Source organism: Fringilla coelebs (assembly GCF_963513975.1).
Source record: "Fringilla coelebs genome assembly, chromosome: 2".
NCBI lineage: Eukaryota > Metazoa > Chordata > Aves > Passeriformes > Fringillidae > Fringilla > Fringilla coelebs.
The window spans coordinates 100,066,592-100,138,680 of record NC_140029.1 but is presented as its reverse complement, the minus strand read 5'-3'; the positions used below and the strand labels follow the sequence as shown (position 1 = coordinate 100,138,680).

General features: G+C 39.8%; 1 protein-coding gene across 1 annotated transcript; it reads left to right on the top strand.

Moving 5' to 3' along the window:
* Positions 1-32,424: 32,424 nt before the first annotated feature.
* On the top strand, positions 32,425-52,880 carry ZPLD1 (zona pellucida like domain containing 1; the record flags this gene model as incomplete). The annotated part of the gene is made up of 10 exons (XM_084200975.1): positions 32,425-32,533; positions 37,671-37,891; positions 40,512-40,693; positions 41,332-41,404; positions 44,509-44,606; positions 45,205-45,285; positions 46,222-46,393; positions 47,722-47,830; positions 50,771-50,800; positions 52,705-52,880. The coding sequence occupies exons 1-10, from the start codon at positions 32,428-32,430 to the stop codon at positions 52,878-52,880; spliced, it is 1,248 nt and encodes a 415-aa protein (XP_084057101.1). The 5' UTR covers positions 32,425-32,427.
* Between the last annotated feature and the right edge of the window lie 19,209 nt (positions 52,881-72,089).

The window sequence follows — 72,089 nt, the reverse complement described above, 5'->3', positions numbered from 1 at the left end:
CTAACGTGTATTTTTGGTCAGAAACTGCATCCAGAATGCAGCCAATTAGAGATTGCCCTGATGATGTAATGGGCATTGGTTGCCTGAGGAGAAAGAAGATGGAGGTGACAGAGCACTGCAGGTACTCCACTCTATTGCCTGCATTTCATCACGGCTTTTAATCAACTCTTGCCTCCCCCTTTTCTCTCAGAACATCACACTGATTTTAGAAAAAAGTGTTAAGCCAGGAAGAGAAATCCATTCTTTGTTCTTTGAAAGGTGACAGTGGGCACAGGCATGATCCCCTGTGCAAGTGCAGGTAGAATTTCTCTAACATGGCCAGATTTGTCTATAGTTAATAATGTGATGGGGACAGGTCATGGCTAAACTGTGTCCATGTCATTTCAAGGGATTAAATGGTGCCCACTGAAATAAAGTGCACAGCTTGCCCAGGGGAGGCAGGGTATGGCCCTGAGTGATGGAGGAGCTGGTATTACATGTGAGAATGTCAGGCAGAAAGCCACTGGAGTGTTAAGTGTTGATTTTTTCCAGCTGGATTTAATGAGTTAAGTCCTGTGTCTAGGACCTTTGTAATGGACTCCTTTTCCTCCTCTGGGTGTTGGGTGTATAAGGTGGATGTGTAATAGGTACAAGCAGTACTTGCACAGAGGTAAGGACAACAGGCTTTTATTTATTTGGGTCCATCCTTAAGCAATGGATAAAAGCATGCATAAGCATGGAGAGCAAAATTAGGATATTCAACAAATACTGTCCTTTCAATGAAGCATCAGGCTGAGTTTTAGCTTAATTGCTAAATTTTTGTATGACTTTGGCTTCAAGTCACCTTCTGTTACTTTCCCTTGGTTCTGTTGCGTGTGGATGCAGTATCTTATGCTAGAATGGCTGAGGAGTCTACTGAGACCATCTGACCTGTATTATAGAGAGCTGACACACATCAGAATTCTAAGTTGTGTCTTTGGTGCCAGTGATCTACACAACCCAACAGGCTGTGACTGCATTAAATTGCTATGATTTTTGACAGAAGAGACCTTGTTTGCATAAATCCCTTGAATACTGATGGGAGTGTGATTACAGCTTTAACAAAGGGAGAGGTTGAATACAAATTTGGGAGGGCCAGAAAGTGTTTAGTATCTCTTATTGTTTTCATCAGAATTCTAAATCTTATTCATGCTGGTGACTCTGATCTTTATATCAATGCACAAAAAGAGAAGAACAGAGGAGCAGAAAGACTTTTCTCTTTTGACTGAAACACTGATTTTGTTATCGTGTTACCAGTGAGGGTCCATTTTGGATATTATTCAAGCACAGAGATCAGTGCTGGCCTTTTGTAAGAGCCCTTAAATGTTTGGAATACATTTTCCCTTGAGGGAGACAACCTACCGCAAAAAAGTTAGATTCAAAAGAGGAGATAGAGAAGGTGGGATTTTGCTTTGCACCCTGATGCTTGCTGGCAGAGCAGTTCTGCCTTAAGCTTAAAGCTACCTGCAGTCTTTTGTAGCCCTCTACACTTAATAGCTGGGTTCTGTTTTCTGTGTCAGGTTTTGTTCATGAAACAAATTGGCAATTAGCCTCTGGCTGAGGCAACAAAGTGTATTTGTTCGGGATTAAATGTGGTGATTGGGATGTGTCTTGCTATTTGGTTTGAGATCAAAAATACCAGGCATGTGGGGTTTTTAACCAAATAAGTAAAACAGACTTCTTATTATACTTAGACTCCCCATTCAGCTTTATTTTCTATGTCCCTTATTGTCTCTTGCTGCTTCAGGGGCGGCAGGGGTGCCTTCCAGACAGGCCTGGACAAACCTGAGCAGTGGGGCCTCAAGAGCCTCCTGAGGTTCAACAGGACCAAGAGCCAGGTGCTGCATCTGGGTTGGGACAATCTCAGCCATGAGCACAGACTGGTAGGGGAATTGAGAGCAGCCCTGTAGAGAAGGACTAGGGTCATTTCATGGATAAAATTCTGAACATGAGCCAACACTGTGTGCTCACAGCCTAGGAAGTGAACCACATCCTGGACAGTATCCAAGGCAGGTGTAGGAAGGCGATGCTCCTCTCTACTCTTTGTGAGAACCTCACCTGGAGAGCTGCATCCAGCCCTGGGGTCCTCAGCACAAGGGGGATTGGAGCGAGCCCAGAGGAGGGCTGGATGATCAGAGGGGTGGAGCACCTCCCCTGTGAAGAGAGACAGAGTTGGGATTGCTCAATCTGGGGAAGAGGTGGTTCCAAGGAGGAATCATTGTGGCCTTCCAGTACCTAGAGGGGCTTTATAAAAAAGAGGGAGAGCAACTTTTTATGTGTGCATATAGTGAAAGGACGAGGGGAAATGGTTTTAAACTAAGAGAGGAGAAATTTAGATGAGATATTAGTAAGAAGTTCTTTAATCTGATGGTCATGAGGCGCTGGCACAAGTTGCCCAAAGAACTTTTCCATGTACTATACAGGTACAGGATTTAGATGCCCTTTTCTAGTTCTGATCATTGGTTGATTAAATTTGTTTAAGAACTGTCCTGACTGCCTGGAATGTTCCATGTGCAAAATTACTCCCCACGTAGGCAATGTAATGGTATACTTAATCATAACTACATAGACCTACTGACATAGATTTTTCCCATGGACTTCCACAAATGGACTGGGTCTATTTCTGCCTTTTTTCCCAGCTTATCTTCCTTCTCCACCTTTCCAAGCTAGAAGAGCTGCCAACAAAGGACATTTCTTCTTAAAGGAATAAGATCTGAATAATTAAAATAACCTTTTTAAGAACTACCATGGGTCATTAAATAGCACTGTAGAGAAAACAGAAATATAAATAGCATTATTGGTTTATGCTTTTATCAATGCATACTGCCTCAGAAGTAAGCACTTTACTTTAGGTCATCAGTTTTGACAATCCCAAAGAAACAGTTGTTAAATGAATGCTCCTAATCAATAATGCAGGGTTTCTGGGTATACATCTTTATTTCAGTTACCCTTTTTTGTGCCAGGTGTATGGACTGCCATAGGTAGCAGCTCATTTACTGCAAAGGAGGTATGAATACTATTGATCTTATCCAGTTCCTCCCGTGAATGTGCTGCTCTGTACTTTCATATTTTCTCCAGCACTCAGTCTCCCATAAATGCTACCAGGGGGGATCATAAGCACAGGAACAAGAATTCTTGCAATGCCAATTGTCAGTTTAACAGCAGGGTGCAGTTGTGTTATGTTGTCCAGGGTTATTTTTGTCCCAACACTGACAAAGGTGGATACTTCAGCAGTGCTCCTGTGGGCTCCAGCTGTAGCAGAGGTGCCTAGATGAGCATGGGCAATGTAAAGGACTGGAGAGTGTGTGATGCACGTGTGTAGGACTGACAGAGGGCTGTAGGAGTGGGGGGAGCTGAGGAGGAAAGCCCTGCATTTTTACCTGTCTTGCCAGTTCCTTAGTTCCAAAATCCTGTTGTCTTTAGGTGCCCTTGCAGCTGTGGAAGGAGCTGGACTGCAGCACTGTGCTGTGACCACTCTTTGGGGTTGCACAGGTTACTTGACAGCATTTGACACAACAGCAGTTGCCATCACTGGTCACAGGAAGATGACAGACTGCTGTCCAAATATTTCACTGTATTAGTCCAGGACTAATGTAAGAGTTGTTCTGTGTGATAATTCAAAGCAGAATGATCTTTGAAACTGTTCTTGTTCTTCTTTTTTGCTTTCCAAATAGAATGATGTTTGTAACTAAGGAAGAGTTGGCATCCTTTGTTATATTTTCAAAAAGAAGATAAAAAGATTAGGAATATTGAAGTAACTCAATGCCTTGCTGCTCAGTTACTGCTGTATTTTCTCAGATTATTTCAGAATTAAGATGATGCTATTTCTAAATTACTTTCAACTTTACTGCAGTTGCTAAAATTGGAGTTTTAGAGATATTTAAGCTGAACATCAGCTATTTGCTAGTTCCTAGTTTTGACTTTCTTGCTATACAGTGATATGGCTAAAATGTCACTGCACAACCCCATGGCTGTTTGGGGTTCATTCTGATTCCCAGTAGATCACTTATGCCCTAACATGCTGCCACCTATTTCATATCATGGCTTTTATCTGGGCCTCTCTAAGCAATTAATCAGGAACCACTTAAAGAAAGTCAGTGTAAACTTGCCACACTCCTTTATTGGCTTGAGTAGCACTCATTTTTGAAGGGATTTCTCCTCTTCTTCACATTTTATTTGCTTTCATAGGAATGAGAGCCACAAATATCCTGTGAAGCCTAGATCCTAACACAAAGTAATAAAGGAAGGTCCCATGGCCAGCACTTATTCCTCTCTGATCTTCTTCCATCTCCACAGTTTGCAACATAACACCTTCCACACACCTGATTAATACTCAGATTTTAAAAGCTGAATCTTGCACATTTTCAGCTCTATACTCAACAAAACCAAATAAATCAAACCAAATGAAGCATCTTGAAATTCTAAAGCACTGCTTTTGGTAGCCAAAAGTAGTCAAATGATGGGCATCAATATTTAGCTCGCTAGGGAAAGCTGGTGCTGTCTGTATGCAGAATGAAATTAGTGATTAATGAATTTTTTTTGTGTGCAGAGACTGAGACTTCCTGATATATGGAGGTTAATCATGGGAGATGTTGAAATAAATAAAAAATCGTGTAAAATCATCACCACTGTTTCAGGGAATGAATGGGACAAATTATATGCTGGATTTTTTCAAATTCAAAGTGGTTGATTATGACATTTAATGGCATACTTGTTTCACCTTGTTACTAGGTTTTATGGAGCAATACTTTTAATAGGGAATAAGTATATAGCAAACACTCTAACTTGAATTTGTCTAGTTTTGATTTGAAATGTTGCTTGTATGAGCTCCTGTTGTTATGCATGAAAGCAGATATTTATTTTCCATTTGTTTGATGAAATCAATGGACTTGAGGAATGTGCTTCAGGCCAGAACTTGACCATCGTGTCCAAGCCAAGTGTGAAGCATGAATATGGCTTGAAAAGAAGCAGTGGAGAGAAAACATGATTGGGGGTTTGCCTTGCAGGGTCCCTGCTGCATTAGAGATGGTGTTTCTCACTTATTTGCTTTTTGTTTTCCGTGTGAGAGCTTGCAGAGGAGCCCATCTTGTCCACTTCTTGACAGGGCTTTTGCCTGGTCCCTCTGTGGGCTGAAGATACACATCTGGCCCAACTCCCATTAGCAAATGGGAAAAAAGAAACGCTGTCTGTGGGTGTCAGCCCTGATAATTCAGGTTGTGAGTGCCTGTCTGAACTCAGTTGTTACCTTCCCAGTTCTGGACCTCTGGGGCTGGGATCTTCCCATGGAAGCAGTCATCTGCTTTGGCTGGCACTCAACTTGCACTGAATGGCATGAGACCAGCAGGGAGAGTGGGAGAGCTGAGAAAATCTACTTACACAGGAGGTAATATTTCCTTGCTCCTTTCCTTGTGGAAGGAAATACTGTCTTCTCTTGGCAAGCATCTTAAAAGGCCTTGGGAAACATCTTGCAAATGTTGCCTTTGTCTTCTGTGTTTAGGAGCAGGAAAAAGGAGTGGAAGGAAGCTGTCCTTTGCTCCGACTGTTGGAGAGGAAACACAGCTTATAAATAATGAAACACTGGGCACTTGCATGAGGTGTGCCATAAACACCTTTCTCTGCCTATCTTGTGGGTGAACAGCATCATGGATTTTTGTTTTACTCCTAAGGAAAAATGGGGGGAAAGACCTGTAGAGGTGCCAAGACTATGGTACAGCCTTCACACCTTGTGGCAAGTAGTTGTGGCTATAGACACTTCTGATTACACAAAGGCTGTGTAATTTCTTGCTGGCATGCGGCACAGCTATCATTTCTCTGCTTGGGCAGGGCCATCTCATCAATCAGTGCTTGTGCTGCTTGCCCAGGCTGGGAAAAACATATTGTAATAATGACAATAATAATAGCAATCAAAATAAAAGGGCTACTGGAGGAGCATGATGAGCCCTCCTGTTGAGAATGCATTGTAAACATATTGACAAATGGAAATGTACTTCAGTCCTTTTAGTGCTCTGTTTCCTTGAATACATTTTGATGATATAGCATTGCCCTGTGTTGTGTGGAGTGGAAAGTTGCTTCATGTTTTGTTCCATTTATGTGTGCTGTAATTATGAAGTGGAAATGGAATTTCAAGTTGTCTCTCACCTGGGGTATGAATCTTCTGCTCAGTGCAGCTGAATGCATACATGCTTGTTTTCACAGCACCAACAAACAGCTACATTAAAAGAGTGTTAAGGCTGTGAAATAAGTGTGGAGAGTAAGAGATGAGGAGTGAATCTCCAGCCCAGTGATGTGGGGTTTAAAGGAATATCAGGCTGCTGAACCACACTCCTCTGCTACTCAGCAGAAGTTTAATACTTGGGGGTGTGTTTTGGTGTTTATTTCGTCACTTGAACAGATTTTCCCTGGTATTTAAAGTCCTATGTCAGCTGATACTGGTGCTTCTCTGGATCTTCTGTGCTTTCTTATTCTTTGAAATAACAGAAAGCAAATACCCTAATGAAACTACAAGAGTGTATAAGCAGTGGCTGCCATGCACAAGAAACACTTGTAAATTTATTCATGTGAGCTTGTACTTGATAGGTATTTACATTGTATATTTATATACAGCTAATCAGTTTATGTAATTGGCTATTGTCAACCGTATATTTGTATGAAAAGAAATACGTGTTCTTTACTGACCAGTTTTGGTTTATTTCAATAGATTGTATTGTGAAAGGGACCTGAATATGAAAAACTTGGCCTTCAGAACAGCTGCTTGAAAATGTGGTGATTTTTATCCAAGAAATTTAAATTTAAAGTAACCTTTAAAGTACCTTTCTAGTTAATGCAGCTGTCAGAATTCTGTCTGGAGCTGTTGCTGTTCACCACATGTGTGGTATTGTGTGTACAACTCCAATGGTGTTTGGAAGATCCTGATTTAAGAAAATTGAATTAAGTATCTGCCTTCTCTTGTGAGGCCAATTGTTGTATTTCTATCACATAGAGGTCTTTCAAGTACAGTTTCACAAATGGAAAGATAGTATAGCATTGTAAATTAGACATGTTTTGACAACTGCTTTTGAGTTTGCAGAATTAATTTTGAGGCTTGGCAGGGCTTTTCTTTGCATTTTGAATGCTTATCCTTTTCATGTATTCTGCCTGCTTGAGAGCACAGTTGTTCCTAGAAGTTAATGAAATTTAAACAAGAACAAATGCAGTAAAATTTTTCTAGTTAATTTTCCCAATTCTACTTCAAGATAAAGTGTATCAAAATTCAGGATATTTGTTCATTATATATTTCAGCTATCTGAGCCTCAAATATCTTGGTATTTTATAATCAAGTACAATTTTTTGAATCAGTTTTTTGAATCTTGTCTTTTTGGTCTCTAAGAACATGAATTTTGCTCTCCTTTTGTAATTATTGCCTTTTTTTGTGGGTGTGTCTGAACTCTTATCTATTCCATAGAGCTGAAGCACTTAATAGCTGGTGCCTGAAAAAGATTTGGAGTGAGTGAGTGCTGCGAGATCCAGCAGACAATGTTCTGTTGCTGTAAAGACCAATCAGTTTTACGATCACTTTGTCAGCTGTTGAAAATATGATGCTGTGGTTTGCAGAGTAAATTTAAATAAGGCTATACAATAAATTATCCTCTAATGCTTCTGAATTAGGCACAATTTTCAGATTCTAGGGTCAGAAGCAAAAACTGTAGGGAGACCTTTCTGCTTGAGCCTCTCCCTTTCACAAAGGAAAACTGTTCCATACAGAAGTTGTACTTATTTCTCAATCTGAGCTTTGTTAGACTAACTTTTGCCTGAAATAAAAAAAAAAAAAAAAAAAAATCTCTCCTTTACATAGCATGCTCCTGTCTCCATCTTAAATGTTGCCTACTGATTTTATTAATTTTGTTTTCTGGGGGGGCAGTGCCATGTTCAGTGCCTTCAAGATAGAGAGATTTCCTCTGATCATATGTGTTGTGTTCTATCACTTGTGTCTTTGGCCACACTCAGCTTCTCTGCTGATTTGGAACTTAAAGCAGAGACATAATTAACCATTAATGAGGTATGACCAAGAGTTGCATGCCTCACCCCACTAATAATGTACGACTAAGCATTGTGTGTTTGCTAGTGTTCATCTAATTACAAATTTGATATTGATCATTGGAGTATTTGATGAATATTGTACTGTTTGGGATAGCCATTTAAGGGGACTGTTGTTCTCAAAGCTGATTGTGAAAGATTGTATTGAAGTACTTGTGCCATTTATATAAGGTGACTAAATTCCTAAAGGGAATTCATAGATCAAACCTGCTTTTGGCCATTGATCTAAAGCTCTGACTACTGTTTTTTCTGCCAGCAGTAAAATTACAAAGCAAAATAAAAGAAACCCAACAACTTTTCAAGGAGGAGTTAGAACCTGAAATAGGAAGAGCAATGAAGAGCGTTCTGTTGTGCAAAAGCTCAGACTAGAACATTACAGGGGTTCCTCTGGTCTTCAATACAGATTTGAAGTTAGAAGTCAGATTTATGCTGTTCTGAGACTGAATTGCAGCCTAGAGAGGAAGCATAGAAATGTTTCTGATTGTGGTTGAAGCTAGTAACTGAATTCATGCTATGCATCGTGATACAGAGGATTCAGAACTTTGGTTTTTGCATTTACAAAATATGATGCTGGTTGTTTTCTGCCTGCCATTAGGTGTAGATGGTTCTACCCTTTGGTACTTTGCAGGGTTTGGAACAATACCAGTTTTCATATGAGATATTTTTGCTGGTGATGTTTTCCCTCTACTGTGCCTTTACTTCATTGGTATTTGTTTTTCCTGGGGGTGTTTAGTGACAACTCCAGCAAAGAGACTTCTCAGCAGGAACACTTGACATGGTACAATGTCCCTGTTTAACTGGTTCCTGTGAGAACATTTCCAGGGCCCTGGCATAGGTACTTTGCAGCTGAAAATAAATGGATGATGGAGTAGAGTATTCATCTGGAGGCTGGTAACTGGGGTAATTAGTCAGCATAACAAGGAGTCCATGACATTGGTGTGTTTATATCCTTCTGGTATGTATAAGACAAGAAAGAATATTCCTCATTATTCCATAATTTGACTTAAGAAATCAAAATAAATAAAGAGTAGCTAATTCCTAAGATGGACTTTTGGATGATTGATAAAACCAAACTTTATTCACAGTCTCAGAGGTGCATCTTTATGTATTTGCTTGATGAGAGAAATAAGCATCTTAAATTAGGGAGAGGGCCAGCAGCTGTGCTGTGCCCAGTCCATGGGATGATGGCTCCTGCATCTCCCATGCATGAGCAGCCAGCCCTGCCTCACGGCCCTGTGAGGAGGCATGGGGAGCAGCTGCAGCGAAAGGCAGCAGGAAACCAGGCTCATTTCCTTGGATGTTACTGAAAAGGAAGGTCCAGATTGGTGGCTGATGGGTGGAAAATCTCCCTGTTCCACCTGTGGGAGCCCAGCCCCACCTCTGCTTGGCTGGGTGAGCATGGTGGCATCACTGCCAGAGAGAGCTCTGTGTGCTCCTGCCTGTGCCTTCCAGAGGGGCCCTGGATCTGATTCCTTTTTTGTTTTGGTCACTGATGAACCCCATGACCAGGTCTGCCTCTCGTCCCCAGACCCTGGAGCTGGCGCTCAGGGCCACCAAGGCTGGTGGCTGCCTTGCCCTGGTGAGCAGCTGGCCCTTTGCTGGTGCCTGGCACTGGGTGACTCGGGTGCCCAAAGATGCTGTGGGTCTTTGTCAGTGCTTTCCTGAGGAATCAGGTCCTGGAAACCAGGGTTTGATTTGTCTCTTTGTTTGTCTAAGGTCTTAGCTCTACAGGGGAAATAATGTCAGTATTTCTGCCTGTGACAAAAAATATCTCCTTGATGTCTTTCTTGCAGAGCATGATGAAACAATGCCATGATGGCCCAAGACCTGTAGTAGTATAATAACTGTGGTTTTCTGCACAGTGGGGTCTAAAACATGATGTATATGCCATTTCTTTTGACAGACACGCAGCCCTTGAAAAAACTGGGTTTTTACCTACGGGCTGCTTCTTTACAAACCTGAAATGTGATGGTGGTGTGAAAGATTTTTAGCAAGATCTTAATGAAATATAGTGAATTTGGGTACCAGCCAGGCCAGCCAGAAAGGTATTTGCAACAGTTCTACATGTAAAACAACATGAAACATTTGCAATGCTTTCCTTGTGATGGGAGGTGAGAAGGTGACAGCCACCAAGCAAGAGATGGAGTGGAAACAGTGGTTTGTCTTGGGGTCATCGTACTGCAGGACTGTTTCAGAGGTGCTGGAGCAAGGCTGGGAAAGGCTTGGATTTGTTCTGCTGTATAAAAGCATGGAGAAACGATGATCCTGAAAAATTTTTCAGCTGGTGGGAACTCCTTTTTAATTTTCCTTTTTCTATGACAATTTTAAAATTAGGGAGGAATTGTACAAGTTTTATTCACGTTACCCACTTTAACAAAACATCTGACCCTTCAGTGAAGTCTCTTGTGTGCATTTCCTGAGTGGAGAAGAGAAGAACAGCTACACGAATGTGTTGTAGTAAAATGGGAAACTAAATTGATGGAGGTCAGTGGTAGAAGCATTTGTGTAGCATGGAAGCATAAAAACCACGTGAGTTCTGTAACCAACTCAACATGATTGCCATCAGGATGTTCTTCAGTGTTTGTGGATTCCTTTGTGTTTTGTTCTCGTGTGGAAGAAGGGAGATGCTTGTGGCAGTGACCAAAGCTAATGTGCCAAATATGGAAAACCTTGGGAAAGGTCAATTTGTGGTCAGTAGTCACAATCTTGTTTAACTGCCTATACCATATTCCCTTCCTGTGTCCCTCTTTTCAGAGTACTGGATTGTGTTGCTAGTTTTTCTGTACCAGTGCTGCTTGTAGATTACATACTTTTTTTTTTGCCCTCTATGCTTGCTTCCAAACACTTATCCTTCTGTCCTGATCTACACAAAACATATGGGCACCTCCAGCTTACTGTGCTCCTACTTACTGTTCAAAAGGCCTTAGTCTGGATCTAAGCTGAGGTAATTCTTCTCCCAGATAAATAACTTAAAGGTACAGGTAATGAAATAATCGTGTAAATATAAGACACCCTAATTTAGTAGAGCCACTAAATCTACTTCATCGACTATTTACTAGTATATTAAGAATGCACATGCATAAAAATAGACTGACGGCTCAGCTAAGTCTCTGCCCATATTTTTCCTAATACAAATATTTGGATAGAAAATTTAAGTGGTCTGAAGTGTTAGGTTGGCTGATAACCTTTTTTCTTAAGGGCATGGGAAAATTGTGTGACCTAATTGTTACTCCTATAGGTGTATTTTAGCTCCCATACTTCTTCATAAATGTACCATGCTAACTTAAGTCAATAAATGAACTCAGATGAAACTTATTAAAATCTGACTCTGTTCACATCATTAATTGTGTGCCGTTTTATATCCCTAGAACAAGCATCTCTACTGTAAAAGAACCTGCCCACAAGGTCATCTGTCCTTGCAAAGTTATGGATTATAAATCTGGCCCAAGTATTTATGCTGATAGTCATTTTTGTTCTTCTCTTGCTCATAGTTCATAATATTTTTTAAATAATGGCATTATGGAACTTATTTTATCCCAATATGAGCATTTGAGTTATTTACAAGCTGAGAGCCCTTGCCTGGTGCTATTAATGTAGATTTTTGAAATGAAGTAATGAAATGCTACAGTTTAGTGTGTGCATAGAAACAATGTGAGTATAAGTAGAAGTAAGTGAATTCTGGAAGTAATTACTTTCAAACATTGGTATTCACACCCGGTGTATTGATCTGTGTTAATGTGATTATCTCTGGGCAGTGTCTAAGTACTGCAGCTCCCTTCTGTGAAATCTGTTTTTCCTCCTTGTGCAAGCAGGTGAGGCCGCTCTCGTCATTACACTCTGTGCCTTGTTCCCAAGGTGGGGGCTCTGCCTCGTTGTCTGCTGGCTTGCTGAGTGTATTCATGCTCTGCTTGCACTCCTCTAGGTTGTGAAAGTGAAGTTTTAGCTGGCTGTGTCAGTGTTGCCTGTTTCTTTGTTCACCTGTTGCCGAGTTCTTCTGCACCGACTTGTGTCCATGCTCTTTGAGAGATCCTTTGTGGCTTTAGATGTTACAGTTCCTTCCTCATTCAGTACTGATAAGGTTGCCTTCTCCCTATAATCAGTGATGTGTCCTGCTTAAAACTTAAAAGATTATTTTATTTTAATATTATTTTAATATTTCATTATTTTGCTTCCTCTCAAGCCAGGTAAGAAATCCCAGCAAATACCTCTAAATATACCTGTTCCCCTCCCTATTAATGTTCTGTTTTGTCAAGGCCTGAACACATCTTGGCTGGACTGCTTAGGGTCTAAACCATTTCTCTTCCATTCCCAGAAAAGATGCTTCAATGTGACAGGAAAGAGCATGGAAAGGCTGGGAGCAGGGGCTGGGGATGGGATTTATCTGCCCTGCTGCTCCAAGGCAAGGGCCCAAGCACCACAACTCCTCCTCCTGCTGTATGAGAGCTCATGGCTTTACTGGATGTCCTGTCTGTAAACCACATGTTCTCATGGACTGCAAATATAATTCCTAAGCTTTTGGGACAGATGCTGTCATCTGGGTGTTTATGCAGTCTCTGGCACAAATGTAGGATTGTTTCAGTAGAAACAGTGTATAATTGTCAATGGATTTTATAGACAGTGCTTTATCTAGTTAAAGTTCTTCAACCAGAGCTTTAGCTGAAAGAAAATAGGAATACAACGCTGAAAGAGAATTGAAAATATTATTTATTTAACAAAAATGAATTTTAGTGTGCGTTTTTTTTAACTAGTGCATTATATTGTATGTTGTTTCCATATGTTATTTTTATTCCCACTTATAATGTTTGGAATTAAACTACACAGTAAACTCTCCAAAGCACAATTGTTTTCCCAAATGTATTTGTCTTGCAAGTAGCAGGCTTTCATCTTAAGAAAGCAGCTTCTTGCATAGAATAATAAAAAGCAATAGCAGTTACTTTTGTTTGAAAGTAAAGCTGAAAATGATGTGGACTGCATAGAAAAAGTGTAAAAACAGTAGGCTTTGTTTATGATCTCCCTTCCCCTGTGCTAGCTTAAGCTGTAAGCTACAAGTATAGCTGTGGTCTGTGGATATACTGCTTTAAAGCAGATATAAGATCACATCCTGATGCATCTGTTCAAAGATTGTTATAATCATTAATGGTTACAGTTGTAGATTGTTTTAGTGAGAGGGTTCATCTACTTTACTTGGATTCCATGTTTCACTACTGATAATGTTGCCACGAGCTTACATCACAAACGTGACTCTGTCTTTTATGTGATTGTCTCCAAGATTGTACAAGGGTCCTGCTGAGGAAAAAATAATTTTTTTTAAATTATTTTTTATGTGTAGAAAGATTTACATAAGTAGAGTTTGTGTGTGTGTGTGTGGGGCAGATTTTTAAAGCATGATCTTCATTTTCTGCAGCTCTGCAACCTGATATGGGCTTTCGAGTTTTCTCCAGTATTTCTTTTAAGTTAATCATAGGTCTGCAGCTCTTCATTGCTACAAGGATGTTCTTGAAGATGTGATTTGTATTTTATTCAGGAATAGCATTGCTAAAGTTCCTGCTTCTTCTCTGTTTTGTGACCCATTGTTATTCATATGTTCTTTTCTCTGTTCTAATTTTAAAACCGTCTGTGTTCAAATTTAGCTGAAGTGTTCAATGTATTCCTTTTTATGTTACTTAAAAGTTTTTGTATTTCTTGGTGGCTTGATTTCAGAAAGAGATCTGATGGAGCCAGCTGGCTGAGAAATGGATTTCTCCATTTCACAGGAGAACTTCCCTACACTTATTTTAGAAAAATGATCTCTCTATTTCTTCAGCACCCCGATTTGAAATGGAAATGAAATTCCAAATGTTCTGTGGAATTCAGTTTCTGAAAAAAAAATATTTCAGATGTATCAAGCTAAAAAAACCTCCAAACCCAAACTCTGATGCTGTTTTAATGATTTATTTAACATTTTACTTGAGATATTTTCAACTACCAACATGCTAATGTTTTGGTCTCTTTAATCTGATTTTGTTTTCACTGTGTAGATTAAAAGGATAAGTACCTTTACAAACAATAAAGTAGAGGAGACACTCCAGCCATAGTGTGAGAATACATAGAAAAATAAATAAAATATGTGTTGCCCATTGCTTTACCTAAAAAGCCTTGTTTTGGTAAGAATTGTTGTCCTTGTGTAGCTGGTAACAAATGTGAGAGTCTGTGCCTATCTCTGTGTCATTTCAGCCATTGCTGCTCAGCATTCAAAAGCCTGAACACTCTTGTGCAGGTTGTGAAGGCACAGCACAGTGTGTTTTGTCCATGTAAATATGCTGGCTATTTACCTGACAGCTTTTTAAAAATGCTTGGGGTCCCCTGCTGCTGCAGCCTGGCTGCCATGGGTAGAGCTGTGTGCTTGAAACGTGCCAAAGTTAAACACTCTGTCTCATGTCTCAGGACAAACTTTCTAACCATGTTTGGTGTGGTTAGTGTGGGTCCTGGGGCTGAGCAAAACGGGGAGGTCTGTCTCTCACAAAAGTATTTCTTTATCATAGAAAGACAAAAATATCCTTTTACACCCTCAAATTTCTTTCTTGGCTGTAGCCATGCAGTGTGCCCTCAGTACAGCAGGCTTTTTGTGCTGCCACATGTAACTGTGAGCTGCAAATTCCTGTGATCTGTTACTTCTGCATTTCGCAGTAACAGTACTTTTAAATCAAATTACTTCTGAGTGGTTATCTTGATTAAAGCACGCGAATGAATAAATAATTCAGTGGACTTAATAGTAGGGAAAGAAATAGATCAAGCGGAGCTGTCATTCTTGAGAAAATATATTTTCCTCAACTTTTGACTTTATGGATTTTTAAAAAATATATTTAATCACAATTTTTTTGGGCTTTTTCATTTTTTGCAGTGTTTTTGTTTAGTCTACTAAAATACACTTTGATCTGTTTCTGTAGTATTTAATAGGCAATTCTGATATTTAGCCTACAGTATCTTTCTGTAATGTACAGAGTAATGAAGATTTGCAAGCATTCGGTTCTTCTATGTTTTCTCTAGAAAATGAATATAAAATTTAGAGCTTAAACTTTGTAGCTCTTTGTGCTGGTTTAACGTGGAGGAAGATGAAAATTAAGATGTGTAATGCTGAACCACCAGTATGTTTTAAGTCCTGAGAAGTTGTCTTGCAGACCCTTGTACAACAGCAAAGAAGGGATGAAATTGGAGATTGGGTAAGTTGGAAAGGGCCACAATGGTCCAACCTCCCTGCTCAGGCAGGGTCATCCCAGAGCACAGGGTTGTACCTGACAGGTCTGGAATATCTCCAGCGAGGGGGATTCCTCAACCTCTCTGGACAACCTGTTCCAGTGCTCAGTCACCTGCAGAGTAAAGAATTTCAGAGTATTTCAGAGAAGGGCAGTTCAAAGTGGGGATTAGTTTTACCAATTCAGATGGATCTGCCAAGGTCTGGTGAGGGCATGTCCAGCTAGTGAACAAAGGGAGGAAGCATCAGCTTCGAGTTCTCTCAATGCAGAATGTGGGGTATGTTGTTTCCTGCCTTGGGAGATAAACTCTGCAATTAAAAATATGTGTTCAAACAATCAGAGAGAGAGTTACAGGTTCTTTCCCTCTCATCCCCCACAAAAATATCTGATCTTTTTTGACTGACTACTAAGATAAGGGACATAATCCTCATTCTCCACTGAAATGAACAACATAGGGAATGTCTAACTTGTTCAGAGATGTATCAGAATAGAAAAAAGAAAGGATATGTCCAAAAATTGGAGCACTCCTCCTCCTTGTAGTTCTGTGCCTTTAGCTAGAGCAAAAACGATTTTGAAGTACTAGTGAATTTTGGAGTACAACACCAAATTTAAACTGAAAACAACATCTCAGCAACCTATTCCCTTTCCCCAAACTATACCATTTTTTAATTACTCTACTCTCTAGCAGAAGATAAATAGCTCTTGAAGATAAACAACATTTTTTTATTGAATTTTGCCCTGACAAACAAATAGCTCCCTTGGAATCCAACCAGGTCCTGGGATGAAGATAACTCTTTACAAGAGAAAATTGTGCCTGCTACACAATAAAGGGGTGATGGAATAGACAATTAATAGTCCGTCAGTCTAAACTGCTGACAAGAGCAGGGTGCAATCAAACATAAAGCACTAGAGGGTGAAACAAGTGAGAAGAATTAACATTGAATTTTGTGCATATAAGTCTTAAATCTAAATACAAATTATAGAGGAATTAAAAGAACTTAATGTGCAAAGGAGTCAGATGACAAGACTGATTCCAACCTTTTTCCTGAAAAAATCCAGTGAGTGCTTTTAGCATAGGGCATTTATGGATTGGTGATGTAAGGGTGGGAGAGAAAAACAAGCCTGACTCATGGTAGCAGGAATGAAGATATGTATGTGGATTTTGTGTGTTGCCATAAAAGAAGAAATCAAATGTCAACTTGAATGAAAAGACTATGTTTAAACTTCTGTTATCCCTCTTGTGATGCTGTTTGTAAAATGTTTGCTGGCCGTGATAGAAAGCTGCCTCTGCAGCAGCTCCTCTCCATTAATTCAGGGATCTGGCTGCTTGACTAAGATGTAGAAGACTTAGGTTTAATTCCTCTCTAGTCTGAGAGCATTATTTCAACTTTGTTTCTCAGGACAGTGCTGTAGGCACTGATCTAGACCGTATGTTGAACTGGATTATTTCCTCATTTGCTGTAATTGACAATAGAGTCTTCATTTAACCTTTTTGGTATGAGCTGGTGGGGACAAACCCTGTTGCCACTAAGCCAGGTGTAAGTTTCATCCCTTGACCTAGTGGGGTGGTCCCCAAGGTGGAGCTGGAGGAGGGACATCAGCCTGTTCTCCTGTACATTGGGTAAATGCCCTAACAGCTCTGGGGATGGAGTGGGGTGAGAGCACAGTCTTGGTAAAACCACGGCGATGGCAGCACAACTGATTCTATCATCAGCTTGTTATGATTAGCTCTTTGCCATATCTGTGAAGATGCTCAAGAGGGGAAGACAATATTTGTTCAACAGGGCACCAGAATGCTTTCATTCTCAGCTTTGATACTGACCATAAAATATCCATCTTGGGTGGATCCAAAGTCACATCCTTTTTTAGCTGATGCAACCACTAAGCTGGGAACTCCTCCTTGCACAAGGAGAGCTGTTCTGGCACATGTCCCTGCTTGGAGGGAGCCTGGAGCAGAAAGGTGTTCTTGTGTTGGGTGCTCGTAAATGATCTGAAGACGAGTGAAAATCGATGCACCCTTGGCAAATTATGATTTGGGAGCTCATTATCTCTTTGTGAAACTCATTTTCCAGCCTACTGATTAGGCTTATAAAAGCACAGTTTTAATATGCCTCCTGCCCTATTTTTAATTCCCTGGTTGACAGTAAAGAAAATTCTGACCAACTCTCAGGACAATTTATACTCTTCTTTTATCTTGATGGCATATTGATCCTGCTGAACGTTCCTTCTGCAAAATAATGAACATGCATCTTAAATGCAGTTCATAGGGGTTGTGTAGTAAGTGTTCTTCTTCCTAGGGGCAGTTTGCTGCTTTTGTATTCTGAGAGCAGGTGCAATCTAGGAGGAATGGGTCAAGGCTCTTCTGTGGAAAAATCTTTCTGATTTATGTCACTCTTTTTTACTCTTTTATTAGAGTTTCCTGGCATTTAATGGTCTTATTGTTTTGAAGTTTTAATCTTGCGTTTAATGATAGAAAATTGTCCTAGTAGCTGCAACAGTGACTGTATTTGGTTGGGAAAAATCTTATCAAAAATGGTCTTAGAAATCTGTCCATGAATTGACTAAACATGGAAAACTCTGCATTTATTTCCCTAACACTGCACATGCCTTTTTTTTTTTCTTTCTTGAAAATAAGTAGCCTAAATACCCCCTGCATCCAAAAATAAGAGACTCCCAAAAGAACCTTCTGGTGTAATGTAAACCAGGCTCTAAAGCTGAAAAACCCACTTATGCCAAGGAGGCGCGGGGAACCGTTTGGCTTGGGGAACTTCACTGGTGTATTAAAGTACATAAAACTCTCATCCTACCTTACTTGATGATTGCTTTCCTTCTTGGAGAAACCCAGGCTGTGGGTGCATATGTGGTCTGCAGCAGTGCTTGGTCAGGCAGCCCCTTTGCTCAGCTCACTTTGGGCTCTCACTGAGCTGCAGCAGAAGCTGGGACTATCTGCATGTAATTTTTCACCATTGTGAGCGGGGCCTGACTCTCTAAAAAGGAACTAAAGGTCTCAGCATTTGTCACTGGAATAATGACAATTTCAGGCATATTTCTTTGCAATGCAAGCTAAACTACCTGTATTTTTCCAACAAATAATTATTGCTTCATTCACCCTACACTCTGGAGGCGAACAGGCTCGCAATCATATGAATGAGGTAATCTTTCAGCAACTTAACACTAAACTTGAGAACAGATGAAATAAGGAAACCACTTAGAGGAAAATGACCTCTCTGTGATAGCCCTTTCTCAGAAATAGAAGATTTGCTGTTCAGCACCAGCAAGTGTGTAGGGAACCAGCTGAATGGGAGAATCTGTCCACTCCTCTAAGTACTTAATGGGACACTTATTTCCTTTTTCTAAAGAAAGGCTGGTGACATCTGCATTTAGTTGAAGACGCTAATGGCAGAGGGAGACAAGGAAAAAGGCTATGCTGTAAAGCAAGAGGACCAGGTGAATATTCCTTTCAGGTCAAAAACACCTTTTCTTTCTCATCTGAGGGATGAAGGGGCCTCTGCAGAAGAAGAAAATGCTTTAACTACTGAAAAATTAAGAATAATCCAGGACAGGAATAAAGACTGTGGGTTTGGCTGGGAGGTGGAAATGTGTTCATAAAGGAGGGTGCCTCTTTTGTTACATACAATTGTGCAGTGTTTAGGATTCATCTAATGCTACCAAAGAGTGTGTATATGTGGAAATCGTAGCCTTAAAAACAAACTTGCGTCTTGTGTGTGAAAAGTGCAACTCTCTGTGACTGGAGATGAGATAGCAAATGGTAACGTGGTGATTTTTTGGCTTTTTTTTTTAGATTTGGGACAAAATAAAAATTTTCTGTAAAATCCAAAAGGAACCTGAATTCCAGATTTATTTTCACACTGTCAAGTCTGTAATTGTCAACACGAAAACTCTTTTTCAAAACAGCCGCAGGTGAGCTAAGGTAATCTGCGGTGTAGATCTGCCAGTAGGGGCTTAAAAATCCAAAACTAAAAAGCAGAGCTGTTAAAAATAAAAGGAATTGTCAATGGAGAAATGAGCTGTTTTTAATGCTGTTCTAAAGCATAGGGAGTATGTGTTACCGCTGAGCAGGCAGCTTTGTGTAAATCCAGAGAAGCTGAAGGAGCCTTGTGTGTATTTTTTATTCCAATTCCTAATTTGTAACCACAGCCATTTCTAATTCACATTTACCTCTGCTAATACTGAAACATAGTGGTCTTTTGATGTATATTGTTGTGTGCTAGTAAAACTAACAGGGATTTCTCTATCCCAGTTTTGTGGTCTGTACCCAAATGAAACTGATGCTAGGGTTATTCACAATCTGTTCGGGTCGTGTTTTTGCCTTTGGTAGAACTTTGCCTAAACTGGATTTGGGTTCTGTGATCTTTCAGTGCAGGTATACTTTCAGGATCATTTCTCTCACTTGTGCTCCCTGTTCTGCTAGTAGTTTGCATTGGAGAGATTTAAACTACAATTGCTTTGTCAAGATAGAAAGTGAACTAGATGGCTTTGAGGTTGAATACTATTCAGTTAAAACTGGTGTGCACTTTCTCTAGATGCCGATAATGTAAACGGCCATGACAATTTTTAAGCCATATGTGTGTGTGAGTATATTTGATTACAACTAGGGAGGAATCTCTCATGCAGTATCGATTTTTTAAACTTTTTTTTTTCCTTGTGGTTACAGCACACATTGATTTGGTACAGTAAGAATTATGTAAGTTGTTAATCCAGTTTAGCTAGGGTTTGAATTAAGTCTGATCTCTTAGAAAATAAACTTGGGTAGTAATGTGAATTGCTTATATCAAGGGGCTCGATGTGGACTTTATACTGAGACTTTATGCTTGCTAGAAAAGCAAGTGTGTGTGTGGGGTTTAAGTGCAGATGAATACAGCTATAGGAAACACAAAGCAACAGGAGAAGGAGTGGGGCCTGTCTGGAGGCTTCCAAAATTTCATGGTCAGAAGAACTGAATGTGGATGATGATGATGATATCTTGGGAGGAAATCCATGAGAATACTCTCAAATATAAGCCTATACACAGATATATGTCCCAAAAATACGCCAAACTTTGACAGGTTATTTTATCAGAAAGATTTGCTTGTTTGTGTTTTGACAGCTGAGGTTTTTCTTTTAACTATCTTTTTTTTTAGACATATTTTAAACATTTGATTTTGACATATATTCTACAAAAAGCATATGGCTAGAAAAATTGCTTATCTAGTTGTGCATAAAAATTCCTCTCTTAAATTCCATCTCCTAAACAATGGAGATCTGCTTTGGCTGAATTGTTCCATTAGGTCATTTAAGCTGCAGAACTCATTTCATGTACACTCCAGCAATCACTGTGCACCTTCAGAGCCCATTTCCAAGAAACCTAGAATCCCTCTTCACAGAGCAAAGCATTTCACTTTTGAACTGAGAATGGGAATTTCATATGCCTTATGACATTGAAGAATATTTCATTTTGGAATAGCCTCTGTGCTTCAATCTAGCTGAGGTTTGTAGAATTTCATATTAACAGTGAATTTCTGAAGTGGTCTGTGTTTGGTAGAAGCAAATTTAAGATAATTCCAGAGCTATCTATTAGAGGATAATAATGATAAAACCCAGGAGGTTTTTTTTTATTCTGGTTAATAATAAAGGACGATCTCATCTGTCTTATTTGTATTGAGATAATTGCAAATCTGACAAAATATGTAGTTACATTGTGGGCAAAACAGCAGTGGAATTTGACTTGCATGTGGGCTGGTTAAAAGTCTTTGGACATAATCTTTTATTTGTAATTTCTTCTTCTTTATTGAGTTTTTCTATTCTCTTGCAGTTTCTCTGTCTCTTCACAGTATTTAGACATGGGTAGCAAGGTGTGGAGGCTTTCCAAGTTCTGGAGAAGAGGGAAAAAGAAATGTTTTTGCTTACGTGTTATACCCTTCTATATGAGAAGAAAAAGTTCCTTAGAAGTCAATAGATAAAATTAGTAATCAAACTATGTCCAGATCTCCTTGAAATGTATGGTTTAGAAGAATCAGCTTGTCTGATTTCAAATAATACATAGAATATGCGTGAGATGGGCAGAGGGATTTGCAGAGGGCAGAGGGCATGGAGACAGATTTTAAATTTGGAAATGAGCAAGATGTCTCTTAATGAGGTAAATTTGGAAAGCTTATTGGGCTCTATGCATAGAACTGTAGTCTTATATTTGTTCTGGCCAGAATAGCTGTTGGAAATCATACTGAAAACTTCCAAAACCCTTGAATATTATACATGGTGAAAATAGTTTTCCTTTAGATTGGAGAATCAAATATTTGGGGGCACATTCTCTCAAGGGTTAATGGTGAAGTAGTCAGGTTTTTTTTTTTTTTTCTCCTGTCAAAGGATTCAGGGATTTCTTCTTTTTTTTTTTTTTTTTTTTTTTTTTTTTTTTTTTTATTACATATAGAATTACTGAATTCTCCTTAGAGAAGTTGAAAAAGAAACTTGGGTTTTTGAGGGCATGTGGTATATCCTTCAGGTCACTTATAGGTACAGTGTTTCAGCAGTGAAGGGCTTGTTTTTGCAACAACAGGGATTTCTTGATTGACAGCTTCCTGTAAAGAAGAGCAGTTAATTAATCATGAAACATGCTGGGCTGTTCTTTACCCTGCCTATGGGGTTTTAATAGATTGAGGGGAAACCAGCTGCCCTTCCAGGTGGCAAAGGCTCTTTGGGGTTGGGAACATCTGGGTGATCATCACTGTTTCCCTGAGAAGGTGAAGGTGAGAGGTGCTTGCCAGCAGTGATGCCACAGGAGCATGCTGTGCCCTGCTGGGATGCAGGCGATGCAGCCACTGTGGGCTGCGCTGCCCAGCCGGCTTTTAACCCACTTCTGCTCACACACCTGGGCAGGTGGAAGTGTGCTCACCCCAGCCAAGCTGCCCCTACAGCTTTTGGGGAGAGCTGTCTCCCAGGAGAGCACAGCCACAGCTCCTCCATGGAGAGCTGCTGGTGAGCAGCTCCTTGAGTAAGGCTCACATAATAAGGACCTGTCCCGCAGTGCTATGCTTTGCCTTCTTAATTTGTTGAAAAACAGTCTGCAGCATGGGAAAGGTGGGATGACACCTGTCAGGATTTCATTGTGTACATACTCCTGCAGAGGGAGGAAACCCAGATGTTGCAGAAGCTGTGATTGCTGTCAGTGGAAACAGGAATTGCACTGTGATTTATGATGATTTGATGCTTTCAATAATCTCATCTGAAGACCAAAAGGCAAGGGATGGCTTTTGTTATTGGACATGTCTTAAATGATACAACAACATAACTAGAGATTCTCATTTTGGAAACCTACTCAAGGCTAGATTGTTCTTTAAATGCACTTGTTTGTGAAACTGATATTACATAGAGAAATTTTAGTTTGGATTTGTACAACATTTCAGCGTTAGGAGGAAAATCTGCTTTCCTCTGTCACTGCCCTGACACTGGAGGATGGTGAGGAGGAGGTGGCTCCGTGCATCATGTTGATGCTGGTTCTGCTGTGTCTGCTCTGTGGGGCCTGCCTGGGTTGCCATCAATGCATGCAGTGTGCTCTGCAGCACTTTGATGTTTAAGAGGAGCTGGCCGAAGTGGAGGTATGGCAGAGGCAGGGCTTTTCTCTTCTAAAAACTGCCCCACATTCCAACAAATCCAGGCACCTCAAAGCTGTCTCTGTGATGCAAAAACCTACAAACTACTGTTTTCCCTGGCCAGAGGTGTAACAAAAGCTTCCAAGCATAGATGGTTACAATATAAACTGAAGGGAGGGGGCAGAAGGAGGAAGAAAGTCTAATGCCAGAAACGGGAGTTAAACAACCTCCCCCCTTCCCCCCCACCAAATCCCAGAAATAGAGGAGTAGACATTGTGAAGCAGGCTTAGTTTCTAGCAGCTTGATCTTTGCCTTTGTGTGCACTTGGCTTTGTGTGCATTGATGTCCTGTTGGTAATTATCATTCTGTTGTCACCTGTATTCATGATGACACCCCTATATCACATTTTCATCACAGCGTGAAATGTCGCTCTTTTTGCTTTTGTTTTGTTTAGTACTATGAGTTTAGCCCAGAGCTGAAAAAAACACAAAAGACACTTCTCACAACACACAATGGTACATTGATAACCTTGCAGTTTAGTTACTGATCCTATCTCAATGCTTCCATCTCTCTCCTTCCTCCCACCCCTCTTTTTAAGCAGACAAGGTTTTCCCTCAACAAGCTGATGACAGAATAATTTCTCCAGGTTGATTGTTTGCCCCACATGGTCCTCTGGATTTCTTCATACAAGTGGAGAGAAGCAGATCAAAAGCCTGCAAGAAAAAAACAGGCAAAGGATTGAAAAAAGCCACCATAAAGACCCTACTCAGGTTTCATTGTGATGATGAACAGGCTTGTAAAGTATTCTGAGACCTGTCAAATTTTCCCATCTGAAATCCAGACCTATTTTAAAAAGAATTTTCATAATGAGCGTCTCTTTTCCTCCATCCACAGGCTCGGAGTATTTTCTGAAAAAGTTCTGCGGGGCAGAGGAGTTGAACAGTTGATCACATGCAGGAGCACGGGATAGATGGAGTACAGCTGACTCAACCACTGCAGGGGATTTGGGTAAGTGCCCACCGTGTCAGCCAACTAGGACTTACTAAAATATTGGTTAATATCACAGTATTCATTACTTTTAAAGGGAAATTCTTACTTTATCACCCGTCAGACGAATTTAACCTCACTAGAAAATCTCAGTGGTAGTTTGTTGGGGAAAAAATACGCAGGGAATGGCTGATGCAAACATGAAGGTGTTAGCATCCAACTGGGATTGACTTTTGCAAGTCAGCTTTTACCTAAGGATACGCAGACCAGACTCGTGCTATTAATGCTAGGGGAGGAAGGTCATAAACCCTGTGCAAGGTGGAGGCTATCAGCATATGTCAAACACACTCGTGTTGCTTTCAGGAGGAAAACAATCAGTTGCTTGAAGGAGGCAATGTTATCCAGCTTGTGGTGTCAGTCAGCCTGTTCCCACAGTCATTGCATTGATGGAGGAAAATTTTGATAAGCAGGACTTCTTATCTGGCTCCACTGCAGTTGAATGACAAGAGGTTGTTGATTGGAAGTGACATTGTTTGGGGTCACAAAGCTGGCTGGACATGGTAATTGCACCACCTTTGTTTATTTTTAAGTAATGATAACAGCGATATATTCTTCAGCGAAGATCGCGGGGATTGGAAATCAAGTCTTGGGTTAAGCTGATGAACTGATACTGTCCAAATTGACATAGTTACTATAATTGCCCTGGGTACTGTGGGGGAAAGCTTTAAGAGCTGCAGGAGATAGGAATGCTGGCCCTGCTTGCATATTCTTGGCCAAAGAATAGTTTTACCATGATGATTTGTTTTTTTTTTCAACTAGATCTTCAGCAGTACACCTCAGGCTTGTTTTACAGGTTGGCTCAAAAATTACTTCAAATCTTGTTTTAACTCCCAAATGGCTACAACACGGACTCGAAACATGATGAAAGAAATAGCCATAAGCAAACCTCTTCCATTTCACCGTAGAAATAGTTTTCCTTTTTAAAATACAAATTTGGGAACAGAATCTCTTTGATATCATAGTCTATGAAATCTGTGGTTTTACACGCTTTCTTTGACCAAGATATTGGCAGCATTAGTTACTGCTAATTTGTTTAACTTCCAAGGGTTAGGTAAGATTGTACTCTACTGCAGTGTTATTCTACATCCTTAGTGCTTAGTTGCTGTTTCTCAAAAGTGAGGAAATTGAAGTAATCATGATGGCATCAACTCTTGGTGCTTTTTGTCAGGGAAGTCTTATTTTACTGGTAACTTTTTAAGCTGCAAACAGATGGCTGCAGTATAATCTACTTGCTAGTGGCATCAAGCATTATTTTAGTGAAGATTTATATTTATATCTCTCTCTTCCAAAGCATAAAAAGCGTAATTAAGTAGAATGATACTCATTTAGATCTTTATCTGCCCATGTGATTGCAGGGCTCTGGGGTCAGGCAATAGGATTAAGAGCATCTCATCCCTAGATTTGTGCGCTTGAGTCCAGACCATGGTTAGAGGCGACTGAAGGCCAGTAGAGTGTGATGACACTTCAGGGGCCTCCATCAGATGATTTGACAGTCTCTGTAAATTTGCTAGCTGGTGTTAAAACCTATAATGATGAGTGGTCTGAGAAGGAAATCTAGACTGAATGTGCATGTGTGGAGAATGTATTTAAGCTTAGGAACAGTCTCTTAGTTCCAGGTTTTAGGGACAGCCTTTGTGCGCTACCTGTGCAGGGGACATGACACAGCTTTTACTTTTGTGTTTCAGTCCAAGGAGATCCTGCACTTGCTTTAGTCTCAGTAATTGTCAAATAGCAGCGTCTCCACTGAAAGTGAAAGAGAAACATGATGTAGACCAGCTGCAATAGAGCTAAATGGTTCTATTTTTTTCTCACTATTGGATTAATTAGACAGTATCTTAAACACTGTAGTTCTGTTCATTACAGATACTTCTATATGTGCCTGCCAGCCTGTAAGTGAATGTGGCACAGCTGGTGTTTATCTGATGGCTGTTGTTTTGTAATCAGCTTGTTTATGGTATTTTGTGGCTGAAGTAAGATAAAGACAATCCAACATGATTTTAATTTTAGTTTTATGATGTGAGACAGAAATGCAGTGACCTCAATAGGGGTTCTATCAATGTTTTCAGTTGGTTTATGTTCCTGGTGTTTCAATTGAATCCACTGAGGTTGTTCTAAAGAGTTTAACCACAAAATTAAAGAAAAGCAGAGCACAACAAGCCAAGTTATGTGGATTTTAATGATTAAAAGGAGGTCTTGATTTGTCAGGAACATCCAAATTTGAGCTGAAATGACCTTTTCAGACTAGTCGCTACAATAGTCTCCAAATCTTATACTGAATTTCCTTTCTTTTTTTCTCAGGTATCTTGCTGATGTCAAAGTTTTTCTGATGCAGTAGACACTACTAAGCAGAGCTATGGTGAAAGTAATATGGAACAGTGTAGGGGGAAGATATCACATTAGGAAGAATATTATTTCACTAGTGGATGTAGGAAATGCTAGAATAAATCTGCTATTTAGCACAGAATAGCAGGAAAAGAGACCTCAACTCTTGCAAGTGAATAAATTTAAATAGACCTAGTAAGTCGGGATCTCTGGCTTGTTCAACAAATAGTTGTTTAGATTTATTTATACTATTATAATTGTATTTCCCCAGTAGTCTGTCTTCTTGGAAGAAGGTATTATGCTGCTTTGCATAAATCTCCTGGAAATATTTCATAAAGGTGTAGTATTCACTTGATCACCATTCTCTTCTTATAGTTAACTTAGTTTCTTTTCAGACTAAAAGAAAAAAGTGCATCCAAGGATTGGTTGTAAAAATAAAGACATACACATATACTAAGGTAGAATGTTTAAAAGTTTATTAGGAATGTTTTGAAGTGTTAGAGGGTAGGTTTGTAATTTTTTTTTTAAAGAGTTTTCTGGCAGTATGGTACGCCAATTAAATTTCCCTAGTCATTAGGCAGGCAGAAAAACTGTCTCAGCTGGATTTTTGCCTATCTGAGGCTCTGAGATGAAGCTCCAGATGGACCTGTGCTACTGCCTCTCCTAAACACACCTGGTTTTATAGATTCAAGAGCTGTAAGGCTTCTATTATTTGCCCAATATACACATTTATTTCTCACTACAGTCATAAGATTCACAAAAAAACCTGAGCTGTGAGTTCTGGAAGCAGATGTAGGTTTTCACCCTTTTGATGTTCAGAAGGGTTTAGAATTATTATTTCATTTCAATTCATAAGCACACTATGTATTGCTTCCATATAAATATTTTACTATCTTGAATATGAGTTGCCTGTTGTAGTGGGCTGATGAAAATCTGGGGTCTTTCAAATCAAAGTCTAAAGATTTTGATGTGGCTTCCTTTTATGGAAACTTATCTCTTTCTCTGACCCTTTGGCTTTTTTGTTCTGTGAAAGAGGTCATTGCAAAAAGACTTGAAAATAACACAAAATTATTTTTACTTACACTAGAATTTTTTAAACTTTTGGACCAAAGCAAAAGCTTTCTTTTTCAAAAGCTGCAAAAATTTCTTCAGTCTCATTTTCCTTAGACAGTACGGGCACCTACTTAATTCACAAAACATCTTGGTATTTGAGACTTTAGCTATGATTTAGAATTGGTCAGGGAAGCCTCCCATTTGGTTCTGCTAGTATTTTGATTAAGGAGGTGTTCCAAGCTTTGGCCCAATATTTAATTACAAATCTAATATATTATGGAGCTAATTCAGGATTCTTTTTTATAAATCTCAAGAATTGAGGGCAAAAATATGACTAGTAAATACATACAGTCATTCTGAGGCCAGATAATTGATGCTGAAGGCAAGTCTCTGCCTGACTAATGTGTATTTTTAAATCATGGTCTTTCTCATTCAGTCTATAACTGCTGTTTTTGGGTAGCTATGAGAGAGATTAGTTAATTTATTTTAAAGAAAAATATTTTCCCATTGTCCGTATGTGAACAATCAGCTGGTTTTGTACATTCTGAGGTGCGTCGATTTCTGATGTTCTTAGTTTTATTATTTCCTCATATATGTCAAATTATTACACTTACTGTGAGCTTAAATACTGTAATTTTGGGAATATACAGGCTGTTCATAAGTTTAGTAGGAAACTGTTGAACTGCAAGGCTCATGTGTGTGCCTCTGTGTGTTTGCTTTTGTCATGTACACATATGCATGTGCATGTCTGTATATATTTAGTTTTTCCATTTTGCAGGTTTTTCTAGGTGTCAGAAATGTGATGGCACTATGGGGTCTGAAATCACAGAACACTCTAAAAAAGATATGTGTGTTTCAAAGTCTCAGAACCAAAGATTATCCACAAATAAAGAGAAATTTTGTAGTTGAAATGTGTCTTAAAGTTCTTTGCATCTCTGTTGCCCTTTATCTATAAAAAAACTTTTAAAAAAGGCAATTATCACCTTTTGATAGGCTTATCTTTAAAACAGTTGCTGTAAAGATCTAAGTCCTGTTTTATCTGCATCATAAGACCCAAGGATATAAAATGGAAGGCGATAGTGAAAACTATCTGGATAATTTATTTCAACAGGATGTGCAAGTCAAAAGAAAAAGTTCCACTGAAGAACTTGAAGTAGAGAGATATTTTCTGTTCTTGTTCACTGGGTTACTTTTAAGTGATGGCAAACAGTCTTGTGTGTGTTTAGCAGCAAAGTGGTTCTGGAGGACCCGACAGTGGCACAGTAAATGCACTTCACAACTATTCACATCTTGGGTGCACGTGCAGAAACAAGTGTGGCAGAAGGATGAATGCAAGACAGAAGGACAGGGGACTATTTTGTCATGAGATGGCTGAGATGGGCTTGTTGAACTATGTAATGATAACTTGAAAATATTTTTGTGAGCAGAAGTAATGTTCCTATTCCATTACTTCTCGATACCTAGTGGGCATTGCTAGAAAACATTTAAGCAGTTACTAGGTATACCAGGCATGTATGAAAACACTTATAAATGCAACACCAGCCTATTATGTGCTCATCACATCTATAATTTTCTTTTTAAAAGATGCATTCAGTCAGAAGGCATGAGGATCACCATATTATTCTGATGAACTTCCACACCCTGTGAATTAAAAACAGAGAATAAGCAGTGGACTATGGGAAATAGTTCTTATAAAATCCAGAAAGAATATTTGAAGTAATAATGTACTTGGAAGTTGCAACTGGCTTACAACTGCAATTCAATAAAAATGTAGGGCTGAGTCAGTGAATACTGTTGACAATGGAAAATTTTTGAAGATCTTTTTTAGAGAGCATGGGAGAGAAGAGAAATGAATATCAGGTCATGACAGAGGAAAGAAGAGGGAATTTAATTCAAACTATAGCTTCTCAGTGGAATTAAATTCCTAAATTGACTGCAAAAGCTTGTGATGTTTAAATAATAAACATCTTTATTTGGGAATTCTCTGCAGGTTTTCTGACATGGTGAAGTTTATCAAAGCAGGGACCAGGGCTTTGTGAAGTGATAGCAATTAAAGTGGGGGCTGCCTGTTGCAACTCTGACCTCCCTGTACTCTTCAGTGATGAGCAGCACAGAACAGCAGGGCCTGAGTCCTGGTGCATCAGTGAAACATGATATGGGCTTGTTGTTTAGGAGTTCAATGAACAGAAAGGGTCAGATTTCCCTTGCACTATGTGTTGGCATCTTTTTAATCCTGGAAATCTTCTTAACAGCCAAATATGTTTGTTGTAGATCAAAGAAGCCTTTCTTTTTTTAAACCACCAAGAGCTGCATTCCTCAAAAGGCATACTAAGAATTGCATACTAAATGAAGAAAAAAATCCTCCTGTATTTCACTCCAGGATTATAAATCATCCCATTCCTGACACTTGCATGCTATTTTATGGTTTTATACATGGATTTTTAGTTTCATATTTATATGCCAGCAATAATATCATGTTCTTGTTACTATTTTGATAAAACTTAAATGCTTCTATGATTGTAATGAATGGTCAACCATTTTGGTATGGCAGAAAACTTTTGGTCAGGGTACCTTATACATTTGGGAGGGCTGAAGTTCAGAAATTTCTGTTGAGAAATAGCTTGCTAGGGGCCTTTAAGACCAGACTGGAAAAGCAAGAATGGCTGCCTTAGCTGTGTCTGGGGTGGGCAGATCAGCGATGTTGGCCTCTCAGGATGCTTTCTAGCCCCACAGTTCTCTTGAAAAATGAAAAATAATGCATATTCATAGCTTATTTAACCAAAAGCAGCAGGAGTCAGCTCAATTGGTGATGTGGATCTGCATGTTGATTCATATGCAGATGAGTCAATAGCCAAAAAGCAAGTAGGACATTATTGGTTGTGTTAAAATCTGAATTGTTCTGAATACAGCTAGAGAAATAATGCTATAAATACTTAATGTCTTAATTCAGATTTGTTCCTTAGCAATCATCTATCCTTCCTCCAAAATGCAGCAGCTTAAGTCATGTTTAATAATTTAAAATTTTAGAATTTATTGTGAAGTTCTGCTTTTCATATAAAATAATAATTACAACTTTATCAGTGACATCTTTCATTTAATGCTTTTCAAACAGTTTTTTTTGCTAGCAGAAAACCACTGTGGGTGTTAGAAAATTAAACTCAGATTTAGATCTTGGTAAATTGCCCTTGATGTATCCCATTGCAATGGACATCAGAAACCAGCCCATATGCAAGAGAACAGTAATATCCACTTTATCAATGTAACTGCTGCATGTACAAGCAGAGGTACGTCTCCAGAACCTGGAGAAATGCCAATATTCTGAAAGAAAAGATGTTTCTTTCAAAATAACGTCTGAATTTTCATAGTAAACAAACAAGCAAAGCACTGCTGTGCTTCTCCTTCTGAGAGTGATGGACAGGGTGAAGAGATCATGAAAATACAGAGGTTTCATAGCAACCCAGTTGGAAATTTTATTTTCTTTCTTATGTTTTCACAATTCTTCATCAACATTAGCTGCAAGTGCTGTCAATCTCCGCAGGAATCTAATGGAAAAAGTGTTAAGAGTCAAAGAGTGCTTTAGTTTGGAATTGAGTATCCACCTGAAACAAAAAGGAGGTTGCATTGTTGCTGTAACTCACTCGTGGAGAAAGTTATGAAGAACTGGGTGGGAGAGCTGCTTTTGGATGTGATAACAGCAAAAGTTACACCTGACTTCCCAAATGTGCATGCTTAGCTGGAAGCTGGTGTTTCCAATTCTGCGTTTTATTCCACGTGCTTCCGAGCAGAATCGCACAGGAATGATTGGCTGCACAATTGGACACGCCTTTGACTTTTTAGAAGAATTTGGGTCAGGGTTTTCTTGGAGTTGATCTGTTCATTGACAAAGCATGTGGGAGTGCCCTCTAAGGGGCTTTCTTTCAGTGCTGAGCATTAAATGAGCATGGTTTGAAAATGAGTGAGAGCCTTTGCATTATTGAGGAGAAGTAGCTCAGTCTGCTGCGTAGCCTTGAAAGATCCAGTAAAGATCGAAGGCTTGTCTCAAATGTTCTCTCCATGTGCTGTGGCCAGCTCTTCTCAGCAATGCAGGACACTGCCTTGCCATGCCAGGGATGGCTGCACTTAGGTGTGCTGCATCTCTGGAGTTTGCACATGCTCCTTATCCACTTGGAGAGAGGTGATCTGTAGTCTTGGAGGAAGCAATTTCCTTAATCTTAGAATTGCTGAGTTCCTGTCGAGGCAAATGGAGAACATTGCCACATTTGGGGTCTACATCAGCAGCTAGAATGACAAAATCTTACACATATAAAAAACACAAACAAACAAACAAAATAAACCAAACAAAGAAAATAGTGCGCTTGGATTCACTGACAAAAATCTCAATATTTTGGGATGCTTTTGACAGACATGTATAAGAAGTTGGGATTTTTTTGGTCGTGGTAAATACCACAGGTATTTACACCTTGGAGCTTTCCTTGCAAAAGGAATCATTACTGAAAACACTTGAAATCCATGTGTTCTGATTGCCAGATACAATTCAAGTAGATGCAAGTGTCTGGACCAGCTCTTTGTGTAAGCTCAATTTAATTGCTTTTATGCTGCAAAGAACAAATGTTTGGCAAATAGATATGAAGAAATTTTTATTATAGGATTTTGAACCTCAGAATTTCTGAGCTAACCATTTATTTCTATGGTTTTCTATTACTTGGAACCATAGTTTTATTTTAGCCAAGATGTCCTTCTTAAGCAATTTTACACTGAAACGTCAAAAAACGGTTGGAATTTAAATATTCAAGCAAGTCTAACCTATCAATATATTTTAGGGTTGTTTTTTCCCTTTTTTATTATCCTTGAGTGCCTTTTATTTTGCCACAAGTTATGACTGAAAGTTGTAGAGGTTAATAGAAATTAAGCATTACTCAGGAGCAGAGAAATGGGCCCTGCTGTCTGTGACCTCTTTCCCACAAGCCTGTGAGCTTTATCCCCGTTCCTTTGCTGGAGATCATCGCCTCCCGAGCAGTAGAATGTTTGCAGTGAGCATCTTTAATGCAATGAACAGCTGTGTGTAATAACAACTCCATGTTTTGCTAGGTTTTGCAATGGAACAGGTATGGTTGCTGCTCCTGCTGACGATTAAAGTGCTCCCAGTGACTGCTCAGTTCAATGGATACAACTGTGATGCTAACCTCCATAGCAGGTTTCCTGGTAAGTATTTAATAGACTTTTTTTCTAATGGCTTCTTTATTGTCTTGGTTCAAAGCAGTGCTTATTTTTAAATACAGAGCTTTAAATCTGTCTAAGGCCTGGGGGTAGGACTCCACGTTAAGTGAGTGTTAACTGTTTTTGTGACAATGAACTTCCAGTGCTGCACTTTACTTCCTTCTTAATTGCACAACGGGTCAAATTCAGCCTGGTAGCAAGGCAGACAATTCCCCTCACACCAGTGGGGCTTGACCTGCTTTTGCCAGTGTTCTGAACTGCCCAAGACATTCACCAGAGCTCATATTGTTCTAAATGTTCTCTATAGATTTAACACTCTCACACTTCTAACTGGGTTTTCTTTCATGTTTAGGTTCTATAGTTTTCTTTTCTTGGGTAAGAGAATATAATTATATCCTTTTAGTAAAATAAAGAAATACGTATCTATTTTAAGTAAAATTACCTTGAGGGCAAAATTTTAGTGCCTCACTTCAGCATTAAGTCCTTGCTTAGAGACAGGTGAAGCAATGAGTTTTGTCTATGGCTGATATATTTTCCTTCCTCTAAGAAAATGGGAATGAAGTCATTTTGGGGACATTGGATGCTCAGAGCTGTTAATACAATGAGAAATAGAAATGAAATGTCAGTCTTGGTGGCATGGTATCAGGGTTTACTCAGGCAAAGGATCCTTTAGTTTCTATTACATTGCTGATCCTTCCTGCTTCAGTTGTATCATGGGCAGAATAATAATAATAAAAAGAAGGCTGTGAATAGTGTCTCTCTCACATCTTGTTTTTCTGAGATTGCGATTGAATTGAATAGTTCAGTAATGAACACTCAGCGTAGTATTACACTGTAATACCTCTCCTGTTGCTGCTTTCTGAATAATAAAAGTTTTGATTTATTTTTTTTTTCAGGAAGGGTCAGCTCTTTTATTAAATTTAAGTCAGCAGAAGGCAGAAAGTCGGTTTATTGATTCCCGTGTTACTATCACACTGCTAGGTGTTTTGTTGACATAAGGACCAACAGTGGGTTTGATTCTTTTCCACTTAATCAATATGAACATGAACAACAGAGAAATAAGACATGCAAAGAAGATCAAATACATTGTTTCCCTTCCCGAGAAAATCACAGTTTTGCTGAGTATTTTGCAAGCTATTTTAAATATATATATATATATATATATTCCTATTCTATTCTAGTCATAATATACATATTCCACTTAGCATCAATTTTTGCAGGCTTGCCTGTGAAGTGTGAGTGAATTTTGCCCACCTGCTTCGGAGCTATCTTTTGAGTTTCTTATGTAATTGTGGCATATCTGGTCAGGCTTCTTGAGATGTTTACAACAGATAGAGGGAAGTTTATGTTCTCCTTTCTGTGTTTTAAAGTTTTTCTCTGGTCATTTTTTTGCACCTGCTCAGTGCCAATATTTGCAATGTGATACCTGCGAATTGAATTCCTCTCTTATTGAGGGTATTTAGGGGCCTCTTGCAGTTCTGCCTCATAAAAATGAGTCGTATCAGATTCCATGTCTGCCAAATCTCATTGACTTGGGAGAAAATCTGTTTGTTACAGGCAAACATTTTTTTTTACAGTAAATTCTAATCACCCCTAACTGGCCATAAGAGCTGAGAGCAGAGTCCTTCTCTTTCTTGTTTGTCATAAAAGATTCAAAGGCCGGGACTTAATCAACAGTCTTATTGTTGATGTTGAGAGCTAGGAAAGAAAAATAATTCTGTTTGTTAGTTGTGCATCTGAGATGGAGGTAAAACCCAGGAACCCTTTTTGCCCCAAATTTGACGGGTGTTCTTTTCAATATGCAGAAGGGTCTGCTAGGTAATGGGCTGGGGCTAGTGGAGCTGGGAGGCTGCTGAAGGTGGAGAGAGCCTCTGCAGGGAGAAGGGGCTCACTCTTCCTGTGCTGACTTCCCCAGGCTCAGGAGAGGTCAAAAAAGATAACATTTAAAAACCATTATCTTCCAGGCTGAGATAGTACTCACAGAGCCTTGTTATGGATAGATTTTTCTTCCTATTCCTTATTTGTTCCACACATGAAGTGTTTATTGCTGCCAGCTGGGATTCCAAGCATGATGTGCGGATACTGGAGAAGCCATTGGGTGTTGAAGTTGTCTCCTCTTTTTCTTTAAATGTTGATAAGAAACAGGAGTTGTCTTCAACAAAGAGGACAAATGAAGCCTTCCTAGAGGAACCATGGAGCTCATCCATTTTTCATTTGTTTGTGCTTTTATCATTCATCGCTTAGGTGACTTCTTGCATAGGAATAGTGCTGCATAAATAGGATGACAATCAAACAGAACTTTTGTTTCTGCAGTTTGCAGGTTTATTTTAGAGTGCAGATATGCAATAGTCATCAGGAATGAAGGAAAAATAGCCCCATTTTTGGTAGACTGAAAATGCAGCGATTTTTTTGTACCAAAGCTAGATTTGTTCTAGTGAATATATAATTAGGTTAGATCTTGCCATCATTCAGAAAGCTTACATAGGGAAAAACTTTTGTTCTGCATTGCAGTGAAGCATAGGTTTTAGAAGGCTTCTGGAGCATAGAGCCATATCAGTCTGTCTCCAGTTGGGACATGCAGTTTCGATTCAGGGAATTCTTGTCTTCAGTTCATGTTGAGAACTTTGTTGGGACTGAGGAAATATTGCAGCTTTTTCACATACACTGTGCATTTTAATTCAATATCAAAGCAGGGATTTGATCAAAGAGAAGATTCATGAGGAGAAACTGGTTTTGAACTACACAGGTCTTTTCATTCCTCTTCTGATGGAATGACTTTTATCAATGGTGTTCTGTGCTAACTCTTGTCCTCTGAGGGTTTTTTGCTGCCTGCCCTGGGGTGAGTTGTCAAAGTGTGGAGGGGTAACAGAGCAGAAGTGGGCAGGGGAGCTCCCAGCATTTGCCCCCATGAGTCTGCCCATAATTCAGGATCCTCTTTCTGTAGGATCTGTGTACTTCTTGGGCTTTACTCTCTTGCTTCAGAGACATCCATGAGCACCTCTGGCTGTAGATAGCTTGCGTGATTTGAGTCAGAAAGAAACCAAGTGGTTTTGCCTGTATGGAAACTCGGAGGCCCTTACAGTTAAGGCTTCCTCAGCTGCGTGCCTTAATCTTCAAGCCATCACTCCTCTGACTCAGAAAACCAGAGACTTTTAATGCAGGAATGCAAATACTTTTTGTTTGTTTCTTTCTTTTAACTTATATAGGAATAATATTTACCTTCCCAAATTGTCAAGAAATACACTACATATTTAACATCTAAGAGGGCATTAGATCTGTTTGGGACTTGCTTCAGATGAATTTCTGCACAAAAAATGTTTTATTTCTGGAATGGACTAATTTGGCAGCAATACCTCCTCATGAAGTAGTGGGCAGAAAAGGTTAAGTCTGGACAGGTTGTTTATCCTCCTCCTCCTGTATCTCACAGAAGTCGGTTTTGTACGGTATGATCTCATCTCCCATAGTGTCAAATGATAATTTTGCAAGCAGTAATGATACTTAATTGATAAAGTTATTATTCTGCTTTCTGAAAAGGCTTGAAGTGAGTTATGAAATTACCTGAGCTACTTTGTTACATCCTGCAATTGGTTATGATCTGATTGATTGTGCGTCCGTCCAAGGAAGCATAAATGCACACTTTGCCATTCCCTGTTTTCTGCTGGCCCCTCTGCCTTGGTACACTCATTAAATGGATGGTAATAGTCCTCCTGCAGAGAAAATGAGGGCATGCTGCTTCCTGATCTTTGTGTGTTACATTAGTGGGATTATGATTGTGTACAAACCAGGAGAATTTCATGCCAAATCACTTCAACTCCTGTCTTGCCTCCAGTACCTTTCTGCCCAGATTTACACCCCATGAGTAACATTTATAATGACATTAGCTCAGGACTGAGTTTAGCCTGTTATTTTCTGCACTTGATTATTTTGGCTTGAAAGCCACCATTAAAGCTGTCTAAATTAAGCTACTTGTGCTTCTGTACCATGGGGGAAGAACTAGTTCATTGTAATGGAAATTTCATTTCCTCTCTGCTGCGACTACAAAGTGAAACAATTCGTTTTAGCAGGCTTAATGGTACAGTATTGACTGAAGTTGTTCTACAATTTTTAATAGCCCTTAATCTTTAAGCAGATGTAATAAATTAGTTCTATAAAGGTGTAATGTCTGTGTTTAATACAATGCAGCGTGTATTTTTGTAAAGCACTGGGGGGAAACACCCAACCATCTACGGGCAAAGAAGACCTTAAAGAAGAGCAATGTTAGAGCTTTAAAGCAAAAAAATCTGTTGCTTGTACCTGTATCTGAACCTGGTGCTTTTCCATAAAAATCTTCAAAAGTTTTGAATGAATGGTCAAATTGGCAAAGAAACTTTTTTTGCTGTTGAAAAATTGATCAGTTTTAACAGCTGCTTCTTTCTAGGTCTTTTGTGTTGTCATAATGCACAGAATGAGAGATTGCAAGATGCTTTGTGGTATTGATCATAGTTTTTCAAGAGCCAACTGATTTTTCATTAAAGCTCAAGTTGATGGTTCTTAAAAAAAAAAACCAAAGCCAAAACCCAGGGAAAACCAACTTTAGAGAGATCATAATAAATTACTCTGATATGCTGTTGATTGTACTTCAAAGTCTGCACAGCCTGAGACTGTGATCTCATAAAAAAGTGGACTCCAGACAACTCAGAAAAATGTAGCCTGTTTTCATGCCAGAGTGGGCTGGGAGGCAGAGCTTGGCCTTCTCTATTTCTCAAAATTGCTGGAAATTTCTGTTCCAGAGGGGGCTGCCTAATCAGATTTCAAATATTTGAACACTTGCTGTTTTTGACTCTGTTGCAGTGTTTCATTTTATGAATGTGCTGCTAAAAGATTTGCTGCAGGATTAATATATTTCTTTCCTGGTTACACTATGTTACTATAGTAACTTTTGGGTTTTTTTCTTCAGCAAAATGGTCAAAATCTGTTCTTCAGACTAATGCAATTCCTACCTTTATACTCTAATATTTTCCTGAAACTGAAATCTAAAAATTTATTTGATTGGAAGTCACAAAGCCAGACTAATTGCTACAATAATTATATAATGATTACTTCAAATCTTCTTACAACGTCTTTCCCTGTGTTTTTCTTGCAGCTGAGCGAGATATCAATGTTTTCTGTGGAGTACAGACAATTACTATGAAGATAAATTTTTGCACAGTTCTTTTTTCTGGTTATTCTGAGACAGATCTGGCGCTGAATGGGAAACATGGGGATGCTCACTGCAGGGGCTTCATCAATAACAACACCTTTCCAGCAGTGGTCATTTTCATCATCAATCTGAGTACTTTGGAATCTTGTGGAAACACTTTAGTGGTAAGACCAAATCAAAGTGAGATTATAGCATGGCTATGTATACATGGGATCAAGGGAATGCCCTTGACAGCATTGTATCTTTCGTAGATAATACTGACTTTGTTTTACCCAGCTGGAAACATACTGCATACATCAAAGAAAACCAGAGGATGCTGGTAACTTATTGTCTTGATTACTATTGAGAAAATATGGCGGGACACACATTTGTGCTCTGATTAGAAAGTGTAATTTTTATTTAAGAATTTTTTCAGTGGAAGAATGAGATTTTTCCAAGGTGTTTCTAAAAGTCTTGCTGACCGTGCCTTAGATTTTGCAAAAGTGGAGAGTTTGATAGTTCATGTCTATCACATTGAGTGATATCAAAGTACCTATGAATAACTTAAAAAAACAAGTTTAAAAATGTATTATTTTCAAGGCTTTTATTCTCTCTGAAATTCTTATTTGCACTTGATCCCTGTCAGTTTTTTTAACAAAACACCCCCTGTTTTGTTGCTAATAATTTTGCTGAAATGTTTGCTATTCTCTGTGACCTCTTTGCCTTAGGGTGAGTTTTCTTTTAGAATTTCAACAAAAAACCAGTTCAGCCAATTCATGACTCTCTTTTCCAGCTGTAGCACCTCTATGACTTGCAGTAGAAGAATTTTCCAGGAAGCAACTTCTTCCTGTTCCTGTGTAGCTGGTCACCTTGTAAACTCCCTGAACTTGCTATTTGATCATAATAGTAAGAGATTGATGTTTAAAAAAACAAACAAAAAGACCCCCGGTCTGATAAGTCCAAATAATTGGAGCTTCCCATGAAGTCCCCCATCAGGCTGCACTGAATTCAAAGACAAAGCAGCTGCTAAAATACAACAAAAAATATTCCCCCATCCTCTCTGTTTATTCATGCTGTGCCCCCAAATGGAGACAAAAATGGAGCAGGGAGCATTTCTTATCATGTTCCCCACACTGGAGTTTTACAATCCCCTGCATTTCTTGGCAGTGTTTCACAGCAAAGACATTCAAGCCAATTTTCAATAAAAGTAAAGGAAAGACAACAGTTCAGGCAGAACTTGTGTAAAACCCATGTCTTTCTGTAATACAGCAGACTCAGCTTTTTACTTTATGGGAGTAGGGTGGTGAGGAAGTTAAAGAAGCTTTGGTTGACTGTACTAATTTAGTTTGTACTGTTTAGGCAAAAACTCAGATCCTCGAAAATTCTATTTTCAACATCTTTGTGCCATTAAAAAAATTATTAAGTACTCTATAGGCAAAATGCATGCCTGCTTCTGTCTTTTAGGCGTGTTTTTGACAGACAAAGAAATCAAAATTCCTGCTGTGTGTCCTGTGCTACTTACTGCAAAATGTTACAACTCATGTGCACCTCAGGATGATTCTTCCATAGTGAAATGTTTTTTAAGAAACCATGTGTTTTAAAGCTACTGAGAACATCTCTTTTTGCCAATACAGTTGTACAAAAGAAATGCTTCAGTGCAAGTCCACTGCCATGCTAATTTGCCCAGTTGTGTCTGTGCCTACTTAGGAAGGAATTTGTGCTGCTCTCAGTTGTTTTCAAACAACTCCCTTATTCAGATTAGTAGCTACAGATGGAGTGGGCCTGGGCTGATACCAGCAGGGAAGTGTCCCTCAGTTTTCCTGTGTGTTCTTGCAGGCTCTGCACACTCTGTGAGCTGAGCAATGCAGAATAGCACGTGCCCATGGATGCAATTCAGGTTGCATTGACATTAATTTTGTATTACTTTTGAGCTCTGTAATTTCTGACCGTTTATAGTTTATATCTAAGATTTAGAAATATATAATATAAACAAAGCCACACTCAAAGTTCAACTATTTGGCTTGTATCTGCTTATAAAAGTACCTTATTTTTAATGTGTCCAAACTGAAGGGCAACAGTGAGAGAATATTGTTTCTTGCTTGTGTATTGGCCTTTTTATTGGATATAGAAGCTCATTGTAAGGTAATACTTTTTAACAGTAATAGAAAAATTGCTTTAGTTTTTCCTAATAAGTTGCATAAATTAATTAGGAATGTGTTGCCCTGATTTTTTAAGATTTTCTAAGCCTTCTGATGTTGACATTATTGTAGTGAACTTTCTCACACACTTTCTGTAAATAACTCATTGTTTTGCATTCTTTTATGGAGGAGGAGAAATTTGATGGACTGTTGGTTTGTCCAGTGTCATTGGAGAGGTGGCACTGTCACCCTCCAATCCACTGTCACTTTTGGAAAACTATAAATGTTGGAGTCAAAAAATAAACTTCCCTTTTTTCTTCACCTTGAGAACAGCGGTGTGCAGTTGTGTTCTTTCGTGTCCCGTAGTGGACAGGAAGGTAGAGAAAAAAAGTACCCACCAAAAAATATGCTTCCAAGATTCATAATTCTTTTCAAATGTTGCTCAAGTCTGATCTAAGAACAGGGATACAGCTTGTGACTTTTATGTCCATGATTCCAGGGAGGTGAAAAACAGAACACTGTGAAGATGTTATCAAACTAAATAATTTTGGAAAGTTTTAGTGGAGATATTTCAGGGTAAATTATGGACTAAACCATCAGTGTCCTTCAGTTTCTTTTGCTCCACAGTTAACTTCAGCTACTAGTAATTTTCTCTCTTCCTCAATAGGTATCCTCAGCTCGAGGTATCAATGCCTATGGAAATACCTCAGTGGTACAGATAGGTAATGTTTCAGGCTATATTGATACACCAGACCCACCAACAATTATCAGCTATTTGCCTGGGCTGCTGTACAAATTTAGCTGTAGCTACCCACTGGAGTACTTGGTTAACAACACCCAGCTCGCTTCGTAAGTGTGCTTTTTCATTTCTATGAGTTTCATCCCCATGGTTGTGTAAGCATCTATATGTGCAGGCCATAACAGCATTGTCCATGTAGCAATTTTGGCTGTTTAAGAGTAAAGGGAAAGGAAAAAGCATCAAAAGAAGAAGTGTTGCAAGGAAAAAGAAAATTCTGTAGCGTCATTATATGAGATAATATAATTTATGAAGACCTGCTGTTATGAAGAGACCCTTAGATAATGTAAATCTTCCCTTAAAATTCAGGTTTTCTTCTCAAAAATTATAGAAGAAAAAAATTCTTCATGAAATAGTTTGTAAGCTTGTAAATATAGAATGCAAGAGAAAATATTTCCATGAGTAAGCCTTGTACATCATGTAAAGTGAGTTCCTTTCTGTCATTTTGCTTCTCTGCTAATTATTTTTCTGATTCGTGTTTCCAGTACCATCCATTATTTTCTGCACAGTTAAGACTGTCAGTATTTCCACTATAAATTCCTGTTTCTGAAGTTTATAACCCAAATGCATAAATTAACTCCTTGCGATATGACTCATTGAGTTTTTTAATGATAAAGCCTACTGAAGTGTGCAAAAACAAAAATAAGGTATCTTTCTTCATGATGGTTTTTGGTTTCTGGGTCTGTTGTAGGTCATCAGCTGCTATTTCTGTAAGAGAGAACAATGGTACATTTATCAGCACTTTGAATTTGTTGCTTTACAATGTGAGTATAAAACACAGTATGACCTGGACTGAATTGATCTCTGTGCTATGTGGATACAAACTGTTTTAGCAGACAAAAGTATAGATTCCTCTTCAAAACTTGCTGTTTTCTTCCCACTCCTCCCATGAGCCAAGACTTTCTTCCAGGCATCTTTCATCTCTGAATTCCTTTTTGTTTGCATGTACCTGCTGTCTTGTGTTTATATGTCTGGTCTTTGAGGACAGACTCAGTCTTTCTGTCCTGAATTTATACAATTCCTCAATTTACAGCTCTGGCTTTCAGCTGGTAGTGCCACGTGACCAATCAATTGTAGCCATAACAATCATACTCCAGAGTGCATATTTTGTTTGCATTTATTATGTTTCTCTGTGTGTGCGTAGGTGCTTTGTGCTCAAACAGAGCGCTCTGTAGAATTCCATAAAATTATTCCAGACCTATTCCCATAGCAATGAACTGTAGCACTTTGGCTGTGGGATTTTTATGTTCAAGCCTCATCAGAGTGTTTCGATCATCTGCGGTTGTTGTGAAGGATGCATCAGTTCCAAATCTATATCCTGATGCATATGTTGCCTTATGGTGTGGACTTTAAAGATTTTAAGGGTTAATAATTATGACAGTTTTCATCTAACGCTTCTTCCTTATGTTTTAAATAATTTGAATATGCATTATTGTAAAAGCTTTTACCATATAAATGGGTTGGTGACACTGAAACATGAAAAATGCAAGGACCTCTACTTACCATTAATCCCTGAAATTATATTTTTTGTGTTGATTAAAATTTTTACTCATACATTTTAAATACCTGATTTAAATATCAATTTTTCAATCTATCAAGCATCATTTTTGTAAATTATGAATCCGATTTTTTTTGCATTATTATTCATGCCGTCGTGTTGCTGAGTTATAATTCATGCAACTGATTTAAAAGTCAATGCTTTATGCTTTGAACATAATGAGCTATAAATATTGCAACAGGACATTTTTCAATGGCGTTCTCTAAAAAATCATGTTTGTTTGAAAGAGCAGAGCTCCAAATAACAACCTATAATCTGTTAAAATGATGATTATAGTTCTCTCATTTTTAAATAAACCTGTGATCAAAAAGATGGGGAAGAATGAAGAAGGCAAATTTCTCAGTCAAACCAAGCTGCATGTTGACTGCCTTTCAGGGCTCAGTTCAGCAAACAATCAGGCATAAATGCTGTTGATTCTCATATTGAGCACATTTTTTCCCTCAGATATCCCCCAAAATGTGCTTTCCCCCTGCCCACCCCGTAAGTTTACAAGTTGACCATGACCAGTGGTGTCTCTTCATCCTGGTAGCAGTCACACTACTCGCCCTAATGAGTAGCACTGTCAGTGGATAATACTGCCAAGGCTGGCAGATTCCAGGGATGGATATGCCCTTCTGCTTCACTTCCCAGGGCTGGATAAATACATGGACAGCTTGTGCACTGTCTGCATTTTTCCCTGTTGGGAGTGCCTTTGGACAGCTGCTGTCTTGTGGGCTCACTTGATCCCTGTTGGTAGTCCTTGTTTTGGGCCTCAAGGCTCATGTCCACCCTTGCTATTCACGAGGGGTCGTGTACAGATCCCCTCTGTTTCTTGACTGCAAGCAGCTGTCTTCTCCAAATTTAGCTGTAGTGCTATTTCTTAACGTTGACTCTTCATCTTCTAAGCTCACCTCTGTCTTCTGTCACAAAGTGTTGTTTAAATTCACTTTGTGATGCTAGTGCATGTCATTGTTAGGAAAGACAAGAGCTGTTATGGTAGACTCAGAGTTTAATAGCAAAATGCTTAATAGGCTTTCACAGAGCCTGAGTGGCTATGTGCTTTTATGCCTTTTTGCGAACATCCCTCTAAATGAATAAAAACTACTCTTATTAAAGAATAAAAGAGCAACTATGGAGTGTAATAGTGAGGATCTAGCACTTTTTAATCAGCTGCAAAATGTGGCAGAACTAAGTGTTATAGAAATGTATAATTAATTTTAAAGATGGCAAACCTGCCTGAAGGCCTCTGATACTGCATAGATTAGATAGATATTGGGCATGCTGTTAATTTTGGCATTTGTAAAAAAATCACTTGGTCTATGGTGTAAACCCTCTTGTTGCTGTCATTTGCTGCTTGCCGTGGTCTTGCTTGCCACAATGAACCTTGCTGAAATCTTATCTGCCACTTTTTTTCATATATATTGAATGTTTTGAACTTTCAAAAGAGGTCTCAACATGCTGAGTCGCTGTGCTATCTGCATTAGCACTGTGTTTGACAAAGGTGACTTTTGCAGGTAACACATTTTGATAGTCTCAATTTCTGTTGCACAGATCTCTTTCATTGCTTTGTTGCTAAAGTGCAAAGTGTTGTTAATGGTTTAGGGTTTGAAACAAAGGCCCCAATAACAGTTATATTTAAGTAGTAGTCCAATAAAATATTTAAGTAGTAGTATATGGGGAACCATACTACCATATATTACCATATACCATATATTCATTGAGTATTCCCAACTTTTATGTTGAATACAGCTTTCTTGAAACAGCTCTTTTGAAATACTAGAATTTAAATGCAAATGTTACTTGTAGTTTTCAACAAGTCAGCTTCGACAGAAACTACACTTTGGCATAGCAGAATGTCTTTGTTCTTCCAGGCTATAGCTTAAAATATATAACATCTCATGGATAACATGGCTAACTGCACTCATTCAAATAACCTTAGCAACCTTTCCTGGCAAAGACTGCCAGTCTTTACTGGGGACAACCCAGTAAAGCTCCTCTACTAGAAAACCAGAGTAGCTCCTGTGTGTGCCTGTAAGCTGTGGGAGACTTACTGAAGTGGCAATAAATGACATGTTTCCCTTAATCACTGATCCAGCCACCCTATTAAATCATATATTCTCCCAAATTGTTGCATGGGGCAAAGTCAGTCTTTACAGACAAACTTGTAGGCCATTTCTCCGGCATTGCTTCTTGTTTCCTCCCTTACAGAGGACAAAGTTAGCAATCATTCTACACAGAAGGGTCAGAAAAATTGCAGAGAGCTCAGTCTGGATGCAGATGGGTTGTTAAAGTGGAATTTCTGTCACAATTGAGGCAATGTTTGTTTTACAGGATTCAACCTACAGCCAGCAACTTCTTATTCCAAGCACAGGTTTACCTTTGAAAACCAAAATATATGCAGCTGTAAGAGCAACCAACCTTGATGGCAGGTACCACAGAGGGTGTTATTTCTTGTCTTGCTTGCTTTTCAGCTCTTGTTACTTATCTGATTTAGAAGCATCTCATAGCTTTTTGTATTTCAAAATAATGGTTGGTGTTCAATAATCACTGCTCTCAGCTGGAGGGTGTCAGGTCCTTGGCAGTGAATGCATATTTTGCTGCAGTTCTTGTTATGAAAGTTTTCCTGCATTAGATTTTAAATCCTGTATTGCTTTTTTTAAAGAAAAGGCCTCTGTTGGACCAAGTGAGAGAACCCAGAGCTTTTAAAAGTGGGCTGGTTTTGATCTCTAGTCCTATATGGCCATGATTTCTGAGAGGAGGTGTGCAGTGTGTGTTGGTGTGGTAGTTGACTTCATAAATTAAATAATTTGGCTTTATGTAAGTTCTGCTGCTATGTTGTGTTCTTTAATCTTCTAAGTAGTTGAATAAACAGGATGACCTGTTTACTGCAGTAACTCAGTTTCACTGTAACAGCCTGCACTACCTGTTTGCATGCTTTTTTCTGCTGTTCTTCCATCTCACCTCACTCACACCCCCCCATGCTTGCATTGCCAGCTCCCCTCATCTATCCCTTTACTCCCTGTGCAGGTGGAATGTTTTGATGGACTACTGTTACACCACACCATCTGGCAATCCTAGTGATGATCTTCGATATGATCTTTTCTTCAGGTAAGGCCTGTGCAAACCCAGTGTTTTGTTGGTCCTTCTTTAAAAAAATAATTATAATTATTCAATAGTATATTAATAATTATAATAGTATAATTAAAAATAATTATAATAGTATAATTCAATAGTATATTAATAGTATATATATAATAGTATAATTCAATAGTATATTAATAATTATAAAAATAATTATTCAATAGTGGTGTCTTAAACTGCCTGGAAAGTTTAAGAATTATTAGTAGGCAGGACCTAGGCTTATAGATGACATATCAGAGCTTCTTTTTGGGTGAACATAAACATAGAAGCAGGAGCCAAGTCATAAGAATTATGAAGGTAGAAAAGCATATATCTAAAGTAATTCTACCAGAGATAACATAAATGCTTAAAGTGAATGGCTAAACTGGCCTTTATGTTACCAAAGGTGAATGTGGTGAATGACAGTGATGTAAAACATCAGAGACATCAGTCCAGGAAAGTAGTTAAGCAAATGATCAAATATAAATAGATGCTCCTACTTCTACTCCCAGTAATAACATTTATTTGAATTGGAACTTTGAAAAACCTCCTGGCAATATCTCAAATTAAATTTTTTCCATGACACCTAATGGTGAGGTACTGTCTTCATTTGGAGTTACCTGTCTATACTGGTTAGCATACATGATTGCTTTTTTGCTTCAGGTCTCAAGTTTCTTTGAGCACTGGGATTCAATGGTACCTTGGCAATAGCTGTGGTGCTGCAAAACAAAACAGTGTTTTTGTAGGAATGTGTTTCAGCACAGGAACCTGCAGCCTAACAGGCAGATTGTGTCTGCAGATATTTTCATTTCCAGGGAACTCAAGTGTTGATCTTGCTGCTTAAGCTGTCATACTCCCAGCTAAGAGCTTCAAATTACTAACAGAGCTGCTCATGCCAGTTTCACTCTTCCCTACAAAACCTAGCTGTGACAAGGACCCGCAGACAACCATAATTGAGAACGGCAAGAGTCAAATGGGCCGGTTTTCCTTTGAAGTGTTTCGCTTTGTGAAGCACAAGAACCAGAAGATGTCCACGGTCTTCCTTCACTGTGTGACCAAGCTGTGCAGAGCAGATGACTGCCCCTTTCTTGTGCCAGTAAGTTGTAATTATCTGGATATAAAGTAGGCATCCTGGAGTTCTGCATACAAGTGTTATGGAAGTTTGGATGGCACAGAATGAAAGCGACTTGTAGAGGCTGAAGTAAGAATGTTTTTTGTGTCTGAAGGAATGTGAAATTACTGATGAAGAATTTGGAAATGAATACTGTCATCTGGAGATAAAATAATACTGGACCTGCAAAACAAAGGTTGTTGAATATATGAAAAAAACCTCTTTGCCACGTGGTCCTTAATTTTTAAAAGTAACAACTCTGAGATGGCTTTCAGGTTGATGTTCTTAGTATAGCAGTAAGGTATCCATCATCATAGTGGATGAAGAGAAATATCTTAGAATATAGCTTATGGAAAAGTTAAAGCTATAGAAAGTGCTGTAATACTGACAAGGAAAATTTGTGGAAGTTTCTCACAGAGAAAAAAAATACCATGCCCCTCAGAGTATATAATCTCCTCAGTCATCTGAAAACTAGTCTTGCACTGAAGTTGATGATGTTATGTCTATTTAAAATTAACTAACTTTAGGAGTATCAGGAACAACAAATAAATTTTGGAAATGGAAACATTTAAATAAACATATAAACACAAAATTCTGTGCTGTCTTCAGAACACTGCATCGTTTCCTACTGAATGACTTCTCGTTTAGAATTCTAAAGTGCGGTCAGTTCAGTATACTCCTGAAATTTTGTACGTTATTTTGTATTTTTATGCTACACATTTACAAAATTCATTTTGCATTCAATTTATGTTCTGAGGTTTTTGAAGTTCTTTCACAAGAAGCTGAAAGTAAGGAAATGCTCCTGTTTGGAGCACGCTTGAGTACCATAGATTAAGGTAGACGGTAGGTTACAGATGTTAAAGGTGCATTCCAGATGAGAGTGCTGGGGATTGTTTTAGTGTGTCATGGCCACTTAGAACTCCATGGAAGATGTGCAAACTCTCTTTCAAGAAGCTTGCTAGAATAGGGATTGTCAAGCAAAACAGATTTGTTGGGGAAAACTGTCTGTAAACATAGCTTTGGGAAATTAACTACTGAAAATTTAATATACTATAAGATGGATCTTGTACACAACAGCAATGTAGTTTGGTAAACAAAGTGAGGCAAAATAAAATGGGATGCCAGGAATTTATAAGATGCACTTCTGGGCAATATTGCAGATGTTTTTATTGCAAAGTGATTTAATGCATACTAAGAAATAAAATCAAAGTTGTAGTATTGCTTACCAAAGAATTCATATTACATCAGGAAGCACAAAAAGGCCACAGTTGTGTTCCACTCTGAGTCTGTGATTGTTTTGATTGACCACTCAGATCTGCAGTAACAGAGAAAGAAGAGATGCTGGTGGAAGGACGACTTGGCGCCCTCAGAGCACATCTGGCAATGCTGTAATCTCTGCTGGCCCCATCATTACCAGGAGTGGTAGGAATAAGCAATCTTTCTCTATGGACTGCAGGAATTTCATAAACCTGGGGAAATGTTTTGCAGTTTAATGTAAATTTGCAGTGACTTTTTGCTGAGTATTTTTTTACTACTACTGAATATTTTTTACGACATTTTTACTACTTTGTTCCGTAGAAATTTTGAGCTACTCTTTTTGTTTGGCTCACATGCTTCTTCCTCCAATAAAATCACCGTGGGATACTGTTATACATATAAGGCCATTATAAAAGTCCAGACTCAGTGGGTTGACTTTTTTTTTTGGTCAGATTTCACTGGAGATAATAGGATTTAAGGCACTGTGTTCAATGTTGCAATTTAATTTAGATGGATAATGAATATTCACTGTCACTTTCTATTCAGCATTTCTTCCAGCTTCCCTCTGGGTTTTTATCTACATGTTGCTTAAAATTAATGCACACTATTCTTAGATTCAGCTATAAGAGAGAAATGGGACAAAACCATTGTAAATTTTAAACAGTGGGACATAATCCACTTTTAATTGAGGGTGAAATTCCATGATTTTCATTTTTATTGCCAATTGTTTTAGGAAAAAAATAAAAGGCAGCTTTAAATGTAACCTGCAGTCTCTGAAAAAAATTATATGACTGCTGTTAAAGTTTTACAAATTACAAATATTTCTAAGCAGTTGCAATTAAGCAATTGATTTCAGCAGTCTTAGGTTTAGGATGCTGAGAGTAGGACAGAACCTGGTCTAGGAAATCTAATTTAAAACTTGAGAATAAAATCCTTCTTTAAGTGCCAAGTAGCTGTACCTGTGTACAACTGGTACAGCTACTTGACCCTCCAGAATGGGGAACCACCTAACAAGAGACCATTTCTAGAGCAAACAGGCTCTGTTCTAAGCAGCATATCTGCAATGAAAATGAGTAATTTTTTTCATTATACATGGTCCCATTTGAGTTGCTGCCATCTGATTAGCCAAGAAAAAGTGAGAAGAACTAACTTCAAAGTTGCATACATGAGTACATATGGGAAATGAATGACGGATTTGCTCAGCCAAACAAGTGTGCTGGAGTAATGCTGCCTTAGGCAAGGAATGGAAACTAGATACAGCTTCTTATACAAGCAGCCCCTGGTAGGTAATATAGCTCATGATTCAAATGCTGTGGATGCTATTTTTACAATTCAAAAATTCCAAAAAAAAAAAAGGATACCAATCAATTATCTTTAAATATTGCATAGCTTCAAGCAAAGAGATCTGATTGATGTTTAATGGCACCAAAGAAAGTATAAACAATTTTATAATTTCATGACAACTGTTGAGGTTGTTTAAATGAAATCATGAATAAGGCTGGAAAAGGAAAATAATTTTTTAGGAATCTTCTAAAGGTGGGTGGATAAAGTTTTTTGATTTCTCCATCTTCATAGTGTGCTTTTGGAGCACTCCACTCATGCTGACAGAAGGATGGTTTAATGGGACGTACTTGAAAAAAATGGGATTCCATTCTAAACTCTGCCACAAATTTAATGATTGGCATTGGGCAAGTCCCTCAATCTCCCTCGCATTTCCCTTTTTCTCCTGGGTCAGAAACAGGGAGTTAGTCCTGCTGTCAATTCTCTCTGTGAAAATAAACTCATAAGAACCAGGAGGTTTATGAATACTATTGTTAACAAACTAAAAGAGGGAAGATCATGCGAGAACTTGACCAAAACTATCTGGATGACGAATAATTTTGCATAAATTTGGAAAATTTTGGATAATTGTTTAGAATTTAGGTAAGTTTTGGATGAGGAGTACCAGGATGCATGGAAGTGCATGCACTGTTTTCAAGGCCAGCTCTGGTCCAGCTTTAGCACAGATACATTTGTCCATCAAACCCACGGTCCATATGCCAGTAGTAGGGCTGCACAGACGTGGCCTTCCCTCATTTAGGGTGGAGCTGCAGCTGTGCAGGGCTGGCCTGGGCACACCAGCCCCTGCAGAGGCTCCCCAAGGCAGCCAGGTCCCCCCATGACCTGTCACCACTGCTCTGGCAGCGGGGCTGCTGACGCAGCTGCCTGGGTAGGAAGGGAAGGGTGCTGCTGCAAAAGTGTGATGTGTGTTCTCCCGTGTGTTCCTGAGCTCATATTTCTAGCATTTGGCTCTTTTCAGAGAAATGTTATTCTTTTTTGTCAATCCAAAATAAGTCATTACAGGAGGCGTACACAGAAGAAAATGCTTTAGTCTCTGTATGGAAACAAAGCAGGGACCTACTTGTGAAGTTAAAATTACGTAGCTTTTGACGGATATCTCACTTAAGCTTGGGAGACAGCTGCTCAAAACAAATGTGTATGTGAACTGTGCTCACAGATTGCACAAAAAACACCCAAAACAGTGACGAGAAATGTAATTCTGAAATGGACACTGGTAAGTAAAAACTGAAGACAAAATACAAATGTTAGCCTGAATATAAAGCCACTATGTAACTGCCAAGAGGAAAATGAGCACAGCAAAAAGAGTTTTTTTTGTAATAATTTATGGTCTCTGACATATTTTTTGTTGTAAAGCTCAAGTTTTTTCCTATGGAGCTATTGTATAATATGATTAACCGAAAGGGCTTACATATAACATTGTGCTTATGCTTGTGTTGTTACTGAGGGAGACAACAGAACTGGCCACCTTTTCAATTAAGAGGTTCCTGATTTAAGGTAGTGTTGGTTTGTTTTTCCACAAGCCATTAAAAATTTAAATTGATATTAAAATATCTCCTGATATTAAAAATGAAGCAACGACATGCAATTAATGTTATTGTCCATATTTTAACAGAGATGCTAAAAGCTGCTACTCCATGTGGCAAGTAGACCTGATGTATTTTTAAAATAAAGCTACAACTATTGGCTTTTGTGTTGCAAGAGGGGAGGAGGTAGGCATAGGTATTTTAAAAATATGACACATGCCTTTTTTTTCTTTTAATATAGATGAGACGCCAACCAACAATTCACAGCTTGGTAAGTTGATCAGAATTTCAAGAAACATAAGAGAGGGTTTATGAGAGGAGCAGAACTGAGGATGAACCATTTTGATTAATATCTGTGCACTGGGATTTTTTTTCCTTTTTTAAAAATTTTTTTATTATTCTTATTTATTTTTGTGGCTTAAATGAGTCAATACCATCATGCTCTGAAAAGAAAGCACTTGGTGAGTATGGAGTCCTCAGTTTAATTTGTGCACCCAGCACCATCTACATTGAAACTTTTAATTCTCGTGCTGAAACTGAAATGAAGATCTGATGCTACAGCAGAGACCTATAATGTAGCCAGTGGAGGGTAATTTATAGCCACCAGATGCAAAACCAGACTTAAGTAGTAAAATTTGCCATGCCACAAAGGAGTAGAGCAGGAAAATTGTTGTTGTGGTGCAGTCTAGCTTGGTTCATATCTCAAAGCCAGAAGGTCAGAGCTTCCCTCCTGTTCTCCTAGTGTTTAACCACACAAGGAACCTGGGGAGAAATTTGGATGGAACTTGTGCCCTGCTAGGGCAGTGAAGGAAATAGGCTGCAGGGGAGTTCAGCTCTTTAAGTTTTAGGGTGCTTTTCCTTTGGAACACTTGTTTCTGTTACTGTTCTCTGCTGGTAACAAGGAGTGGCTGATGGCTAAAAAAGGATGGTCAGGTGGTGCTTTGGGCCATTCCACCTTGTGTTTCTTCATAACAGGACTGAGTGGAACAAAGAATCCATTCTGTCCTCTGAACTCTTAACGCTATTTGTTCCTTTCTTTACTCAGATTAGAACATATAAAAGCAGTTGCTGTTCTTGTCTGTCATGGAGAGTTCTCCCTGTAATTAATTGTTCCCTGGTGTGCTCCTACCCATGGATACAATTAAAATGATAAAAAGCAAATTCTTTATTTGCTGCACACATTTTGCTGTGTTGATGGCTGCTGTGTTTCCATCCCATCCAACAAAAGAAACACCCTCTCCATCTCAGGGGAAAAGCCTTTCCTGTGCCTGTTGCTGTCTCTGTGGAGAGCACAGAGGTAGAGTGAGGTGAGGTTACTGCTGCAGCAGCCAGAAAGCAGCGCGGCGTTGGGAAGGGGAGGGCAACCAGATCAGCAGTGCTGATTTCCTTTCAGCTTGGGTGAGGAGAGTGGGATTAATGGTGTTGAGGGCAGATGGCTGCTTCTGGGAGGAGCAGTCTGGTTTCTCACATGAAGACTGTGTTTTCATTTCACCTCACTCTCCACCACTGGTAATGGCAAATGCTCACTGGTGCTCAAATGCTTTTTTTCCCCCCTCCTGCTGGAAAACACAGTACTTGCTGTGGGTGTATGTGGTCCATTATCTCAGAACTGGTCCATGAGCAGCTTGCTGATCTGCAATAAGTATTAAATATGTCACCTTTCCTACCTGTGAATTGATAAACATATTAAGAAGCTCTTTCTGAAGGTGTGCAACAAGCTTCCAGAATGTCCAATATCTGGTGCCAGACATGTCTGCTGATTTATATAGACTTTGAATTGAAATGTAGATAACGATAGTGGGGAAGAAATCCTTTCATGAACTTGATTAGGCCACAAATCCTTATACATCTACCTTGATAGTTCTTGGATAAGTCCTTGGATAATGATAGTCTTGCCTTGAGTAACACAGGTGAAGGTTGGTCACTGGCAGATGAGGGATAATGCCTCAGAAAGCACGTCTTTATCCTCCACTATGATTGATATTGAAAGAATTAATAACTGTTTTCAAAATAAGCTTTATCCAAGTAGACAGGTGCTCATTGAGGTGCAGTTAGTTTTAGTTCTTTTATTGCAATTATACAGTATATTGGGTGTTGGAAGGGGAAGACAGAAGTGTTTGGCACTCATGAGAGATAAAACCAGATGTCACCAGAGAATTTTTCTTCTCCTTGCAGCTCACCCAAACGGACCTCCTTTCCAGATGAACACAGTCACCAGTGCGCTGATTTCAGGCATTGTCGTCCTAGGAATTTCAAGCATTTTCTTTTTTGTATGTTCTCTAACCCTTCTGCACAGAAACTGGCCCAACAGTTCGGTCCTGAGTGGCATCCGAAACCCAGTTTTTAACTGAAAGTGATGATTTGTTTGCACTTTTTGTTTGGGGTTGCCTTTCTCATCTGTGAAGTATGATTCCATTAAAAAGTAATATTAAGGCAACACTCCAGTGGTATCCAGCTTCTGTTCCAGCTATCCTGTATTTGTAGATTTGCTAGATGACGTTGTGTAGGTAAGCAGCAGTGATGTTGGTAACAAGCCTAGAAAATGTTGAGAATCTCAATTGTGTTTGCAATCAGACTGCATGACATTTGCCCATGAATGTGCTGACAATAGAGCTCACGTCTTCATCTGCTCAGTAGGGTCTAAAAGCTGAAGAGGCTGCAGATGAGAACCTTTCCAAGTATGCCACTTTAATACAAAGGTTGACATATTCAGGAAAGTTCATAAGTTCATGAACACCTAGTAAGAAAAGGATAACTTCCTTTTTATTACATTTTTCACAAATACAAGTGTGTCTCAGGAGGAATTTGTTTTCAGCTGTCTTGGCTAAAAAATAACCTAAGAGAAGCTTGGAACAAGTAACTTTTGCTTATTTGTAATTTGGAAGTATTTTTTAAAATATATCTTCCATTGGCTTGCAAAGGTATCGTATCAAGTATCACCCAAACCTTCTTCACAGAAAATTATTTTTGGAGCACAATTTGGCAACTGAGTAAAGCTCTCACTAATATACTAATTGTTAAGGGCAGGTTTTGCCCCGTGAGTTTTTCGGTTCTCAGATAAAGCTTTCATTTCCACATGAACAGTCATCAACCAGTGCTTATTTCTTTAGCAGATTTTCTGCATGAGTTAGACTTGTTCACTGCATGGATGAGGGGAAGAGGGCAACTAGAAGGATAACAGGCTACAAGCAGTACTGTCCTGTTGCCTCTAGTTAGTCTGATGAACATCTGACTCACCTGAAGTGAGTGTGAGTGGCAGGTGCCCTCAAACAGGAGCACAAGGCAGTGGCTCAGCTGTGTAGAGTAGACAAAAATGCTGGTATTAGAGAGGCCACCATATTAAGCTGGACTGGATAGACAGTTGGGATTTTGGTCACACATACAGCAGTTAAATTTCATTTTTCATGTACTGTACATATTGGCCTAGAAACACCTCATTGATATTTATCATCATCCTGTGTTAACTGTGTCTGGGACAGAACTGGCTAATGATCAGGGCTTCTTGGCTCTCAAGGCTAAAGACAAATACAGTCTTGTTATCAGTTTTCTCTGACCCTGCAAATGCTGTATAAAGGCCTGTTGTTTGCAAATTCCACTGTGCTGTAGGGCAGTATCCCTAACAACCAATACTGTGCCTGTTTTCCTCCAGTCTTAATACCTCAGAAACATTTTTGCACTTCAGGGGTTAGGTCTGATGACATGTAAAACACGATTGTTTAATAAAATTAAACATTTCAGAGTGGATGCTTTGTCTGAACTGTTTTCCTTCCCCTGTCCAATTGTTACTTCTGTACATGCTTCCAGGGACCTCATTCTGCAAAGAGGAAAACTGGATTTGCTTTTTTAAGTTGGTTTGGTAAGAGCTTTCAATATAGAGGATAAATTAATATAATTATAGACTTACTGACCTTTAAAGGTGTGTGGTAACTCTGGAGATTTATATTCCAGGCTGGGGATAAATAAATTCAGATAATCTATTTTAATTTACTAATAAAGGCAACCACAAAAATCCCATTAATGTAATTACTACTTAGTAAGGAGCAGCTTTGGCCGCTTTAGCTGCTTTCAGCTTTAACTGAAAGTTTCCAGGGATGGAGATAGACATTATCATCCTTAGAAAGTTGTTTCAGCAGTTAATTGATGTCTTCAATGCTTTTAAAAATGCTTACTAATGTGAATATGCCCATTTTAACTTACCAGCCATTAAAAAATGTCAGGCTTGTGTCTGCTGGAGGAAGGGAGAGACCCTTTTTCTGACACAAATCCCATACAGTTTGGCTGAGACCACAGAAAAAGAAAGTGAATGGTGTTAGAAGCAAAAAAAAGTTGCTGATATAGTATCATACTTGTCCTATTTGATTTCTCTGTGTTTCTGGAAGACAGTTTGTTGCTTTTCTATAAGAAAATGTATTTCATAGTAATTAACAAAGTCTTGTTGACCACATTTTTTGAGGGTCAGGTAACCTATTACAAAAATGGAGTTGCTACTCAGTAATGTAATATACAGAATGATATTCTTCTATTTTTTTTTTTTTTTAATTTCTGGAGTGTTTTGTCTTTGTGAAGAACCAGGTAAGATATTTGTGTGACTTTTCTTCATGTGGAAATTGCTGGTACCAAAGAATGATGTCCCTCTAGCTAAATTAGTGTCAGAGTTCAAACAGCCATCTGCAGGAGTTATTACTGAGCTTGCTATGGATTGTGAATGTATTTGTCTCCATCATTCATTAAAAGAGATAAATTTATGTTCCTCCTTAGTAAAGAAACAGGGAGAGCCACAGGTGGAAAATGATGACTAAACCAAGGCTTATCCATTTACAGACCTGACATGGGAATGATTTATGAGTTGTAGGGGAGCTGAAAACTTGAGCCGGGCTGGCAAAACATTTCTAGGAAGGTGAAGACTGACTGAATTTGTAAAAACATCCCAATCCTAGTTTGTTTAAAGAAATATACAGGTATTAAGGAATACATGGAATCCATAATTTGTGACCTCACAAGTTTCAAGTAAGAGCTTAGGCAGAAGTTGAGTGGATGTGCATGAAGGTTACACCCTACTGTTTGGAAGGCAGGATGTCAGGTGAGAGGGAATGGGGAATGGAATAAAAACATAAGTTTTAAATGAAGTACTGAAACGAAGACAACAGTTTGTACCTTGTGTGAAGGAGCTCTGGCCCGATACAAAATGGGAGTTTTGCAGGTGTTAAGTGAAACAGAATTGCTAAAAGATTAGTGGCTCTGATAATGTAAGCAATTCTTTTAGGGATACCTGTTTCATGTGTGTTTTTTAAATGCTTTTTTGGCACAGAGGTCAGGTTTCTGTAGGTAATCACAGTGTACTGAAATATTCTCAGGTGACCCAGATTGTGGAGCAGACTAAAAAGAAACTGAAATTTTAAGCTCAGTTCTAAATCCAGTAGAATGTAATAAACACATAGAAGGGTGAAAACACTTCCAGGCTTCCCCCTTGGAAGAGATAAATGGCATATCCAACTGGAGCTGTGTATAGCAGTGCTTGGGATAAATTCAGCGGATGTTTGAGAAACAGGTCTTGGCTGAGGAACCTGGAAGTAAATCACATTTCCTGCTTCATTCAGCAGATAGTATTTCTTACTCTCAACATCTCTTAGGCTCCACAAAGGTGCCAGAAGAAGCAGACTTGCCCTGGTTGGACTACACACCTCCTCATCTGGAGGAGACATAGGGAGGAGTGTTGTGGTAAACTAGGAAATGCTCCAAGTGTTGCAAATTGGTCCTTCCTCAGGTTACTCCTAGGTTTTATTTCAATGCCACTTGGACCTTCCTCCATGGCTTTCAGGAAGAAGCAGGTAGGATGGACAGACATCAGAGAATAGCTCTGCACAGACTGGACCTGTGGTTGCAGCACTGTCATGGCTCTTTGCCATAATGTCTCTTTTGAAATGTTTTATTAATTTTTCTGTTATTATTTAACTAACTCTTTCCTGGTCTTTTAAAGAGAATGTTTGTATAATTAGGAAGCACACCCTTGAGATTAGAGAAATAGAAAATATACAGTGGAAAAGTTGTTTAAGTCACTTATATTATGAAGAAAGTAAGCTAATCATGTTTGGTAAACCGAGGAACGTGCTGGCCAGCCAGATTTCAAATGCTGCTATTGCACTTTTAACCTCTGCTTTTGGACTTCAGGGTGTAGCATGATAAAGACTTTGTGCTAAAGCAGGATCCCCTCCTGTCTTTGCAACCAAAACATTCAGCCATAGCTGAAATGTTTGCTGCAATCCCCTGTGAAAAGGGGAAACCTTCATTCTTTTGAACCCCTGAGATGGTGGTGGTTATAGACATTCACTATCCTTACCTGAACAGGCATGAAATGCTCTGTTTACATCCTGAACTACTTGTGTATAGACTCTAGCTCTCTGAAGTGTGCTTCTCGAACTTGCTTGTTTTGCATAAATAAAACAAAAAATAAAAATAGCTTTGCTGCAGCATGTTTTCGACCCCTTTTTCTGGATTGAAGATTGAATGAAGAGAGGCCTGGTGCTCCTGGCAGCAGTCTGCTATATTTCTCAGCAAGACAGGGAGGCTGAATGATATCCATTACAGATAGTCTTCTAAGTGGGTAAAGAAGAATCTGCTCTTGTCACTGTTTTCAGTGTTGTAATCCCTTGTCTCTTGATTCAAGCTGAGCTTGAGTCAAGCTCTATTCAGACAATTTTATTACTTCTATCAGGTAGTAATATGTCTCTGCTCAGCAGCTGTTTTGAGGGACAGGCCTCATTTTAGTGTGGTCTTTTAAACTGATTTTTAAATTCTTTTGTTTTTACTTTATGAGGAGGAATTAGTGAAAACCGTCAGTACAATTACAAGCTACTTTATAGAGCGGATATTCCTGATTTGTGTTTTTCCCTCTCCAGATTCTAATAGATAAAAATAACGATGCTGTTAATGCAAATGCTAATTGCAAATGACTGTTAGGGCAAAAATTCAGTGTAGGGTCTGTAATGGATGACTCAGAGGATCACGCATGCTCAGCAGGTGTGTGTTCTGCACACCCTGCGCCCATTCTGGAGCCAGTGACATGTCAGCAGGTGAGTAGACTGGGCACCACCTCACTGCAGAGCCAAACCCTGCTTTGGGATGTTAGGGGCTGCACAGCTGGGTCAATGCCATGTGATGCAGTGATGCCTTGGGGCTTCCCTGCCTCACCCCAAAACACTGAGCGCTGGGTTGGATACTGCCATCACAGCACTGCAATTATTGTGGGCAGAACCATGAGATGGGTGGCCAGGAAAGGCGCTCCCAGTCAGCCTCCCCACCGTGTCCTGGCATTCCCAGGCTGCAGGTTTGACTCTGGGAGAGCTCTGCACGTGCACTGGAACTTGGCAAAGTGGGAGCAGAGCTGTGGCAGCGCTTGTGCTGCTGGTTTGTGTTGCTGCTCCTGCAGACTGCTGAGCAGCTTGTTCTGCTGCAGGTTGTGGAGGGATAGAATGGAAGAGAATAGTGCAGAAGGCAGTCTCAGCTCTGAGGAGTTGGAGCTGTACTGATCACCAAAGATTAGGAACAGGCCTGCCCTTAAGAGGCCACAGCTGTGTCCAACAAGAAGACCAGCGCTATAAGAGAGTGGGTTAGCTGGTTGAGAAGAGAGATGGGGTTTGTGGGCTGTGCTGTGAGAGGAAGGAGTCAGTGCTGTGAGGAGCTGCACATGAGCAATCACTGAGAAGGCATGGAACTTTTGCAATAAGATGACAACAGCACGTGGACTCCACACAGACTTGCTCTGCTGGGAACACCAATTAAATATGGAAACAGAAATGAGTGAATTAGTGAGAAATCACAGAATTATTCCTTTCTGGATGATTGTGTATGTTTTCACAAATAAAGGAGGGCGGGGAGATGGGGAGGGGTCAGGACTGTGGCCTCAGGTGCAAGGGCAGCAGCCTGTGCAGAAGGGGCTGCCGAGATGTCCGGCCACAAGGAAGAGAAGCAGCTTTATTCCATGTGTTATGTGGCAGGAATTTTAATTGTTTATGGTGTCTATGGGGCAAACAAATATCTGTGGCTGGCCAGGTACACTCCAGGGCAGTTAGTGCATAATGTAGGTTCTGTGGTATAAACTAGGAAGGACTGAGTCATCCTGGGGAAATCTGCTTTGATACCAAGCTTACATCAAGATCATAGCTCTTCAGATTGAAACCTTAAGCAGTAATCCACTTTTTTCTTGTACACATCACTTCTACAGCAGCAATAGGTGTTTTCTTTGGTGGCACTTGGGTGCTCTCAATTCTGTCAGCTTTTTTATCATGGCTTGTAGAACACTGCACAGGTACAGTGCTCAGACAAGAACCTCTTCCTGGGAGCTGCTATTAAATTAATTTCCCTTAATAAAAGTGTTTCTGGTCTGTCAGGCCCAAACTGGCAGTGTGATTTGTTCCTTCACTGCTAATGTGAAACTTAGACATGCTTTGAGTAGGGTCCTGTTTCAGTTGCTACCCTAATTTTAATCCTCAGACTGGAAATTGCCAATAGCTTATGATAGTGCTTTGTATTTTCTTAGCATTTTCCAAACCTTCAAATTCTTTTAGAATATTAGGTTCTTCATTCCCTCAGCAGGTTTTTTAGCCTCTGACTATTTTGTTGGCCCTACACCAGACTTCTTCCAGTTTACTGATGTTTTCCTTTTAATGTGGGGATTAGAAAATGACATAGGTTATCTAGTTTGTGCAAAAAGTGATGAGTAGTGGGGGGAAGTTACCTCCCTCAGTCTCCTGGCCATGCTGCTGTTCATGCAGCCCTGGGTAGTGCTGACCTGCCTTGCTGCCAGGACCCACTGCTGGCTCCTGTGCAGCCTTCTGCCCACCAAGATCCCCCCTGCTTTTCACCAGGGCTGCTCCCAACCAGCCAGTCCCCAGCCTGTGTCACTGCAGGGGTTGCTCCCAAACTGATACAGGACTTGGCAGTTGTACTTGTTGAATTTCATTTTGTCCCTGTCAGCCCATTCCTCCAGCGTGGTGAGATCCCTCTCAATGGCAGCCCCGCTCTCAAGGGTATTGGGTGGTGATCCTAATTTGTGGCATCTGAAAATCTGACTATAGTCTGCTCTGTCACCTTCTCCAGATCATTGGTAAAGGTATTACAAAGGACAATCTCAGGCAGATTTCCACAGTAGCCCACTTGTTGCTGGTATCCAGGCGGACAGTGACTACTGCCTGCTGAACTAAATCATTCCTCCATTTGTGCATCTGAAAGAGATTGTCGCTTTCAGCTCATGGTTCATGTTCTGCTGATCTTGTATGATAGGGACAATGACAATGCCACACAGCAGAGGTTGTTATATTGCTTATTTTTAATCAGGAAATTACATCAGGAATCCAATCCTGACAGAAAGCTAGTGGTACAAAGTAAAGCACTAAGGAGTTATGCTCAGGTATGCTGTGTTCTCTTGGAAAGGCTCTTATTTTCCTTGGAATGTTGCTTTGCCTCCTAGGTACAAGGTGAACAGTGAACCAGGGTAGTTCCAAGTGATGTTTGAAAAGGAGTTTTCTGCTGAGTGGAGCCCTATCTTCTTTACTAAAGAAGTGAAGTTTCCAGTGGATAAGGCAGGGAGATGGTCTAAAAGACAATGGCTGTATGGTGAAACTGGTTGATTCTGGTTTGCCCAGTTGGACAGTGCTTCTGGGTCAGTCTCTTGCTGGTTATGGCTGGAATGACAGTTTAAACTGAAGTCAGTCTCTGTACCTTAATTCTAACCTTCTCCCCACCTCCAATGTACTTGAGCCAAAGCCTTAATCCTTGGCATCATTCCTGCTGCAGTTTTCCACCTCTGTGTGTATTTCTGACCCTGCCTGCTGATTTGGGGCTTTTTGAGGCTGTAACCCCTGTGCTCTGCCAAGGCCACAGTTTCTGCTGCTCCCTGACTGGTGGGTGCCTGCCTGCCCTCATGCCTGGCCCCAGCCTGCCTTGACTGCAGTTCTGCTTCTGTGCACCCAGCCCAGCTTAGCCCTAAGCTGTGACTGTGTGGGAGCCATGCAAGCATTATCCCCATTTTGTTTCTGGTTCTGAGTGTTAGTGTCCCTCCTCCAGGTGGTTAAGCCAAACTCTTAGGTGACTGTTGCCTTTTCAATTTCCATTTACTTGGGATAGGGCACAGGAGACCTCTGGTTATAGTAATGAAAGCATACAGTGGCTAACAGTCTAGAAAATGAGTTCTTGTTTTGGTAAATGTCAAACTCACTGTTTCTCTAGGTAAGTCTTAAGGAAATAAATTTTGATGCTCAATATATTGAGCATGGTCTGCTGCTGTTGTCATACTGGAAAGAAGATCTAATAATATTAAGAGGAAGGAAAACATGTCAAGCCACAGGGACATATTTTACTAATATTTTTTCACTTGCCTCATAATTAAAAAATGAATTGAAATCTATCTGCTTCAGTAGTATTTTTGGTCTATTCCATATTCGACTGGAGTTGTGCAAAAAATGTCGCTGATACATTCTGATTTACATGAATTTGCATACAGCATGAGGGCCTTCTAGAGTTAATAAAATAAAGCAGCAAGACACTTGTGTTCTCAGAGAGCTTCCCTCTTAAGTTCTTCCTCAGCTCTTTGTCGTACAGGTTTGCTCTGATGGTACAGAGGCTACTTGCCATTCTCATTATTTTACACGTTTTTCCATGGAAGAAGGCTGGAAAGAGACCTATATCCTGTTTCTTGTTTCTGTTTCTATGACTGATTGGGTTAATTCTGCTTCCAGGTGTGTTGGAACCACCTTTTAAGGTAGGTGTGGAGATCACTTGCAGTTATCACACTTTATATTTACCAGTAAAGAAAAGGCACATAGTGATTATAAAGATCAACATTTGAAAATACAAATACATGCTATTTACTGGGAATTTATGTATCTGTATATAATGAACTAAAATTATTGACCTTATCTCTTGACCACTTTTGAAAGATAGGAAGCTTCTGTCCTGTGGCTTCTGATGGCAGCTCAATACCTCTTTCCTGTTGCTACTGGTTCATCCCAGGAATGGTGGCAGAAATCAGAGCCCTGATTTCTCATATAATCAATCTATCCTGATATTTTGTATCAGGTCTGTCAATCATTACAGTACTGTACAAGGCTACTTCACATCACCCATGGGAGCTCTGAGAAAATGACTTTGTGCTGAGGAGTAATATCGTGTTTTGCTTTTATAGTGCTCTACATTGTACTGCAATATGAGGAGAGTATTTTTTCTTATTATCTGGTGTCATTATTTGTTTTTTCCATGGACAAAGGCCATACAGATGCCCTTTGCATGTGTAAATAATCTCCTTGGCAGCAAGAAGGAATAGGCTGGGTTTTTCAGGAGCATTGACTGAGCAATTAAAAAGCCAGCTGAAAATGCAAATAGGTGTTCTCTTATATGAAAAACTTCTATTGTCTGTAGAAGTGTGTGTTGGTTTTGCAAAAAAAGAGACAAACTTAAGGAGCAGTTTGCACTTTTTAATAAGAGTACAGCACTGTTTTGACTAAAAATCCCTATGTGTCTGTAGCAAGATAGTCTTCATGTTAAGGCTGTCCTTCCAAAATCAGTCCTGGAGTAAGCTGCTCTCAAGGTGGGGATTCCCTGGCTCTGGGGAAAGGCAGGAAAGCCTGTGCTGGAGCTGGAGTTGTTGAGAATAATTGTAAAATACCAAGAAATACCTTTGTAAATAATTGTAAAATACCAAGAAATACAAGAAATTGTAAAATACCAAGAAAAGAAAAAAAAAACCCCAAATTTTTCTTCAGTGACCTCCTAGTCAGAATCCTTGGGGTTTGGCTCCCCTCTGCTTGCAGGAGGTAGGGGCAGTAAATGAATGGAATAGCACAGAGAAGGTTTGTGTGGCGCTGAGGATGTTCCAGGGCAGTGAGGCCCAAGCAGTGCTCTGCACTCTCATCTGCATGGATGGATTTAAAGGCTGTAATTTCAGATTCATAACATCCCTCTTGGCCAAGGCAAAGCCCTGTTCCACAGTGAAGCAGGTGGCTCTTCCTAGCATCCCTCTTCTGGAACTCAGGTCTGGCCATGGATTTTCAGGTAAGACATCCTACCTGACTGTAAGTGGGATGCAGCACCACCATTAGCTTGGTGTTGATTCAAGCTTGCTGCTGTGCCATAGGTTGAAACCAAAACTGCTGGAAGCCTAGTAGGTCAGGAGCTTTTTGACCATTCTGTTTCAAATTGAATTCCTGTAAATATCTTTTACCTCTGCTTTTCTCTCTGGTTTATTTTCTTGGATGTGTGAAGGTATCAAAAGAGTTAAAGAAAGCTCTTACATTTTAAAAAGGCAGCATTTAAAAAGTTCATCTACATTTTAAAAAGTTCAGTTAACTCTTTATAGAACAGGTTTAAGCAGTCTTGCTTACCACTGGCCTGATTTTTCAAATTATTTACTAAACACCTGATATCCCTGAACTTTGGAGGATACAGGGGAGATAGTTCATGGCCAAAAAATAATAACATGAAAAGGAAAGAAGAGCATAAGAAGAGCATTCCTTGTTATCTCCTCTCATATTTATTGATTTTAGGCCAACTAGATTGCCTTTGGTCTCTTTAACCTGCAAGTCTGTAGTGTGTTGTAGAGCACCTCCAGAGTGAGCAGAAACTTGAAGCAGAACAGTGGTGAAGTATCAGCTGGTAAAGAAAAGTGTTACTGCCCTGGCAGACAGCATCAAGTCACGGAAAGCTGAGTGCCCTGTATCAGGTATGGCTGTAGCAAAGAGATCCTCGGTACCCATCCCTGCACTACACAGAGTAAGTGACTGCTAAACCCTGAGCTCCTCAGGACGTGAGCACAGAGCCTTGGGGACTTTGGGCTCTGGTTTGGTTTGGTTTCTGATGTCAGTCTGCCCTAGCTAGAGAGGCAGTGGATCACACACACACGAGCCTATTGCGTTTCACGTTTTTCTCGTGTCCTGGGTGTCCTGTGTGAGAATGGCAGGAGGGAAACTGTGTGCAAAGACCTGTTAATATCATCACATGTTCTCCACAAAGCAGGGAGCAGCCTCCCTCTCCACACTTGAGAAGACAAGGAGTGTTTTTTATTTGTGAGATGGTGGGGGGTGAAGTAAAGGAGAACAAAAAGCCTCAGCATGACAGCAATCTATGCCTAGGAATAAACATAGAAAGTATTGTACAGGGAAAAGAAAAAAACATCTTAGGGATAGGTTACTCAAGCCAAAAAAACTCTCTCAACATTAAATGATGTATGAGAAACTCAGAAGTGTAATTTGAAGACAGATGTCATGCCAGTTACGCTCCTTGACTTCTTACAACAATTTCTGTCAGCAGATACTGCGAAGTCAGGACCATTTCATGAGTCGTTATTGCTGTTGTAGGAAATTGCTTCTCTCTGTTTGGTTTTTTTCCTCCTTTGCTGGAGATTTGCCTTTTATTAGCCAAGAGCCAGCAGTCACTGATTCTTGGAAGAGTGACATTTGAATAGCTGAAGCTGCAGTGACCTACTTCTTGTAACAGTTTGATAAGGAGCTCCACAATGGGTCATGCCTCTGAACAGCTGTATCTTGCAAAAACATTTGCTTTGTGGGAATTTTAATCTCATCTCTGCCCCTTTGTATCTAACTAAACATGTGAAAATATAAAGATTTTCCAATGAGTGAATTTGCAAAACTGAGTTTGTAATGAGTTAAATGGTGCAGAAATTGAGCCCTGACTGATATTTCAAAATATGAGAAATGCTGTAAAGTCACAGCAAGTTAACTCCCCCTTGGAACAGGGTGTAGGGGTGGTGGCAGTGTGTGTCTGTGGCTTGGCATGCTGGTTTTGTTCACATTGCTTGCTTACCTCCATCTTCTGCCTCTGATTTGGAAAAGATCCTTAGCTGCTTGCACTGCTCTCTACATTTCCCCCCTATCCTAGCACCTTTCTCGCCACTCCCTAATTTTCTTCCTTTATTTCTCTTGTAATCATGCCTTCCCTGCTTCTTCAAACCCAGAGTAAAGATGAATCTATAAAACTCTATTGATAGTTTCAAATCAGTTTCTCGATTTTTAGATGAAAACTGGGTTCTAGCACTTGCTCCTCTTAAACGTGACAAAACAGAGAAATAATGTATTAAATAGTTTATGGAGAAATTTAAAAAGGAAGAGATAAGTATGTAATACCTTGACTCTCCCAACTTAATTATTTTCTTTTTTTGGTCAAATAATCCTTAATAGATCGTCCTAGAGTTAACTTTTTAGTTGGTTAATATTGAGGCTGTTTACATCAATAACTTACTGCTATGTAAAGTAACAAATTTGCAAAAGGTTCAGGACAATGATCTTCTGGCTGTTTTTCAAATCAATAGGAATAAATGAGGCATTTCCATTGAAATTACATTTCACTCAGGAATAATTTTGTGAAAATAGGCTGCTACAATTAGAAGTAAATTAGATTATTGATGATCCATTCCACAAAATCTTTCCCCAAAAGAGAGTGGACAAAAATGTCTCTCCCCAATAAAAATACATCCTCAAAAAAGACCTTTCTCTTTGTGCTTGTTCATTTGAATAGAGAAAAAAAAAATCAATTTGATGTTAAAGCTTTTCTGTTTACAAAAAAAGTCCCCCCTCAACACAATCAAGTTAACTAATGGCAAAGCTATTTTTCTGCCAAGAGGCTGCATCATTAAACTGGGAATTAGACAAATGAGATCCTAATGCGTTTTAATAAAAACAATATATTTCTCCCTTCACTCTAAACCCCTGTAGTCTTGCACATTTTTTGTACTTATGCCACTGGCTATGTGGAGCTCAGTCATAATTGCTCACCTTATAACTCCTTCTGACACTTATACCTAGAGCAGATTGCATTACAAGGATGTAGATATATTCTGATTGCATGGGATATTTTTTAGTTATTCTAGAAATGTTTTCAGGAGAAATTAAGGTAGTTTTGAATGGCTTTTCAACCACTGAAAACGTGAATCAGTTATGCATTTTATGCATATTATGCACATCTTACTATTCCACATTGTTCCATTAAAAATGTGCATTTTGGAAAGAAATGGCAATATGTAGGAATAGCATTTATCTATGCAACAGTTCTGTTCCTTGGGCATACTGAGAAATACTTATATCCTTTTGTGAGTAAAGCTAAATGTTGTGACTTTTATTTCTTTTCCTTGCAGCTAATGTTCCAGAAAACCCCCCATGATTCTTGTCTCACTCCTGCACTGCTGGTTTAAGCCATTTCACTGAATTCAGCATTCAGGATCCTTCCTGCAGCAGCCCAGGACTGCTTGCTTGCCTTTGGGCTCTGAGCTGGGTTTGATGCCTACCAGTGGGAGTCTGTGAAAGACAGGGAAACCTGTGAAAAGGGGGGTTCTCTCATCTCCCAACTCATGTTTAATTTGTGAATCATGTTTAGACGTGAATGCCTTGTACGTAAATCTTATAAAATTTTTTAGCTTTCCCATCTGCCTGAGAGGTGCTAAGCCATGCTTTCTAACTCTACGAACCAATGTTCATCATCTCTTCCACCTGTCTGAAATTTCCTCCCATTTGTCTTCTATTGCTTAAGCAAATCAGTTGTTTGATATCTCCGCTGGATTTTTGGTTTCCCTGTTTCATGTGGTTTGTTATTTTTTTTACCCTAATATGCATGGCTCCTGTAAACTCCTTGGGATTTGTTTCCTTTTGTAACTTTACTAGTGTTTCACACAGGAAAAAAGAAAGTTTCAAGTAGCAAACGAGTTCACATGTTGGCAGAGTGATCACAGAATCATCAAGGTTGGAAGAGACCTTCACGATCACCTAGTCTTATATTGGTCTTCAACACTGTTAGAGAAATGCTAGAGATTTCTTTTAATTCCTCTGTGTGGAGTTCTTTTTCCAGTGGGAGAAAGGATTAAAAAAGCTGTTCCTGAGTGTGAAGTGAGCAAACATTCTGCAGGGGAAGCATTGGAGTTGCTCTTTCCCATTTCTAGCTCATGGTTTTCACCTCCAGAGTGCTTTAAACACTAGATCAAACACTGCAGTTCCTTGTCTTGTACCTTTCCCTGCTGTGCCCACTGCAGGCCAGCCTCCAGTGGAATCCATCAGCTCCTGGCTGTCAGGACATTTCTCCAGGCTATGGTGAGTGGTGTGTCCTGGTGTTCAAGTATGGCCAGAGTCTGGGCCATAAGGTGAGCAAAGCGTGCCAGTGGAGAGCATGTTGAGTGCATGGATGGGTCCTGCTGTCTGGCTTGGTCGTGGAGAGGAGGATGATGAATGGGGTGTTGTTCTTTTAATTGCTTGTCTGAGCTTCTCAATTTAAAATTTTTTATTTTACTCTCTATGATGAAAAAAGCAGAATGAGCAGAACTGGAAGGAAAAACAAAACCCCAATGTAGTCCTTGTGGTCCTTCTGCTGGTATTCATAGATTTGAGTTCAACTAGATTACTGGTACGGAAGGGAATGTATGGAGTTCAGCAAGGAGAAGTATTTTCTTTAGGCATCCCAAGGCAAACCCCATGGATCAAAGGTTGCCCAAACCACTGCCTGTCAGTGTGGTGAAGGCTCTGAGCAGAGCCAGCACAGCACCCAGGCATCCTGCACACATGCAGGCAAAAAGCAAATGCCAGCTTTAAACCTTCCCCCTGACTTTATCCCCTGACTTTACCCTTTTGGGATGGTTCAAAACCAACCTGACTTCAGGTGATGTTGCTGAGGGGCTGCTCACTCTTTTCTTACTTATCCAGACAACAAGTGCTGCAGAATTGATTACATCACTGCTAAAAAATAGGTGAGGATTTGTGGCCACAGCTCTCTTCACAGAGAGCAGCAGGCACAACTTCCCAAGGATTTTTCCTGGGAAGGCAGTGAGAAGCTCAGAGAAGAAGAGGAAACAATTTTTATCTCTCTTCACTGCTCCTGTTGTTTTTGCACATGTGGAATGTGTTATGGAGAGTGTTTACTGAAAGTGATTTGGTTAATTGGACATGGGTGAAAGTTGTTTTGCGTGGTCAGCCAATCACTCAAAGCTGTGTCCTGGCTGCCTCAGGCAGTCACAGGTTTTTCTTTAGTGTAGTATAGTATCTCTTTAGTATGTAATTTATTAAAGTGTTAGTGTAATATAGTGTAGTGTTAATAATGCAATTGTTCAGCATTCTGAATCAAGGAGTCAGAGCACATTATTCCCTGGCTGGGGGATTGCCTGTTTCTACTATAAGGCTTTGTGTGTACTGATGTCCTACTGGATGTCTTTCAGGCAGGCAGACTTACTTTCTTTGCTCTTTGTAGTTTCTGTGATTTTTTTAGAATCCTTGTTACCTTACTCTCCAAAGCTGCTGAGTTGTAGAAAATATAACAACATGCTCTGCACAGTGAATTGTAGAAATCTCATCTCTACTTACACTGAATCGGAGGTGAAGCTCATGACTTGCTTTGTCTGTCATGCTTCATCTGTCACAATAGGAGTAAAAAAATGTTTCATGGTCTTGATTAAAACCAAATGTAAGCGTGGAAATTGCCCACTAATTACCATCAATGTCAAGGAATTTTCTCCTACACAGTAGTTATATTTGTTTATTATACATGTTTATTGCAGTCTTCTGGCCAGTGCTTATGATCAATACCCATTAAGGAAGAGGATACAGAAAATTCAGGGTCTGACCTGCAGAGCCCAGTCAGAAGTACCACAGTGAAGTTCAGACTGAGAGTTTTGTCATCCTGTCCTAGGTTCTCAGACACAAAACTCTCTTGAGTGTCTGAAGGCCTTTTATTTTGTGAAATAGTGTAAGTCTATAAAATTGGTATAGTTCTTTGGATAGTGTTGTAATTCATATTTCACTCACTGTCCACTGGTGCAGCTCTGAACATGAGTCTCACTGTTCATTCCTAGTCTTCACCTATGGACAGTCTCGCCAGCTCTGTGTTGCTGCATGTTTTTCTGTAAAAATTGTTTCATTTTATGGAGTTGCATAGTTAGGTGAGATTCTCAGGCTTTGTCTAGAAAGTTCCTGATCTCTTTTAGTGGTGGAGAGGATTTTGAAAATGTGATATCTAAGGGCTCAAAGAATGAAAGAATGAATGTCAGAGGTAATATTTTAAAATTTTATGCCTTCTGACATCTGATGTGGCTTTTCATGGCTTGAAGAAGGCATTACAGCCTTAAAGCACCTGACACAGTTCCCTTATGATGAAAAGGCAATAATTTTGCTGTTTTAGCAAAAAGGCTTGGCACTTAGGCGCCTGAATCTGCATTTTTAATGCAAAATGGGTGTATGCTGCTTTTGTGGAATCAAAGAAGCCTGTGTCAATGTGAAAGGGTTTCCCTCTGCATTCTGCTGGTTGCTTTGCTCTAGCTGCACTGGCTCTGGGAAATGGTGCCTTCACATAGGAGACCCTAGGACTGAGACAAGGAGCTTTCTGTTCTACTTAAGACCTCAGGCTGTAGTAGCTATGCTGAGGTATGTTCATTTAATAGTTAGTTTGGTGAATCTTGATTACATTTTTCTCATTTCAATAAGCTAGCAATTTCCCTCCCTGTTGTCTCCCAGGGAGACTGTCCAGGAAAATGTTCCAGAACAGATGAAATTCTGACCTTCAAGTCATCAAACTGATGAGCAGCTTCTGTGGCTTCTGACTGGTGTGAGCAGAAGCGATTCTGGGTCCCACATGAGTCTTTGGGAGAAGGCTTGGTTTGGGAAGAGGTCTTTGTGGGCTTTTTCTGTTTAGCCACATGTGTAATGGGGTCAACAGTAGTTCCCAGTAGTTTGATATGTGATTCAAATTCTCTTCTATGAGATGGACCTTCTGGGACCAGAGTCCAGTTTCTTTAAAAAGATTTTATGTGCCCAGTAGTTCACAGTCTGAGTTGCCTAATCTATGATGTTCAGGAAAGTTTTACTGGCATTCCCTCAGACTTAAGGCTCTGAGCCCTTACTGAAAGTAAATTCCTACTTACTCTGTGGAGACCTGGCTAAAATTGCCCCTCAAAGTGGTAGAAAGGGAGATTGTCCAGGAACCATTTTGGGAGAGGGGAATAGCAACTAAGTTTTGTTTAAGGACTCTCACTGGGACATGATTGCACAACAAAGCATCTAAACAGTTTCCAGAGCACAGTGTTATACTGCAGCCTTGGAGCCCAGGCAAAGCCCCCCTGGGCACTGTGCAGCTCCTGAAGTAGGTGTGCACTTCAGTTCCTTTGAAATTCCAATTTTCATCCCTGTAAATCCCTTGGCAATACTTGTAACAAAATGCCTGTGTCAGAGAAATTTATTACTACTACTGACATGATAATACAAGGGGAAATCAGACATTGCTTAGAAACCTGAATTTCTGTTATAAAAATGCCTCTGTCAGGGCCGTGCATTACACAGTACCTGCATTTTCTCATTTAAAGTAGTATGTCATCTTCAGCTCTGCTGCTGGCTTTCAGCTCTTCCCTTCCCCCCCCATTAATAATTGGCAAATGATGGGATGCGATTACATGGCCATTTACAGTACTTATTAGCATTTCATTTATAACATTATCATATAAAACTGACTTAATTGCCCTCTGGGTGTAAACATTTAAATTTTGTACATGGCAGCTCCATTCACTTCCCTGCCACTGAGGAATACAGTATATTACTTCTCAGAAAAGAAAACACAAATTTGTCACGGATGGCTACATCCACTGTACGTGGAGAAGAAAGGGCTCAAAAGATGCTATGGCTCCTTGGGAGTATACACAAGGATAACAACATAATTTGCATTCAGGCATTTGCATATATGGTACAGCAATTTGGCACGGCTCCTTTGGTTTTTATCTCAAAGGAGGGAAGGATTGTCATTTTTCCAGTCAGTATCCTAAAAATCACATACCCTAATGCTGAAAAAAGCCTCCACAAAAGCATCCATAGCTTTGCCACTGTAGAATCGTTCTCAATGGAGTATTTACTGGTACTTTGTCAAATCTGCATTTAAATATACCAGTTGATGGCTTGGCATTATTTTCTGTTGAAGGGTATTCCAGAAGCTAAGCAGAGGTCTGTCTGGGGACTTTTTCCTTGGTGCTTGGTCCGAAATTTCATTGCGTTTCTCCTCCTGTTCTTACCTGGTCTATCGCCCGCGTGCTCATTCAGCCAAGCTGGGCATATTTTTAGCCATGCATCTCCTTGCGAGGGACTTCTGACCCACCTCAGGGAGCTGTTGTTTTCCACCTCGTGGTGCTCTTTAAATGCCCACTGCCAATCTCTTCCCTAACACCCTGCCCTTGCCTGCAAATGTTATTGGCCATTTTCTTCTGAGCTCTCTTTGGATGGCAGCTCGCTCAAAGCAGCCATCAACGTGCCAGATGCTGCTGTGCCGAGGCTGCCAGCCCGATCCAGAGAGCGCTGAAGCCAGAGGAAAGCCTCCGTTGATTTTGGATCAGTACCATAAAGAGGAGCCAGGGAATAAGATAATGGCCCATCACTTAAAGCACTGAAATGTGGGCCTGCAGCACAGTGCAAAGATTGAGCAGTTGAAGGGTAAAGGTCTTCCACAGCCGTAACCAAGAGGCAACAGCAATTAGCTAACAAACCTAAACAAATAAATAAAAATAAATGGCCAGAGTAATTTTTGTGGCTGGAGGAGGCTGAAGGCATTTTGGCAGGCTGGGCAGAGCTCAGCTTGGCGGTGGTGGGCTAGGAGCAGTGCAGCAGGGCTCCCTCTGGGGTCTGGGGTGACAGGAGAGCTGTGAGGCAGGACGGGGAGCCATGGGGCTCCCTGAGGACTGGGGGGTTTGGTCACAGACCAACACAGTGTGACAACAGCTTGCTCCTGTTGGAGTTTGGTGGGAGCAAAGGGAAAAGAGGTCTGCAGTGCTGGTGGTGGGATCTCAACAGCTTTGGGAGGATTGGGACTGGGATGGGGAGGTGAGGGGTTGTCTGTGCTCCCGAAGCCAGCCAGTCTCCACTCCTGCCCTGAGTATGGGGAGGCAACAGCTGAGTCTGGAAAGGCAGGTGATGGGGCTGGGCCAGGGGTGGCATTCCTGAAAAACAAGGTGTTGTGGTGTTGGGAGCAAGAGTCACTGCTGTGAATCTCTCTTTCACCAAAAGGCTGTGCAGATGAGAGATGGGAAGAGACTGCCTGCAGGACAGAATCCCGAGTGTCCTGCCTTTTTCCTTCCCACTATGCTGCTCTTTCAGGCTGTGCTAACTTTGCCCACGAGTCTGGCAGTCAGAGGAGAGAGGCTGACATCTTTCTCAGGACTTTCTGGTCTCACCTCTCCTTCTGGACCTGCCTCTGCTTTTGCCATGTAGTTGTGTGCCTTTTCTCTTGATTGTGCCTTGCTTGCTTCCAGCATCTTCCTGTTTGGCCATGATCCTACTGGCTTCCTCCACTGCCAGAAAGCCACCCTTGTGCTGTCCCCATCCCAAAACTGCTGCCTCACATCCTTTTTCTCTTATCTCTCCAGTGGCCAGCCCAGTGCTGGAGCAGTTGCTTCATACACTAAAGCCAGGATGGGGAAGATGAAGAGCAAGGTGATTTAAACCTGAGTAAGGAGCTTTTGGAACTCCACTCACATAAGCTGGGGGCAGTGTCCGAAGCTGCTCAGTGTTCTACTTTCCCCCCTGGCTGGACTGAGGGCAGCAGGAGCT